Here is a 72,089-nt window from a genome sequence, read left to right as displayed (position 1 = left end):
CCAGCAGCCTTAAATAATTAGGACCTACCATCTCTGCCTGCTACCACCAACAAAAACCAGCTCTAACTGAAATATCAGAGGCCTGCTGACATAGGTGTTACAAGATTTACCTGCAACCCCAGAGACCTGAGCTCATCAGGGATTACCAGGCATGTCAAAACAAGGGACAATCAGATGATGACAGGCCAGTATAAAAACATAATCAACAATAGCCAGGGCAATATGGCAGCACCAGAACTCAGAAATTCTACAATAGCAATCCCTGAATATTCTGCCACACCTGACTCACAAGAAAATAACTTTAAAGCTAATAGTCTAAAGATAATAGACATCTTTAAAGGAGAAATGGAACACCCTGGATAGAGTAACAGCCTCATCTCGTGGTCCTTCATAGCTAACTTATGATAATGTATCTAAATAGGTTTTGCTACCAAATTATCTATCTGTTGTTTCACAAAATTAGTCAGCCTATTTAAGGCTCAGGGACTAAAAGAAATAAGCAAAAATAACCCAATTAATGGTCCCAAGATGGAAGGAAGTAGGGTTGACAATCATGGAGAGCTTGAAAACCAATTCTTGTACCAGCTCTCATTTTTCTCTTTCTCTGTCTTTTCTCTAGGCCTTCTCTGACCTTTTTCATATTCTCTTTAACCATCCCTGTGTTGTCTATGTAAAAGCAACATTCTTCTTTAAGGGCTGTACACAATCTTTTCTATTGTAAAAGAGTAAATCAAGACCAATAAAGTCCTTTGCAATTTTTGGAGATCACTTCAGACAGCGAAATGAGGGATTTCTTCACTTTAGTGATGTCAGTCTCTAGCTGTTTGATGTCCTTGTCAATGGCCTATCAAAGACCAAGCAGAGAGGGGCCACTCTAAACCCCCTCTGACTGGTGATCTGAATTCTTGCTTAGGCTGCAAGGCTAAATACTGAAGGGAATATAAATAAAAATTAAACATAACATTCTGGGTTCCCTGAGGGACTGTTGGGAACTAAACTAGTCCCTCATTCGGGCGGCCAAAATATGTCTCGGCCCGAGCAAAATGTTGAGGCCCGGGCTGCCCCAAGTTTGGGCGACCACTGTATTCCGGCCCAAGCTGCCGCTCCAGTCCGCTGGTCGGGGTTCAGCAAGAGAGAGTGTGAGGACAGACTCGAAGAATGGAGACCAGACAGAGTGTGTTTCAGTCCTGTTTATTCTTCAGTCTCTCTTCTTAGTCCAAGTCCCAAGTCTTGAGTTCCTAGTCCCTAGTTCCTAGTCCCTAGTGCCTCCAAGTTCCAAGTTATTTCTTCCAAGTTCTCTTCCAAGTGCCTGCTACCTAATGCCTAACTCCTACTCCAAGTTGTACTCTCTGAAGTGTCTCTCTCTTCTGTGTCTCCCTAATGTCTGATTCTCTCTTCTCTGTCTCTGCCTTTTATATGTCTCACTTCTTCTAAGCCACGCCTCTAAGTTACACCTTTAATCATGCCCTTAGGTCTTGTCTCTAAATCTGATCTCTACACTTCTAAGTCATACTCTTAAATTACACACCTTTAATCTCACACACCCAAGGTATCTAAACCAAGATTATCTGAGTGTGCTCAGCTGTTGTAGGCTATTGTAATCCAAATCTCATGTCCTATCAGATCACTATGGACTAAGGCTGGTGTTCAATAATGATAAAACCAATGAAAAGCTCACATACATATGAATAATGTTCTATGCCATGATAACTTGGTCAGTGAAGAAAGAAAGAAAGAAAGAAAGAAAGAAAGAAAGAAAGAAAGAAAGAAAGAAAGGAGAGAAAGAAAAAACTTTTTAGAATTTAATGAAAATAAGGACACATCATACCAAACTTGTAGCACACAGTGAAAGCAATGCTAAGAGGAAAATTCATATCTCTAAGTACTTATAAAAAGAAACTGGAGACAGCACACCTTAGCACCTGAAAGCTCTAAAACAAAAGAAAGCAAATGCACCCAAGAATAGTGGATGTCAGAAAATAATTAAACTCAGAGCTGAAATCAACCAAGTAGAAACAAAAAGAGCTACACAAAGAATCAATTAAACCAGGAGCTGGTTCTTTGAGAAAATCAGCAAGATAGATAAACCCTTAGCCAGACTAACCAGAGGGCACAGAGACAGGATCCAAATTAATAAAATCAGAACTGAAAAGGGAGACATAACAACAGAAACTGAGGAAATTCAAAGAATCCTCAGAACCTACTACAAAAGCCTATATTCAACAAAACTGGAAAAATATGGATGAAATCGACAATTTCCTCGACAGACACCAGACACCAAAGATAAATAAGAATCAGATAAACCATTTAAACAGTACTATAACCACTAAAGAAAAAGAAGCAGTCGATAAAGTCTCCCTACCACAAAAAGCCCAGGGCCAGATGGCTTTAGTGCAGAATTCGGTCAGAAGTTCCAAGACCTAATACCAATTCTCTGTAAACTATTACACAAAATAGAAATGGAAAGAACACTACCCAATTTGTTATATGAAGCCACAATTATGCTAATACCTGAAGCAGGCAAAGACCCAACAATGAGAGAGAACTTCAGACCAATCTACCTTATGAATATTGATGCAAAAATACTCAATAAAATTCTCACAAACCAAATCCAAGAACACATCAAAATGATCACCCATGATGATCAAGTAGGCTTTATCCCTGGAATGCAGGGATGGTTCAATATTCAGAAGTCCATAAACATAATCCTATGTATAAACAAACTAAAAGAAAAAAACCCACATGATCATCTCACTAGATGCTGAGAAAGTATTTGATAATATTCAGCACCTATTCATAGTAAAAGTCGTGGAAAGAACAGGAATTCAAGGCTGATACCTAAACATAGTAAAAGCAATATACAGCAAACCAGTAGCCAACATCAAACTAAATGGAGAGAAACAGAAAGCAATCCCATTAAAATCAGGGACTAGACAAGGCTGCCCACTCTCTCTATCTATTCAATATAGTACTTGAAGTTGTAGCCAGAGCAATTAGACAACAAAAGGAGATCAAGGTGATACAAATTGGAAATGAAGAAGTCAAAATATCACTATTTGCAGATTATATGATAGTATATTTAAGTGACCCCAAAACTTCCACCAGAGATCTCCTAAACATGATAAAAAAAACTTCAGCAAAGTGGCTAGATAGAAAATTAACTCAAACAAATCAGTAGCCTTCCTCTACGTGAAGGATCAGCAGGCTGAGAAAGAATTTAAGGAAATGATACCTTTCACAATACTCACAAATAATATAAAATAACTTGGTGTGAATCTAACCAAGCAAGTGACAGATTGTAGATAATACTGCTGGAGAACCGCAGGGTTCCTTACCCCAGGCTGTGGGTAGTTAGCTAGAACGATCTGGGTTCCTCCAGCTGGAAGTTAGGCCCAGCAGCTGTGGCTCCACGGTTCCTCCCAACGACACACTAGAAAGTCCATGGGTTTTTACAGACTTTAATGTCATGGCAGATGGTGGATGGATCTGGATGCACACCCCGCCCCCCCCCCAAAAAAAAAAACCCAGGGCAGTCCTGAGTTAAATAGAGAGGGGGAAGGGGGAGGGGCTAGAGAGGAGTGCTTAATTGACTCCACCCTCTGGCCTTCAGGTACCTCATTAGTATGTAAATCTCTCTATGGCCTGAGGCCTGTTTATCACTCCCTCCACCTGTGTCCTACATGACTGAAGGGTGCAGGTTAAATAGAGATTAGACCTTGTTTCAGGAGCCTGGGTTCTGAGGGAGTGGGCAAACCCACAACCCAAGAACCAGGATACCCTTCCATGGCCCAACAACAGATCTTTATGACAAGAACTTCAAGTCCCTGAAGAAATAAATGGAAGATGATCTCAGAATTTGGAAAGATCTCCCATTCTCATGGATTGGCAGGATTAATATAGTAAAAATGCCCATCTTTCCAAAAGCAATTTACAGATTTAATGCAACCCCCATCAAAATTAAAACTCAATTCTTCACAGAGATAGGAAGAACAAGTCTCAAATTCATTTAGAATAACAAAAGACCCAGGATAGTGAAAACTATCCTCAACAATAAAAGAACTTCTGGGGGAATCACCATCCCTGACCTCAAGCTGTACAACAAAGCAGTAGTGATAAAAACTGCATGGTATTGTTACAGAGATAGGCAAGAAGATCAATGCAATAGAATAGTAGGCCCAGAAATGAACCCATGTACCTATAGTCACTTGATCTTTGACAAAGAAGCTAAAACCATGCAGTCGAAAAAGACAGCATTTTCAACAGGTAGTGTTTGTTGAATTGGAGGTCAGCATGTAGGAAAATGCAAATTGATCCATTCATATCTCATTGTACAAAACTCAAGTCCAAGTGGATAAAGGGCCTCCCTATAAAACTGGACACAAGGAAACTAATAGAAGAGAATGTAGGGAAGAGCCTTGTACACAAGGGCACAAGGGAAAAGTTCCTGAACAGGACACCAATGGCTTATGCTCTAAGATTAAGAATTGACAAATTGGACCTCATAAAGTTGCAAAGCTTCTGTAAGTCAAGGGACACTGTCAATAGATCAAAACGGCCAATCACAAATTGGGAAAAGATCTTTATGAATCCTACATCTGATAGAGGACTAATATCCAAAATTTACAAAGAACACAAGAAATTAGACTCGAAATAATCAAATAACACTATTAAAACTGGAGTACAAAGCTCAACATAGAATTTTCAACTGAGGAATATTGAATAGCCATGAAGCACATAAAGAAATGTTCAACATCCTTAGTCATCAGGGAACTGCAAATCAAAACAACTGTGAGATTCCACCTCACACCAGTCAGAATGGCTAAGATAAAAAATTCAGATGACAACAGATTTTGGTAAGGATGTGGAGAAAGAGGAACACTCCTCCATTGTTGGTGGGATTGGAAGCTTGTACAACCACTCTGGAAATCAGTGTGGTGGTTCCTCAGAAGATTAGACATAATATTACCTGTGGATACAGCGATACCACTCCTGCATATACCCAAAAGATGCTCCAATATATAACAAGGACACATGCTCCACTATGTTCATAGCAGCCTTATTTATAATAGTCAGAAGCTGGAAAGAACCCAGATGTCCTTCAACAGAGGAATAGATACAGAAAATGTGGTAAATTTACACAATGGAGTATTACTCAGCTATTATAAGCAACAAATTCCTGAATTTTTTAGGCAAATGGATGGAACTACAAAATATCATCCTGTGTAAGGTAACCCAATCATAAAAGAACACACATAATATGCACTCATTGATAAGTGGATGTTAGCCCAAAATCTCACAATAACCAAGACATAACTCACATACTGCATGAAGCCCAAGGAAAAGAAAGACCAAAGTTTGGGTGCTTTGGTTCTTCTTAGAAGGAGTAACAAAATAGTCACAGGAGCAAATATGAGACAATGTGTGGGACAGTAAGTGTAGAAGAGACCATCCAGAGACTCCCCCACCTGGAGATCCCTCCCAGATGCAATCACCGTATGCAAACACTGTTGTGGATATCAGGAAGTGCATGCTGACAGAAGCCGGATATACCTGTCTCCTGAGAAGTACTAACAGAGCCTGACATATACAGAGGCAGATGCTCACAGCTAACCATCAAACTGACCACAGGGTTCCCAGTGGGGGAGTTGGAGAGAAGACTGAAAGAGTTGAAGAGGCTTTTGTCCACATGGGGAGAGCAACAATACCAACCAACCAGAGCTCCCTGGAGCTAAACAGCTAGCCTGGGAACACTCATGGAGGGACCCATGTCTCTAGCTATATTTGTAGAGGAGGATGAACTTGTCGGGCATCAGTGGGAAAGGAGAACCTTGGTCCCTTGAAGGCTGGATGCTCATGTGAGGAGAAATTCAAAAAAGTGGAGATGGGAGTGGGTGGGTGGGTGGGTGGGTGGAGGCACACACTCATAGAAATAGGAGAAGGGAGAATAGGTTAAGGGGTTTCTGGGGGAGGAAAATGGGGAAGGGGGATAACATCTGAAATGTAGATAAATTAAAGTATCCAATAATTATTTTTATTATTATTATTATTATTATTATTATTATTATTATTATTATTATTATTAGGTTTTTTCGAGACAGGGTTTCTCTGTGTAGTTTTGGCTGTCCTGGAACTCACTCTGTAGACCAGGCTGGCCTCAAACTCAGAAATCTGCCTGCCTCTGCCTCCCAAGTGCTGGGATTACAGGTGTGTGCCACCACTGCCCGGCTTCCAATAATTTTTAAAAAAAAATAACAAACAAACAAACAATTAATGAAACCGGCTATTGAAGTCGAAAATTTGAGAATTTTGGCAGCAATTAAAATTACACATATTCCTGGGATTCTTTACAATTTTCAAGGACAAAAGACTGGGGAAGGGGCCCCTGGAACTTAAAACAATATCTTCATAAAATAAAAAAGGGGAGATATATCTCCATACAAAACAAATTTATTTAAACCATGTCATTTTATTTAGTATTTTTTTTTTAATTTTCTTTAAAACAATTTGGATGCCAAGGAACATTCTACTGAGTGTCTATGGCACTTTATACCTAGGCATACTAATGCATGGTTGTAAGGGAAGGACCCACTTACTGGCATAAGGCATGATCCTGATCAGGTATTAAATATGGGGAAGAGGGCATGTTTCTGTTTTTTCTGCAGTATGCTGAAGGAGCATGGTGGAATCCAGAGCAATGGGTGAAACATGCTGATGCCAGGACAAGAACGCTGCTGACCTGTGAGCTTGCTGAGTGCCCTGACAATGGTGACTGGAAACTGTATTGGACATAAGTTCATGACCCACCATTACTTACCTATGCCCCTGATAGGACAAGCTGCCTTGCCTCAAGTTTTTAGACCTTGTGGAACAGAGAATCAAAAAGAGAAGTTATAATGCCTCTTGAATTGTTCTTAAATGTGACCTCTTATTCAGACTCAATCATGGACTGGTCTAGAAATCAATCCAATATTGGAAATAACAGTCTTCAATTGGAAAGCTGGTTCTCGACATTCTCAGAGACATATATGGAAGTTAGCTGCAGTTCTCTATGATGTTAAGTGAGCATGAGATAAATTTGGGTCAGGATCTGGATTTCAATCAGGTGTTAGCACATGTGTTAAGGCTCTTACAATTGTCAAGTTAAAAACACTTTTGTTTCTTCTACAGTATTTAATGTAAGTTGCCCTGATTGTACACCTTCTATTTGTGTTCATGTTTTGAAATCTGGCATGTTAGTTATAGAGGTCTATCAACCAGCTTTTGTTTTACTGTCCTGAGTATCACAGAACCTTGGTATTATAAAAATTGCCTCCAAGTACTACTGGAGGAAATGAGTCAGGCTTTAAACAGAAGCAAGAGAGTAGTGGGCTTGAGTATTACTGGTACAACAGCTTTAATTACATTAATTGCTAGCACCACAACTTTTGCAAATTCTTTGACACAAGAAGTTAAGACAGCTACTTTTATTAATCATTTAGCAAAAAAATTGTTACTAAAGTGTTGAATATACAAGAGGATTTAGATAGGCATTTGGAACAACAGATTGATGTTCTTTATCCTATTCAAGTTATTGGAAGGAGGTTCAGAATTTAATGGTAAGGAGACATCTTAAGTGTCATGTCAAATATCATTAGATTCATGTTAGTTTTATAATTTTCAGTGGTAGTCACTGATATTTGAAAAAAGTTTAAAGACCCTTACATTTTATTTGGCATAATTCTAACAACTCTCTTTATGTTTTAACTTTACATAGCGATCTTACAAATTTCAAGAATGGTGCTCTGCTGAGTGTTGATGTAGTAGAAACTGCTGATAAAATTACACATGGCCTGAGGTCAGTATTTCTATTTTGTTCAAGCTTCAAGAATGGCATATATAGCTTGATCATGCTAGCCCTTTTTGTCCTGGAAATACTTTTATTTCTGCCCACTGTGTTAAAACGTTTCTTTAACAACATCAACATGTTGGCAACCAAAGTACATGGCTTGAACCTGAAAATGAACCCCCAGACAGTTATTAAATTAACAGGTTGGCAAGCCAAGGATGGATAAGATTCTGCACAGAGCCTTACCATCCTAAGACAGAAAGTGTTGGTTTTGATAATGCATATTTCATGATGGGTAAGGAAGGCATTCTTGTCAGAAGGACCAAAGACAGGCTCAGTCTTGTTAACGAAATAAAAAATGGGAAGAGGCAGAGAGCCTTTGGGGCTGCTTGGCAGAAATATGACATTGGCCAAGGATAAGGAAGTAGGCTTCAGTCAAGAATCTGACATTAGGCCAAAACAAAGAAATAATCTCAGGCTGCAATCTAAATCTTAGGTCAGAGCAAAGAAATAATTTCAGGAAGGGATCTAAATATTAGTCTAGAACAAGGAAGTAGGTTTCAGACATGAAAATGGCTTTGGGCTAGGATAGGGAAGTTGGCTCAGATATTTTGGTCATCCTGATAAGCCCTTAGAAACAGTGATCATGAGAGTGTTCCTGGAATTTTGTTTATTGCCTTGTTTGTTCTTTGACTATTTGTGTAGTATCTTGCTTGTTCCTTTTCTATTTGCATTTGATGTATTGCTAGTTCCTCAACCTAGAACTGACCTGAGTACTTGCATGTAATTCAAATGGTATAAAAGCAAATAGGAGGGGAGATTGTATAGGGTGTTCTAGGGAGGGGAAATATGGAAAGGGGATGGCATCTGAAATGTAAATAAATAAAATATACAATAAAAAATTTAAAAAATCAGTGGATACCAGTCATAAAACACATGACAGCCATGTTATGCTTCACAGATCTAAGGAGGCTGGACAGGAAGGAGGGCACAAGCAAGAATATTTGATTCACACTTGGAAGTGGGGAGGGTATGATCATGGAAGTTTGATAGATGGAGGGAATTGAATGGGTGAGGTGATTGGTAAGGGAATAGGTTTAGCTTTGAGTATGAGGAGTGGAAGTGGACATGGATGGATGGCCATGAGAATGAATGGAAATCTACGACTGGCAATGGATGGGGAGGTAGGGGACGTTTCCAGGAAGAGACAGAAACCCTGAAATAGTGAAGATGTCCAAGAATCAATGGGGTGTCCTTAGCTGTGACTCATCTTTGTACATATGGACCATGGAGGAGGCTGTTGTGAATTGGTTGCAATGGTATTTGTGTTAATTCAATTCCCCAAATCACATAGACATCTGCCCATCCAGGTGCTGTGAGTCCCTGCAACCAGTTAGCTGTAATTGGTAAATAAAGTGACCAGAGGCCAATGGCTAAGCAGAGAGACCAGGGTGGGTCTGTAGATTTTCTGGGCAAAACACTAACTGGGGGAGGAAGAATATGTTTTGAAGGAATATGTTGAAGATTATGTTAATCTCACAAGCAATCACAGAACAGTTTTTGCAGTGGTAGCTGAATGTAGAAATGATACTTTGTAAAATTATATCTTCTCACCTGACTCTATGCTTGCTTTGCCAACTTGATTTTCTTTCTGAGACGTTCTTTCTTAAACATTTAAAAATTAACTGATACATATTGATCTTTATATAAGGTATACTCAAAATTAATACTAAAATCACTCCAGCTTTTTATCTTGTTACCATTTTGCTATTTTTAGCTAGCTATGGTATAAAAAAAATGGGTTGAGGGCCTACCCTCACCTAAGGTTTGTGAGCAAATGCTGACACAGAGCACTCTAACATCAACTTCATCAGCAGCAAGAGTGGAGATAATTTTTGCCCAAGAGAACTCAGCATTTTGAGTTGCTACTCATAGCACACTTACACTTTTTCTTTTTAGAATGCAACAGTGTTAGTGTCAATGTCATCATCCATCAGTAAAATACAAGCTACTACAGAACTCTAACTACACCTGCAATTCACAAACGCAGCATTCACAGTGAAATTGGCTTGAAATTCCCCTTTATGGAAAAGTTCCTGAACAGAACACCAATGGCTTATGCTCTAAGATCAAGAATCGACAAATGGGACCTCATCAAATTGCAAAGCTTCTGTAAGGCAAAGGACACTGTCAACAAGACAAAACGGCAACCAACAGATTGGGAAAAGATCATTACCAATCCTACATCTGATAGGGGGCTAATATCTAATATTTACAAAGAACTCAAGAAATTAGACGCCAAACAACAAAATAACCCCATTAAAAAATGGGGTACAGAGCTAAACAAAGAATTCTCAACTGAGGAAACTCGAATGGCCGAGAAGCACCTTAAGAAATGCTCAACATCCTTAGTCATCAGGGAAATGCAAATCAAAACAACACTGAGATACCACCTCACACCAGTCAGAATGGCTAAGATCAAAAACTCAGGTGATAGTAGATGCTGGCGAGGATGTGAAGAAAGAGGAACACTCCTTCATTGTTGGTGGGGTTGCAAGCTGGTACAACCACTTTGGAAGTCAGTCTGGCGGTTCCTCAGAAAATTGGACATAGCACTACCTGAGGACCCAGCTATACCACTTCTGGGTATATACCCAGAAAATGCCTCAACAAATAACAAAGACATATGCTCCACTATGTTCATAGCAGCCCTATTTATAATAGCCAGAAGCTGGAAAGAACCCAGATGCCCTTCAACAGAGGAATGGATACAAAACATGTGGTACATTTACACAATGGAATATTACTCAGCTATTAAAAATAATGAATTCGAGAAATTCTTAGGTAAATGAATGGATCTAGAAAATATCATCCTGAGTGAGGTAACCCAATCACAAAAGAACACACATGGTATTTACTCACTGGTAAGTGGAGATTAGCCCAAAAGTTTGAAACAACAAAGATTCAACTACCAGACGACACGAAGCTCATGAAGAAGAAAGAACAAGTGAGGATGCCTAGGTCTTTCTTAGAAGGAGTAACTAAATAACCAAGGGAGCAAATATGGAGACAAAGTGTGGGTCAGAATCTGAAGGGGGGGTTGTAGGGAGACCATTGTGTCTGGGTATTCATTCCATAGGCAGTCACCAAAAATAGACGCTGATAGGGATGTCAGGATGGGAAAGCTGACAGCAGCCTGATAAGGCTGTCTCCTTAGAGGTCTCTCAGAGTCGGACATACCCAGAGACAGATACCCACAGCTATCCATTAATCTGATCAAAGTTCCCAATGGAGGAGTTAGAGAGTAAATTGAAGGAACCGTGAACCATAAGGGCTGGTGGCCCTGTGAGGAGAGCAAGAATACCAACCAGCCAGAGCTCCCCAGGGTCTAAACCACCAGCCCAGGAGCACATAGGGAGAGACACATGACTCCAGCTGTATATGTAGGGGAGGATGGCCCTGTTGGGCATAGGTGGGAGACAAGATCATTGGTACCCTGAAGGCTGAGCACTGGGGGGGGGGGGAATCTGAGGGTGGGGAGGGAGGCTGGGGGTAGGTGGGTAAACACCTTCATAGAGGCAGGAGGAGGGAGGATGGGATAAGGGGTTCCTGGGTGGTGGGGGAAATATGGTAAGGGGATAAAATTTGAAATGTAAATATTATATCCAATAAAAGAGGGGAAAAATAGAAAAGCGGTTAGAACCAACATTCTTAATAAAATGTCAGCCCTCTTTAAAAAAAAAAAAACTATCTTGATACTAAAATTTGTTTTGAGAATTGTATATTGCAGAATGATCAGCCTTGGTGTATCTACTCAACAAGCAAGCTGGGCAGACCTGCTCAAACCTCTGAGGTCCGGGAATTCCATCTGGAGGCAGCGAAGACACAGCATCAGAGGATTGTCAACTTGCTCTCCCCCCCACTCCTCTTCTAATATCTCAACGCCCATAATCAGCTTGAAGAAGCTAATGATGAGTCAGCGACCCTATTCCCTGGGCATGGGGACTAAGGTGGTAAATGTTGGGCTGTCTCCCTAGGGAAAAGTAGTGGTTTTGTCGGAATAGAGAGGATTAGCTAGGGTTTATTGCATAGCCATAACCTATTAGTAGAAATCTGTATAATTAATATCAAGATGAAGATATAAATTCTTAAATGGCACCAATTTACTTTGTTTACAAATTTTAAGGTTTTCATTGGCATGAGCTTCTTAGTGATATAAGAGTGAGATGAATATTGTTACTCTCATAGGCATTGTACCAGTATAACACACTTAGGAATACAAAGCTTAGACCCAGTCCTTCTTTAACTTTTTTAACTGATTTAAGATGGTCAGCCTGTGAGTTAAGGGACTATAGCAAATTCATGACTTGGAGTTTATTATAAGGGTGTTCTCTATGTTTTATTTAGAAATAGCTGAGTGGAGTTAACAGGCAACAGTCCAGATTACCTTACATGGATAGCTGGTTTTCAAAACATCAGAAATCCTTAGAATTGACATGACAAACATTTCAGTATTAATGTCCATTTTCATTAGAGACCTGTCTGCTCCGGACAGCTTCCTATGTTAAACTCTAAGAAGAAATTGAGCATCCTTGGAGTTACTCCAGTTGTGGTGAGACAGCCACTAGGCAAGAATTGCCACTTTCCTTCTACAGACAAATTACTGTCCAGAAAAGGACACACTTGCAGAATAGTCGACTGATTATATCTGCCTAGACAGAGTAATCAGCCCTTAATAATTCTGCAGCACTAAGGTCTGTCAGATGATCCTGGGCCAGAAGGCAGAAGAACAGATGCTCCAACGTTTTGAAGTAGAGTGAGTGTCCAGGTGTTCAGAGGTCTCTATAAATTGGCTAAGTTTTAGAAGCTATGCTTTGTGCTTCCCACAATTATAGTCAACTCAGTCATTCTGGATTTCTGATGGGGTTGAAAACTTATAGCTATTTACTTTGAGAGAAAAGATCTGAGTGTATGGTCATCAGCTGACATTCATCCTAAAGCCAAGGAAAAAGCCAGGTTCAGAACTAAGTGTTTTAGTTAGGATAGATGACAGAGGTGCTGGTTAGTCAACAAAAGGATGGACTGGGTATTAGGACTATCTTGTACCTCACTGGTACAAATAGGCATAATTATGCTCTAATTGTATTTTGAGAGAAAAGTTTCCTTTTAACAGGAAGGGTGATGTGTAGGAGGAGCTAAGGTGGGAGGAGTACTGAGAGGAAGAAAAGGAGTAAGAAGAGGAGAGGAAGAAGGAGAGGAGAAGCTAGGTGATTAAAGAGAGATAGAGGGGGGAGACAGGGAAGCAGATGTTCATGTATCTCCACCAGTCAAAGATAGTTGATATATCTAGGTTGGGTAGTGGGTTACACCTCTGATTGAACAACACCAAACTTATAAAGCCTATGATTAACATTTCTTAAAAAATGTATAAATACAAAAAGGAAAAGGGGGCATGGGATAGGGGTTTTCTAAGGGGGGGGAATGGGGAAACGGGATGGTATCTGAAGTGTAAATGAAAGATCTAATAAAAAAAAATTTAAAAAAAAAAATTCCCCTTTATTTATTTTGTTTTTATTTTTTTGAGAAATTCTCTTTCTTTATTGTATTTTTGTGTGGTTTAGGTATCATAGTAACTGTGGCTTCAGAGGGTGAATTAAGTAGTGTTCCTTCTGTTTATATTTTGTGAAATAGTTTGAGGATTATTGGTATTAGCTCTTCAAGAGGGTCTGGTCAGATAGAGGACTAACATCCAAAATATATAAAAACCTAAAGAAGATATACTCCAAGCAACAACAACAAACAATCAAGCAAACAACACACACACACACACACACACACAAAACCAAATAACCCAATTTTAAAACGTCACAAAGCTAATGAGAATTCTCAACTGAGGAATCTTGAATGGTCAAGAAGCATTCAGGGAAATGTTCAAGACCCTTAGTCATCAGATAAATGCAAATCAAAATGACCCTGAGATTCAACCTTACACCAATCAGAATGAGTAATATCAAAAACTCAAGTGACAGAAGAAGTTGGCAAGGATGTGGAGAAAGAGGAACACTCCTACATTTCTGGTGTGATTGCAAATAGATAAAAACCACTCTGAAAATCAATCTGATGGTTACTCAGACAACTGGAACTATTTCTACCTGAAAAATATAACTATACTGCTCCTGGGTATTTACCCAAAAGATGCTCTACCATAGCACAAAGGTACATGCTCCACTATGTTCATAGCAGGCATATTCATAATAGTCAGAAACTGGAATCAACCCGGATTTCCATCAACCAAAGAATGGATACAGAAAAAAAAAATTTTCCTTTAGAATTTAGCATACTAATATGACATGATGTTCAGTTTCTGACAATCCCAGTTTGTCTTTCTTCTTCCTTTTGTGTTCTTTATCATAGAATACAATGTTTTGAGAAACATAAAAACTTATTATGTAGAAAACTATAAATACTGCCTTAGGTTATCTGAAGTGAAATGTTCATTTCATTGTTTGTTTTAATTCTCGCCCTGGTTCCTTTTGAATAACCTTTAAAAAACACCTCTAAAGAACCAGGAACCCTGTTTTTTTTAAAGCATACTTTGTTTTTATGAAAACATACTAAAATAGTTGACATCTGTAGAGCAATTTGGTATCAAAGTTGTTTGATATTTGTCTTGGTCGTCTCTAAGGAAAAAAATTTATAAATAGTGTTGCCTACATAAATGAGGAAAACTGATTTACGTTTTATAAATTTTACTCATAATTTAATAATTTTTAATTTAAAACATGTTGTATTGACCGAAATTGTGTCTAGTGCATATTAATTACCATGTATTATTTATATTTATAGCTTTCTTGCCATGAGAACCTGTATACATCTATTTCTGTACATTTAGTCTGAACTTTTGTACTCTTTGATCAATATCTTCTTATTTTAACCTAGAAACCATCCATCAGACTTAGGAACCATAATTCTGCTCTATGGTGTCATAACAGCTTAAATGTGACATAGAACATGAAACAATGGCTGGCTAGTTGTTTGCTTGTTTATTATTTGTTCTTGTTTTTGTTTGTTGAAACAGTGTTATTTATATAGCACTGATTGTCCTCAATCTGTAGAGCAGGTGGGCCTCTAACTTAGAGATCTCCCTGCCCCTGCTTCCCAAGTGGGGGAAAGCCTAGCTATTTAATTATTTAATCTATTTATTTATTAATATTTTATTGTTCAGAATTTTTTCCCTTCATCTTGTGTTCTTGGTACATTCCTATTGTCACAAATGATGGAATTCTTTTTGAAACATAAAAGATAGATGAACATGAAGGCATATCATTTTAGTACATGCATGCATTGCTTTTTACTGAATCAATTTACTAGATACAGTGGACTCTAAGTTGACGCTAACTAGCAAATATAATTGACACTGTAATTATTCTCTCTCCTCTCTCTCTCTCTCTCTCTCTCTCTCTCCTCTCTCTCTCTCTCTCTCTCTCTCTCTCTCTCTCTCTCTCTCACTCTGTGTGTGTGTGTGTGTGTGTGTGTGTATTTGTTTGTCTGTGTCTGTGTCTTTATTTCTCTTTGTATTTGTATGAGAAAAGTAGATATATTAGAAGATTCACAGTCCAGCTAATCTAACAATGGCTTTCTATGAGTGGAAAGGCATAAAGTCTAGTAGTTACTCAGTCCACAAAGTTGTAAGTCTCAGTTTGTATTTAGTACACTCTTCAATCTCAAAAAAAAAAAAAAGTATGTTCCAATGTCTCTGTAGGAAGGACTGTTTTAGCTAGGCAAGGACAAGCAAGCAAAGAGCAAAAGCTTCCTTCTTCCATGTTATTATACAGGCTTCCAGCAGAATTGTGGTTCAGATTAAGGGTGTGTCTTCCCTTCAAAAGATCTGCGTTAAAGACACATGTCTTTCTGCTGCAAGCTCTAGATCAAAGGTGTTTGTCTACATACATCAGTTGTCCTGACTAGAAGAAAATCAACTCATGTCAAATCAAGCTAAAAACATCTCAAAAAGGTAAGTCCCCTATTAGTGGATTGCACTTCATTCCAGAAGCAGTGAAGTTGACAATAAAGAATAGCCATCACACTTGGCTAGTAGGAAGTAACACCAGTGTAGAATGTGGGTATTAAAATTTATTTGTAATTTATGATTTTCTCTACTATTAACATGAGTATTAAATGATAAAAGTAAATTATTTTCTAATTTAATTTTTTAATATCCAGAATTTGTAAAGAACTCAAAATAAAAAGAATAAACAAAACAAAATTAAATGTCCCATTCAAAAAAAATGAGACTGGGATCTGAACAGAGAGTTCACAGAAGAAAATAAATGAAAGGAATTATGATAAGTCTTATTACAACATGTCACGGCATATTTAGTTGATATTTCTTGGATGCCTGTTTTTTTCCATGGGAAATAAAGGAGCTTTGGATTCTTGCAAAAGAGGAGGTAGAAGACAAACTGGGAGGAGTGGAGGAAGAGAAAGGTGTTGTTGGGATATACTAAATGAAAGAAAAGTAATAAATAGAAAAGAGATAAAAGAAAACTTGGCTAATAAATTCTCAAACAAGGATCTTGAACCCTAGTAGTTAGGAAAATGTAATTCAAAACAGCTTTGAGATTTCATCTGATTCTGTCAGCATTGCCAACCACCTCTAATACCACTATCTCAACAAAACCCTGGCAATGAATGCTGGAGAAAAGGGAAACCTCATGAGACTTTTATCCATGTTGTAAACTGGTGCAGCCACAATGGAAATCAATGCAGAGAATCCTCAGTACGTCTAAAATAAAACTGCTTCATGATGTAACAAAACCATGCCAGGATATAGGCCAAAACAGTTGACAACTTAACCATATACCCTCTATATTCATTGTTGGTCTTTTCACAATACTTAGTAAATGCAAACAACCTAAATGTACTTCAAATGATGAGTGGATCATGAAAATGCCTGACATATACACTATGGCATACCGCTCTACAGAAAAAAAAAAAAAAAAAGTGGAATCAAAATATTTTCAGGTAAATGGGCAAACCAGAAAAGATCAAATAAAGTATGGTAACCCAGACACCTAACGACAAACCTCACATGATCTCTCTTGTTGGAGACTCCTAGCTCTAAATCTTTCCAGGTGAGTCTATATGCTGAAGTTTGGTAAACTATATTTACCAAAAAAGTAAATATAGACCATTGTTAGAATAGTATGCTGCATGAGCAACCGAAAGGAGAATAACAGGATACAAATAATTTAACAGGAGAAATATTAAAAAGGAGATGGGAACCTACTTAGGGAAATGGAGAAAAATACAAGAGGAATAGTATTGAAATAGCAGTAAATATGCATGGGAAAGTCATAAAGAATCATATTATTAACTCCTCACACAACATAAACTATAATTATACATGTGTGTGGGGGGGTCACATACAATTCTTTATATGGATGCACATATATATCATACATACAATTATTGATCTACTGTGATAATCTTCACTCCCAAACCAAAACCATCTAAGAAATACACCAATGCTAGACAAGAAAAGCATTCTTGAGGTGTTGGTAAAGGTTGTCTAATAAACTCAAGATATTGAGGACTGTTTCTATTGCACTTTGTTTCCCCCAAGAGGAATATAAGTCTAAGTGGTGTATTCCACATCACAGGGCCCAAATGATCATAAGCTGGATCTGTTCTGAGAATTTCTACCTGAGGACTAGCATTCGTTTCACAAGAAGTAGCCAGGTAAGCTTTCAAAGAAGCAAATAAACCAACTTCCCTAACCAGCTATCATGCCTATAAGAAGGCAAAAGAAATTTATTCTCTTATCTTCCTTTCTGAATAATAATTAGACTGACTAGGATACTGGCAGAAAAAAATGAATGATATTATATAACTTTATAAATGTTAAATAATTAACTTAGAGTATTATTGTGAAATCATTGATTGAATATTGTTTGCTTTGCCCCTCTTTTTTGAACTTTGATATTTACCAAACTGGATGCCAGTAATACACTGAAATTCAATGTCATACACAACACGGTTAATGACAGGTTTCCCAGAAGCACCTCCATATCTAGAGCTGTAGGCTTTAGAACATGGGGTTCTGTAGCATACTGCTCTTAGCCAATATCCTCCTAATTGTATCACATTCTACTGCTAAAGAGGAAGGTAAGTAGAAACAGATTTGAAACATGCATTTTCTAGACAAATATATTTAACTCCTTTATGTATATGAGAATTTTTAAATTTATTTTACTTTTAATAAAGCATTATTAATATAAAATAAACTGCAGAGTGTTTTAAGTAAAGACAGAAAACATTAATAGTAAAAAATCTATTTACAGAAATAGTTTCTTATAAGCATTAAAGAGAAAACTTGAATAAAAGGGGATTTTTCTCAGTGCTCTAATATGAAAAGTGTGAATAGCCTCTTAAATATAATTTGGAAAGAAAAAAGTTCTGTTGAAAATGTCTAAACAGTGCATATAACAAGAAGAATCTGAAAAAAGAAATTGCACCTAAATAAATACTGCCATTGAACAGGACAAAGTACCTGACAGACTCTAAATATTTCTGGGTCTGTGTGGTGTTGATTTTATCTTCTCAAATTGGGTATGTTTTAACTTCATAGTCATTAAGATGAGTAACTTTCCCATTTCAATCAAATTGTATTACATCAAATGGAAATATCTTTAATGAGACAACAAAGAATACTATTATTTCTTGTAAACCAACAAAATGCTAACAATTTGCTCTTTTCTGACCTCTCCAATATATATAGTAAATAGGAGAATATATTACAACTGTATTAACACTGTTTCTGATGAATATTTAACAGCCCTTCATATAAAGGCACCACATCCATGAAACGGCAAATAATGCTTTAAAGAAAGAATCAGATTCTAGAATTAAGTCAATATGCCTAACTCTCTGGTTTCATGAAATTTTTATTTTCCTATTTGATTTTCACTAATCTTTCCACATAATGAATGGTGATTTGTGTAACGCTTCAGTCCTCACATTATATTTGTTCTATGAGCCACTCTTTCTCAATTTTGCATCATTGTTTCAGAGATTTAAACTCATTATCTTATGCTATGACATTTTACTTTTTACTGTAATCACTGGAAAAGAGTCATCCAATAAGAGAGAAGTTCATCCTGCCAAATGTTTGCTTCCAATTATTTTGTACTTTTATAATTTTGAGATTATAATATAATTACATTGCTCTTCTCCTTTCGGCTAAACTGTCCAATAGTCCCCTCCTTGTTATCTGACTCAAGTCTTCTGTATTTCTCTAATCGTTATTGTATGCGTGTGTGTGTGTGTGTGTGTGTGTGTGTGTGTGTGTGTGTGTGTGTGTGAATTATCTAGCTGTGGGTATGTCTAATAATTCACACCTGATGTAGGAACAAACCTTTGTTGAATCATTTTGTGGTTTTAGTATCACAGTAACTTTTGTCTCATCAAAAGAATTGAGCAATGTTCCTTCTGTTTTTATTTTCTGGAATAGAATGAAGAGTGTTGGCATTAATTGATCTTTGAAAGAATAGCAGAATTTTGCTCTAAAGCAATCTGGACCTGAGATTTTTTTTTTTTTTTGATTGGCAGATTTTAAATGTTTGCTTGTATTTCCTTGTGGGTTATTGGTCTATTTAAATTGTTTACCTAATTTTGATTTAACATGGAAAAGTGGTACCTATCAAAAATTTATCCATTTCTTTCAGATATTCCAGTTTAATGGAGTATAAGTTTCGATCTGGAGTTCCTTGATGTCTATATTTTGGTCCTTTCATTTTTGATTTGGTTAATTTGGATATCCTCTCTATATTCTTTAGATGAATTGACATACAGTTTGTCAATCTTATTAATATTTTAAAGAATCAACTCTTTGTTTCATTGATTCTGTGCATTGTTTTCTTTACTGATTTCAGCACTGAGTAAATGCTCATAAGCAAGAATCAAAAATTGTTTATTTCTTGCCATTTATTTCCTTTTGATGTGATTTATTCTTTTGACCTAGATCTTTCAGGTGTATTGTTAAGTTTGTAGTATGATATCTTTCCATATGTTTTTTCAATTAGGTATTTCATACTATGAACTTGCCTCTGAGCACCACTTTCATTTTGTCCTTTAAGACTGAGTATACTGTGTTTTTATTTTCATTGTATTCTAGAAAGTCTTTAAATGCTTTCTTAATTTCTGTGTTGACCCTTTTTCATTGAGGAGAGACTTGTTCTGTTCCCATAAGTTTGTAAGCTTTCTGTTGTTTTTGTTGTTGATATCAGTTTTAATCAATGGCATTCTAATAAGATACAGGGTGTTATTTCAATTTTATTTTATCTGTTAAGACTTCCTTTGTGACCAACTATATGATCAATTTCAGATGAAGTTCTGTGAGGTGCTGAGAAGGAGATATATTCTTTTTTGTTTGGGTGAAATATTCTGTAGATAACTGTTAAGATCATTTAAGTCATAACATTTGTTAGTTCTATTATTTCTGTGATTTTTTTTGTCTGAATGACATGTCCATTGGTGAGAAAGGAATACTGAAGTGTCCCACCATCAATTTGTGAGACTTTACTTAAGCTTTAGTACTGTTTCCGTTACAAACCTGGGTGTCCTTGCATTTGTGGTATAGGATTACAAGATCATCTTGGTGGATCTTTCCTCTGACGAGTACAAAGTGTCCTTCACTGATTCTGTTTAATGATTTTGGTTTTATGTCTATTTTGTTAGATATTAGAAGAACTGCACAAGAGTGTTTCTTAGGTTCATTTTCTTGGAGAAATCATTTTCTAGCCATTTACTACGAGTTAATACCTACATTGGATGTTGAGGTGTGTTTCTTGTATAGGCAAGATGGACCATGGTTTCACATTCATTCTGTTAGTGTGTAACTTTTTATCAGAAAATTGGTTACACTGATATTAAGAGACATCAATGACTAATAATTGTTCTTTCATGTTATCTGTCTGTTTTTGTTGTTGTTTGGTGGTGGTGGTAGTACTAGAAGTATTCTTCCTCTCCCTTCCTCCCTCCTTCTCCCCCCTCACTGTGCGTGTATTTGCTCACTGAGATCATTTATTCCAGGTCATTTTGCTAAATGCGCTGAAAGTAGAAGAATTCAACTGAATGAGGCAGAGTAAAGTCTCATACAACTGTTACCTTCATTCAGAATATGAACAATTAATACACTGAGGGTTAATAAAGGTCACATGAATAACATTCTCATGAATTCAAGCTATATAAAATCTCAAGGTCAAGTCCCACCTTAAAATTTTTTTTTCTATAGAGGCATATACAGAATTATTTAAACACCTAATTTAGTAACAGTACAAGCTGTAATCAGAAGTATCAAGTAAACTCATTCCTCTGTTGAAGAGCACAGAAACACATACCAAGAAGAGTTCTATTTTGTGAAGAAATGAGGTCACAGGATGATTGTTGTTCTTACAAGCACTCAGTATTCTCTTCACAATAATCCATTCCTGAACTTTGTGCCAACAATTTTGTTATTTCATAGTTGTAGGTAAAATCTTTAAGTTGGAGTTTTTCTTCTTGTACCTTCTATTGCACTGTATTTGTAGACAGATACTCCTTAAGTTTGTTATATTGTGGAACGTCTTATTTTCTCCATTTATTGTGCTTGAAAGTGTTGGTGGGTAAAATAGTACATCTGTGATCTCATAGAGTCTGCAGCTCATCTGTCCAGGCTCTTCTTCCTTTTAGAGTCTCCATCTTCATAAAGAAGTTAGGTGTGATTTTAATAGGAATGCCTGAATATGTTATTGGCTCCTATTCATTTCAGATTTTAATACTCTTTCTTTGAATGTTTAGTGTTTTCACTATTATGTGCCAAGAGGACTTTCTTTCCTGGTACAATCTATCTGGTTTTCTGTATGGTTCTTGTACTTTTATAGTCATATCCTTCTTTAGGCTAAGAAAATTTTCTTCTATGATTTTGTTCAAAATATTTTCTGTCCCTTGACCTGTGTCACTTCTTCCTCTAATCCAGTTTTTCTTAGATTTGGTCTTTTTATAGTGCCCCAAATATCATCCATATTTTGTGTCAGTAAATTTTCAACATTTTCTTAGACAGATGTATCCATTTCTCCTATTTTCTCTTCAACAGAGATTCTTCCTTCTAACTTTTGGGCTTTGTTAGTAAAATTTGCCTCTGGAGTTCCTGGTCAAATTTCATATTTTTTATTAATTTACAGAATTTTCTCAGTTTGGTTTTTTATTGATCATATTTCTACTTTCAGGTCTTAACCAGTTTTATTCATTTTTTTCTCTTACTTTCATTTGTCTTTTCCAGGATTTCTTCATTTCCTTAATAAGGATCTCTATCTTATGCATACAGTTTTTCAGTCTTTTTCTTATGCTTCAGCTATGTTAAAATACCCAGGTACTACTGCGGTAGGGTTGTGGGATCTAGTGGAGATACATTGTCCAGGCTGTTATTGATTATGTTTTCTTGCTGGCACCCTGATTGTGGTATTTCAGAAATTATAGGAGTATGTGGTGATTTCTGTTTTTATCTTTGTTGGGTATAGTTTTATTTTGTTTTGGTTTGGTTTGTCCCTTGTTTTCTGTTTTCTCTCTGGATTTTAGAAAAGTGTGATTATTTTATGTTGCCTTGAAGATAATTTTCTGTGGAAATTATAAGTGGGGACACTTGGGGTTCCAGTTACCATGTTTTTCTACATGTATGGAGATGACACTTAGGAATGGGAATAGACTAAGTTTCTTGATGGGGGCACACAAGAGGAAAAAATGTACTGTGTTCTACCAGAATCTACTTATTTAGTCTCCTTAGAATAGGTGCAGAGAGTGAAGAGAGGTCTGCATTAGAGGCATTGATGAAATTATGGGATTGGACCTAGAAAAACAGAAGGAAAGGGGAATATCTATAGATAGCATACCAGGTTCCCTGGGGGTAGTACATTTTGGGTTAGCAGGGAATGCCTGCTGTAGTTGGGGATTGGGGTGGAATAAAGCAATGAGTAGAAGGAAGAAGTTTAGGAGAAGGAAGATGTGTGAAATCTACCATAGGTAGAGTGGAAAGATGCTGCCACAAGTATTCTGCTGCAATGCTGCTGCTGAGACTCTGGAATTGTATCTGGAAGAACAGAGGGAGAAGTGAAGTTTTTAGTCATCTCACCTGCTTCTATAACAGAAGTGTCCTGGTGTTAGCAGAGAATGCCTGCAAGAGTTAAGGATCTTCAAAAAGTCAGCAAGTATGAGGAGAGAATGCTCTAATGGATTCACTGGTAATGTGTACAGGGTGATCAGGAAGAAAGCTGCATCAAGTATTCTGTAGGGATTCTGTTGCTCATCTAGGGATTAGAATTTGGGATTAGATTCCAAAGAAAGTATGGAGTGGCAAGGGTTCTCAGTTACCTTATCTGTTTCATTGGCCTGATCAGCTGGTGTTTTCCCAGGGAATGCCTTCTAACATCAGAGGCTGAGAAATAAGATACGCTGAGGAAAAGGAAGTTGGACTAGATCTTTGTGATCCATTGAGGGTGGGGTCAGAGAAGGAAGGGAGGCAAGCACATGTTTTCTGCTATTGAGCTAAGGATGAGACTAGGGGACTTGAAAGAGATTTGGAGAGGACAGAGAAGTGAAATTCTGTAGCCAGACACCTGCTCCCTGACAGGAGTCAGTTTTATTCTTTTAACTAATTTACGGTCTTATTTGTTGCAACATGGGCTGACCTCAAATTCATGTAGACAGATTTGGCTTGAACTCAGTGACGATCTTCTTCTTTTGAATTCTAGAATGCTGAAATGTCAGACAACTCACCATTCCAAACTTCAAACACCTTTCGAGTAACTCTTCATAGAAATAAACTCTTCAAAGAGCACTATCAGGTACATACAATAAATAATACTATAGGTTGGATTAGTTTTAACTAGCATAGTAAAGTTACCACCAGCGTAAAACTTCAAACATTCAAACATTTTTGGAATTATTAAATATATATAGGCATCTCCAAATGTTCTGTCAGCCTTAAATTTATATTTGACCCCAAGATACTCTGGCAATAATAGCTCCTTCAACTACCATTGAGTTAATTCTTTCGTAGTTTTGTTTCTATATAACATAATACATACTGAGGAAAAATAAGTTTCAAAACAGACCACAGTCTAAATTTACAAAGTGTTCATGCACTCTTTTGAAATCTTTTAAATGTTCAAGAATGAAAATGAAGGGCTGGAGATGGACCAGTAGGTAAGGATGTTAGCTGCTCTTACAGAGGACCTGGGACTGGTTCCCTGCTCTCATATGTCATAACCTTCTGTAACTCAAGTCTGGAGGTTCCAATGCCATCTTCTGACATCTCAGGGCTCAATGCACGCAAATGGTATACACACCCAAATTCAGGAAAACATTGCTATACAGAATAAAATTATATAAAACATTTCACTATAATGGATTTTCAGCTTATCTTTTGTTATTGCTGAAAAAGACAGTATTCAGGTTTGTTTACATCAATATGTACATAGACATCAATTGAACATTGTTTGAAGAGAAAACAAAAGAACATTTTCCACCTAGAATTAGGACTCCTGTAAAATGATATTTTATTTCCCCATTGCCATTGTATTTTTTTCTATGACTGGAATTACAAATTACTGCAAAATTAGTGTTGGGAAGTAAAAAAAGTGTCCTGCTGCAATGTTGGAGACCCAAAATCACTGAACCGTGAAGTGTTATCAGGGCTGGTTTCTTTGTTTATTCCATCAACAACCCATTTTCAGGCCTATTTCTTGTTGCAAAATGCTACTTGGTTTGGTGGCTGGAAACCATCTTCCACCAACTTCAAATTCAATAGTTTGTCATATTTCACATTCTCACTTCAATCTCTTTACTGCCATCATTTCCTTTCCTTCTGTCACATGAGATAATGTAAAATATTCCTATCTTAAAATCATTAGCTACAATTCTAAAGTTCCATTGGTAAACAAATAACATTAATGGTTGTTGTGACTTAAATTATAGCACCAAATGTAGTTCTCATTGAACCTAACAACATAATTAACTGCTAAATAAGCAAGCTTGTTTTCCGTATTTTAACTAAAACTAGTTTTTGTTCATGCATATGTTCTGATTATAAATTTTTTTGCATTTTCTCTGAGATTCTACCCCCTCCCCTCTTCCTTGATATGTATCCCCCCCTCTGTCTTTCTCTGAAAAACAAATAAACTGATAATAATAAAAAATAATCTGAAATAAAAACAAAGTGGAATAGGAAAACAAAGACCAAGAGCCAACAAAAAATCAAAAGAAACACATATGCATATATATATATATATATATATATATATATATATATAGAGAGAGAGAGAGAGAGAGAGAGAGAGAGAGATAAGCTCACCACATATTAATTTTACAGAATCACAAAATCAAAAATCATAATATGTACTCAAATAATTTATAAAATTAAAAAACACAACCTGCCATTGACTTGTTGTCATTTTGGCCATCTAATGATTGACATGGGGCCTGCCCATAAAATATGGTGACATATTCAGTGAGACTACATCAGAAAGGCAAAAACTAATTTTTCCATTGTGAGTGTTTGAAAATAGTTTCTGACTTAGGGATTGGACTTTGTGTCCACTTCCCCTCTCAGCACTGAGGTCTCATAATGCTAAGACCCATGAATGCCATGTGCATGGTACTACAGTCTGTTCATGTTTATATGAGCCTTAATACTGCTGTACTTAGAAGGCTGTTTCCTTTGTGTCCTTTATCCTCTCTGGTTCTTCCAATATTTCAGCCTCCTCTTCTTTAGAAAAAATGGTTGGCCTATTCAACCTGCTAGTTTCAGTGAGTAAATTGATATCATTTATATGTCCAATAATAGAAACACATATTTTGTATGTTATTTTTCACCTTATAAGCTTATATGGTGCTATATTAAGTAAATAAAATCAGTTAAACCCATTTAAAATAAAATATATTAATTACAATACAAATATACCTATGTAAAGTTGCTATAACCTATTGCATTGTATATTTTCACCACTACTAAGCAATCCTGCCTCCTCTAATTCCGCTCTCTTTCTGGGATGAAACAATCAGATAAGGAAAGAAAGAATAAAAGAAGAAAGTGCAGAAGACACAAGGGATTTAGAGAGGTTTCTTAAGCTCAGTGTTGTCAATAATACATCAGCATAGTTTTCTTTGCATTTAAAATTATCTGTGTTCAATTCCTGATTTCTATTATGTGAATAAAAGCTGTGAGTGTGGTGAATAAATGCAGAGTGAAGCTGAAGAGTATATTCTATGTCTAATATTTTAGTCCACAATTTGATGGTGCACAGAACAAACAAGTATAGATCATCATGATTTATAAATATGAAAGAAATAGGTGAGCATTGGGATTTGGTTTTAAGAAATAAAGAGTAGAAATTGTTATATGATTTTATAATCTCAGGAAAAATTGTTTAATATATGGAGACTGATTGAAAGGGAATGGAAAGAAAAGCAGTAACTTTAACTTTATAGTTAAACAGGAAGACTTCTTTTCCTCCATCAATGGATAGTAACAAATATCTCTAATCCACCTCTCTGGTGACTTGGAAGATAAAAACCTGTCTCATAAACTGTAGGTGCCTTAGTTCTATTTGATTTCACATCTAAGACACACTCTGTCTACTTCTGTACTTGATTTAATTAATAGAGAGTAGGATACTGATGAAGTGGCTCATTTATGATATGTTTTTTTCATTTTAAAAAGGAGATATATATATATCAAACATACCTTGGTTTGTGCAAGGTAAAATATATATCTCCCTTATTAATTTACTTTTCTCATGTAAGTAAAAGGACAAATTTACTTCAAAGAGTAAGGATTGTGAAAATTTTCAAACTATTTAAAACTGAGTGTGGATATTAATACATATACCAATTGGGAGTTGATACCAGCAATTTTAATCAAAGATTATAATGTGGAAGGAATTGTTAATGTTATATGTGATGAAGTTATTGCAGATGATCTGAAGTGCTATATATGATAGGTTGAAAAAAGTAAAGTATAGATATCAGAGAGGTACAAATATGTCAAGAGGAGAGAGAGAAACCTGAGTGATATATCAAGCATATGGAAGTGAATTCTTTTCAATGTTACTATTAAGGTTATCAGCAAAAATAAACAGTATCTGCCCTTTAGTTTCATATTCTTAATTTTAATATGATTAAATATTTCTCATTATTTATATTTGCTTGTTTGCAGAAATGACATGCAAACATCCTTATATTCCAAATGGTATCTACTCACCTTTCAAGATCAAACACAACATTGGTGATAAAATCATATATCGATGTAAACATGGCTTCTATCCTGTAGCCCGGATACCTTTTACAAGATGTACAAGGACTGGCTGGATCCCACCTCCAATGTGTATCTGTAAGCTTTATTTACATCTGTAATCCTCATAATCCTGTACTTAGTCTTTAAACTTTTCATAAATGGAAATACAATAGTGGCAAATATTTGACCTTTTGTTTGTCTACAACCCTTTAGAAATACTCTACTTTCAAAGTAATGAAAGTTTTATGTAATATTATAGTTTTAAGTAATGTTAAATTTTCAAGTAGTATTTTTAAAATGTATTATTTAAAATTAAAATTCTTAGGTTAGTAAAATTCTTAGGTTAGAAGTAGTAGTAATTATATTCCTGTATGTGAGACTATGCACATTTTTCTCTTTTTTTTTCTTTTCTTTTTTTTTCTTTTTTTTCTTTTTTTTTTTTTTTTTTTTTGTTTTGTTTTGTTTTTTTTTTTTTTTTTTGTTTTTCGAGACAGGGTTTCTCTGTGTAGCCCTGGCTGTCCTGGAACTCACTCTGTAGACCAGGCTGGCCTCGAACTCAGAAATCCGCCTGCCTCTGCCTCCCAAGTGCTGGGATTAAAAGTGTGCGCCACCACCGCCCGGCTATGCACATTTTTCTAATTGAGAAATATTTTCAAAAATTTGCAGAAAATCAATATGCAAGAACATTGTCATGTAAGACTTACTTTTAGTTATTTATTTGCATTGTAGCAAATATATAACAAATATATGTAAGCAATATACAAATCAATATATCCATCAATAATATTTGCCTCATAACAAACCTTTATTGGCCCCTCATTTTTGTCAGTCAGATTTGAAAATGACTTGCCTAATGGCTCTGTGTCAGTGCGGTGCTATCAGAGATTGTCTTGGCTGTCAGTCATCAGGAGACTTTGCTGGGCTGTAGGCCCTATGTCCAACATGGCACCCTTACTAGAATTTGGCAAGATTCTCAGTTCCTTGTCATATAAGACTCTGTTTTGATTGGTTGATGACAGTTATCAGCTCCAGCACTACTGATAAAAAAGACAGTGGGGGACCAAAGCCCATCTATGATCTACTCATAAACAATTGTTTTGGCATGTCAGTTCTTTATGTCCCGAGTCCAACACACACATAGAGAGTGGCTTTGAAGGTCTCCAATGGCTTATTAACACATGTACACCACCATATCATTTGATTCAAGAATATTTTATTTCTGAGATACTTCCTTCATTATTTTCAGGTTTTAGCCTATCTGCGTTTTTGTTTCTTTCTATCTAGGTATTCATGGTAAATGTGTATCACAAGGTGGATATCTACTATATAAACAAACAAACAAAAAGCAATGACAAATGAATGGTCAAGGATCTCATTTTAGTCATCTTTCTGTCTTTGTGTCAATAATACTGAAGTAAATAACTTATTTACAGCCTTAGTGACTTCAATTAAATGTCAATTAGTCTCTTCACACTAAGCTTGTGACAGGCAGAGCATGTCAAGGAGTGCTAAAGAAAAGCTGTCTGCCTCCTGTGCACCAGGAAACAGCAAGAAAGGAAGAACTAACATCCCAATACCCCTTTAAAGTCATATCCCCAATTACTGAACTCATTTCAACTAGGCCAGCAGTTCCTGAACTGTACACCATCTCCACAAAATACCAGTAGTGGAGAACCAAGCTTCTAACTGGCATAAAATCTGGGGAAATATAAGAGGTTCAAATCATAAGAATTGAAGAAGCTAAGTAAGTAAGAAATACTATTGATATATATGAGTCTTGTAAGGAAACCATTTAATGATATTTTTCATATTTAGTTCATTGACAATTTTAAAATAGTATGTAAGAAATTACATATTATATACATATTACATATTATGCATAATGTATTTTCTATGTTCGTTCTCCTAACCTTCTCTCATAACCTTCTTATTCTACCAATAGCAACTTACCTTTCTTGTCCTTTTCCCAGATTCATAAGTTTGAGTTTTGATGTGTGATATATTTACTTTAACCCAGGCCATGTGTGTAACATTTGGATTAGAATTGTCTTTTTGTATGAAGATAGTTTTTTTTCTTAAGAGGGCTGACGTTTTATTAAGAATGTTGGTCTAACCGCTTTTTTCCCTCTTTTATTGGATATAATATTTTCATTTCAAATTTTATTCCCTTACCTTATTCCCCACCACCACCCAGGAACCCCTTATCCCGTCCCCCCTCCTCCTGCTTCTATGAGGGTGTTTACCCACCTACCACCCAATCCCTCTCCCCACCCTCAGATTCCCCCCCCCCCCACACTCAGTGCTCAGCCTTCAAGGTACCAAAGACCTCGTCTCCCACCTATGCCCAACAAGGCCATCCTCCCCTACATATACAGCTGGAGTCATGTGTCTCTCCATATGTGCTCCTAGGCTGTGGTTTAGATCCTGGGGAGCTCTGGCTGGTTGGTATTGTTGCTCTCCTCATGGGGCCACCAACCCTTAAGCTCCTTCAGTTTACTCTCTAACTTCTCCATTGGGAACCTTTGATCAGATTAATGGTTAGCTGTGAGTATCTGTCTCTGGGTATGTCAGACTCTGGGGGACCTCTAAGGAGACAGCCTTATCAGGCTGCTGTCAGCTTTCCCTTCCTGACATCCATATCAGCGTCTATTTTTGGTGACTACACATGGAATGAATATATCTAGGTTGGGTAGTGTGTTACACCTCTGATTGAGCAATGCTAAACTTATAAAGCCTATGATTAACATTTTTAAAAAATGTATAAATGCAAAAAGGAAAAGGGGGCATGGGATAGGGGTTTCCTAAAGGGGGGAATGGGGAAAGGGAATGGCATCTAAAGTGTAAATAAAATATCTAATAAAAAGAAAAGAAAAAAAAAGAATTGTCTTTTTGAACCTGCTTTACTTACTAGGATGTGGCTATATACCTGAGTTTGCAGATTCCCCCTTTTACTGAATATATCAGTATGACATAGTTTAGAGGAGAGGGCCATGATTCCTTGAGCCCTTACTCCATTCTAGCCTGCATGCTGATGGCCTATTCTTGTGCAGAACCATTGCAGCATCTGTAGCTGTTGAGAGTTTCTGGTTATAATGGCTGTGTATAGCCCAGAAGGCATTTTATAGCCATGACCACTACATTTTAGCTTTTAGAGTCTTGTGCCCCTTTATCCTCATGTTCTTTTAACCTTGGAAGCATAGTGTAACTGTCTCATTTACTTTTAAGTACACCTTCTCCTTACTGCTAGTACTCTGTATAGTGATAAATGTTGTGAGAAATATTATTCTGGGTTTTCTCACCACACTTAGACCATATAGTTCCCAAATAAAAGACACAAAAGCCTTTATATGTATAATAATCTATTCTATTCTATTCTATTCTATTCTATTCTATTCTATTCTATTCTATTCTATTCTATTCTATTCTATTTAGTCTACTTCTCTGTTGATAAACCCAGGATATCACTTCCCATGTTCCACTTAGAGCCTGCTCCTACTCCAACAGGCCAGCCACTGTGGCCATGCACTCAAGATCCACCTACCCCACAGTGACTTCTTCCTTCATCTCTCTCTTCCTTGTTTCTATGCCCAAGCCCCAAAAGTACCTGAACCTTTTCTCTGCCCCCTTTCTTTTGCCTGGCCCAGGCTATAAGAATCTTTATTGAGAGGTCAATATTTACACAACAAAAGATGGTATAAGTGAAGATCTGCTCCTCTTGGAGTAACCAGACCCTGGGATACAGAGTTTAGCATCTGAATACAAGCAGTACCAGAACATCCTTCTCCAAATAAATGTCTACTTTTATCATACTTTACCGGAAAAGAGATGCTTTTCTGACTAATGTGGACACTGTTGATTGTCTATAAATATATCCATATATTTAGAGTATTGTTCAATCTTATGTCAAATCTTCTTAATAGCAGAATTAAGTTCCTCTTCCTTGATCTAATGACACCCAGCCATGGACTTATGAGTAGGTTTGTAATTACAGTTGTAGAATTTGTGTAGTGCAATGAACATCAAACTCACCAATGCCCACACCATTGTTCTGTCCAAATATATCTGGACTATCCAAGGCCTTAATACATGAAGGCAATTAGTCTCTTTACAACTTAATTAAATAACTTCTTATATTTAACATGTATAGTGCTTTTTTCTCAGGCATATTCAATTGTTCATTTCTTTCATCAAATGTTTTTACTACTTGAGGAAAGAACAGTGTGAATTTAAATCTAGAATAATTCAAGGGATGATGATTACAAATCTTCATTAGGACAGATCTTTTGTGCCATGTTGAATCTATAGTAGGATGAAATTTAGTAGTGATAACTATAAGTTCCAGGGATAGGTCAGAAAAGGAGCTCTGTGAGTAGTTATTTAAAGAGTTATAAAATTAGTAAATATATTAATCAACCTCGTGAGTAGCATGAATCAACACTGAAATGGAAAAACCATCACTGCTGATGGGAACATGACCAGGATCTGGAAAACTGTAAGATGTCATATGAGGCTGCCTTAAGTCCTGACCACCAAGATTGATCCTTCACATTAAGGAATGTGAGGTTTGTTTTGAGGAATCACATATAAAGTTGAAAAAGACAGATCCACTTGTGCTCACATGCAAATGAGGAATTTGTGTAGTGCAGTGAGCACCAAACCAGCTATGGTTGAGTGTTCATAGCATTGTTCTGTCCAAACATATTTGGACTGTCTGTGGCCTTAATATGTCTGAATTTGAGTCATTTTTCAGTGGAATTTTCACATGAAAATGAGGATTAACCTAGAGCAGGAGAACGGTGGTAATAATGATATTCCTACTTTACACGATGCCTTTCTTGGCATCCTTTCAAAAAAAATCTTAGTGAGGTAATTTAATTTATTGGTGTTCTATAAAAAGTATAATTCTCCAATTTGTTAAAGAATATTTATAATGAAAAGAATTTTATTGTATTTACCATGTACCAAATTTATAGAATATTTTTGATATTTTCTCTTATAAAACATCAAAATAATGAATAAGGAAAATTATGTGCTTTTATTGGGATTTGTTAGAATAATTTTAGCATATGCATGAGGCTCCCTGAAGTAGATTCATAGTTCCATGAAAAGAATAATAATATAATATTTTGAGTACTAATCATTTACAAAGAAAAATATGAAATGGAAAAAATAATTTAATATTACTTATAAAGTCATTAATACAATGAACAATATAGCACTTCAATATAAAGGTACAAGAATAAATCACTATGATGTGATCACATTAAATTTCAAATTTAAATAAATAGTTATCATATTGGATATTAGCAAATATCTTTGATCCACTTTTCTGGACAGATTTCAGGTATAACTTACTTTCATGGGTAAAGACATTCTTACATATTTTGATTGTCTGAATTCTATTTATTTCCTTCTCCAGATGTCTGAATTCTATTTATTTCCTTGTCCTAAACTCTGTATCTTCTCATGTAGTTATTTTAATTAATAGAAAGTAAGTTACTGATTAAGTAGTTTATCTCTAATATTAGTGTTTTTCTGTCTGTTTGTTTGCTGCAAGTAAAACCTTGTAATTTATCACAAGTTGAAAATGGACATCTATTTGGAGAAGAGATATACACACTCTACCAGCCAGTCTCTACAGGAAAGGAGTTTCGCTATTACTGCAACAGTGGATTTGTGACTCCTTCAGGGTCACACTCAGACTACCTCCGTTGCACAATACAAGGGTGGGAGCCTGCAGTCCCATGCCTCAGTAAGTCAGTGTCTATAATAAATCATTTTTAACTCAAACAAAGAGCAAGAGAAGAGTATATACATGCTTACAGTTAAGTTTCTCATGAAAAAAAGACTAATAGTTTGTAAGCAAAGATAATCTGCCTTTGAAAGCAGCTTACATGAAATGAACATTAAAAGTAGAGATTATGAAAATGCCTACATCACTTGCATATACTATTTATGAAAAATAAAGATAAATGCTAATCTTTTGACAATCAGTTTTATTTTTGAATGTTATGTATGCTAGTAAGTGGTTATAAAGATAAATTTTAAATTAGTTTATTTTAAATTAAAGAAATTTTTAATTATTTTTATATTTATGATTTTTGCACATATGTGATCCTTAGAGAAATATGTTTTTCATTATGTGGAAAATGGGTATTATGCATGATATATTTTATTTTCAAAGTAAATATCTATAAATATTACAACAATAAATTTTGTGTACATTCATTTTATTATAATTTGGGTTCTACGAAAAACAGTCCTAGGTCAATTTTGAAGTTAATTTTAATTTTTCAAATTCATTTTTTCTAATCCATACATTTGTAATTAATGGCTAGAATAATAAGACTTCTAATAATTAATTTCTGAGTTATAACTATAATAAATGTGTTATTTATTTATAATTAAGATTGCCAACTCTTTTTAAATAATCTGGGCTAGAGTTGATTAACTTATTCAATTTTCTAAACAACTTTAAAATGAATAATTGTATTGACTCATATAGGCACATGGTACATCTTTAAAATTTGAATATGCTTTTGAGTTTTCATCAAGTACATATTTAGACCATTTTCCTCTTGTGAAATTTTTCTTAATTTGATTCTTTTGAGATAACTTGGTGATTTTGTATTTGTATCTAAAAATTTTCATCTTTGGTAATTTAATATTTTATATAATTAATAATAATGAACTGTTTAAATTTCGTACTAAGTTATTTTATGATAGTTTTTCTTCATGGTAGTTTAGTTCATGTTCTTAATTTTATATATTCTTTCTATGGTCTTTATTAACTTGGATGATCCATATGAACACACTGTGGTATATTTTTCATATTCCTGCAGGTTTTTACTTTTTTATGATCTATCCAGGTAGATTGCTTTGGATTTCTCACTTCAAGTACATCAACAAGACTTTGAAACAACTGACATTTTTATGCTCACTTTCTAAGAACTCATCTTTGAAAATGATTTTTATTTAGGAATCAGCTTATTTAATGTTCATGTCAAAGCCATTGACAAATTAGTGTGCTTATAAGACCAAATCCCATCAACCTAGAACAAGTTTGTTCATTTTAGGAATTTCCCTTTTTCTCTTCCACTTCAGTCTCTGATTAGCTCCACAAAATTGCATAATAACTTTTCTCTTTGTTATTGTAGTGTTGTGTTTCTACTATATGATATGAATATATTTATGTATTATGTTTTCTAATAGAACTCTACTACTTTTCAGTAAAATATCTATGTCATTCTACCATATTATGACTTGTATAATAACTTATCTTTATTGTGGAAATATTTATGTTTATATAGTTATATAATAATTAAGGTATCTATGCCATTTATGAACACTCTGGCTATTTTAAATTTTGTCAATTGCATGATCCATTTATGAAAGTTTGAAAATAAGTCATTGTATTTTAATTTATAAAATAATTTTAGATCAACATCTAAAACTGAAATTAAGAAGAACTATGGCTGTGAGAATATGGTATGTGGATTTTCAGGATGTGAGGAACGTTTTGCATCCATGACAGCAATGAGCACACTTCCAGTGAACTTGTTTTTCTCTAAAATTTCTAAATATTCCAGCTAAGAAACATATTATTCTATTTTAATTTTATTTATCTAGTGGACTAGTAACAACAATTATATCCAAAATTCCTTTTTTGATTGTATGTTTTATTGTATAATTTATATTATAATCATTTACATATCTAAGATACAATTCCTTATCAAATTTTTGAATATTTTCCTCCATAGCCTGGTTTACTGTATGAGTTTCTAGTAGTTTTTTTTTTTTTCTGGTATGACTATTTTAACATTAAGTGCTTTTGCTTAAATTTGACACTTTAAAAATAATTTTAATTTTCTGAGATTATCCTTCTTGAAAATTTCATATTTACCCATGCAGAACTACTCTCAGGTATATGCCTTTTCTCTTACCCAAGCTTGTATCATTTTTCATTCCTTTGTTGTTTTTCCCCTTTAAACCAATGGATAAAGTCCAAACTGTGATGTATTTATATTCTTGTATGTGTGGTATTACAATTGACAGTGACTCCCTTTACCATGAAAAAATATTCTCACTTTATTAAGAGCTGTTAATTGCCAATAGCCCCTCAGCTAGGATGGAATTTTGGGTCCACTTTCCATCATTGTGCTGGAATTGGTCTACCTTGGCTTTGTGCAGGCCTGGGCATACTCCTACTACCCTCTGAATTCATATGTGCATCTTCTTTGCTTGATCTGGAAAATACTGCTTTCTCAAAGTCATCTACATTTTTTGGATGTTGTATGGTTTCTACTCATTTTTCTTCAATGTTTCTTGACCCTTGGCAAGAGATAATTGAGATATTATATGCAGTATAGAATATTTCAGTCTCTTGTCTCTGCAAGCTGATCACTTGTAGGTATCTGTTTCAAATGAATTCTTCTTTGAATAGAAGCTTCTCTGCTGAGAGTTGAGTGGTTTGTTACCTTTTGGAAAATGCATCCTTCATATATGAGTGAATCATTTTACCATCTCTCCTCCCACCTTTTTCCTTCCTTTGCTCTTTTTTTTATCTTCTTGACCTCTACTTCTATAATTGCACAAACACACACACACACACACACACACACACATGCATACTTGTACAACCTTCTAAGTTCACTTAGTGCTGCTTGAGTGTATTTGTGTTTATGCATAATCACTTGGAATAGGATAATGTATCTGAGAGATACTTATTCTTAGAAAAGATTGATTTTCCTCTCCCAGAAATTATTGATTATTTATTCCTCTTCAGCTAGGGGCAGTGAATGTGATAATGTCTTCTTATGCTTTGGCATGGCAATTGGTATTGTACTGAATTTATTTAGACAATCATAATTCTGTGATTTCATGGGTACTGTTTCCCTGTCTGGTTCTCTGGCTCTTATAATATTTTTTATGTCTACTTCTTCAGAGATCCCTAAGCCTTTGGTGTAGAGACTGACTTGTAGAAAAATTGACTGGTATTGTTCATTCTAGAGATAGTAGTTCTCTCCATTTTTGACCTGTTGTATATTTCTATATTAATCTCCATTTACTACAAAGCATATGCTTCTTTGGTGAGGCATGGGAACAGCATATAACTGTATATATATATAAGAATACATATTTATAATAACTTTAGAAATTGTATTGGTTTAGCAAAGTGGCAGTAATAGGTCTTTCTTTAGGGGAGTTGTTTAGGTTTCTAGTATTAGACACAAGTTCCTACTTATCGTTTGGGACTTAGGTCTAATTATTAAGCTATTGGTTGCCACAGATATATACATTCCATGATTGTACCCTTAGTAATGTCTTGGTATGCAGGTCATTGTTGTGGGCAAGCTTGAAACCTGTGGAAGGCTTTACTTGTTTTTTTCCTCCTTGGCAGAAATAATTTGTTAGATCAATAGTAGATGTATGTTAGTTTTCTGCAACTGCAATTTCTATATGCAAACATGAAAACTATGGGAAATTATCTTGCTCATTATCGTGGGATTATAAGCCCTTAGTGGTAGTATCTCATGTCTCAAGGAACAAAGCTTAAGAACAACATTCTTTCCTTTTTACAGCTCATCTGTCATTGCAAGTCTTATCTGAAAATGATTCTTCATAGCTTTGCTCATTTTATCTTTGTTATTTGTTTGATTTTTAAATGAATTTTAAGACTACTTAATTATAGGTTCCATGGCTTTCTTAAAAAACCAGGAACTCCTAAAATGGTTGGTGGAAATTAAAACTAGGCAGTGCTGGAGGGGTCTCAGGAAGACTGAGTCTGAGACAAGTTTAGTTTAAGCAATGAGACATTTTATACACTTATTAAAACTGAATTCAATAGTGGTTGCCATGATATAATGATGGTTTACAAGCTCTATGATTCCCTGAACTTAGTATATTGTGCCTGTTGGCTTTTTGCAGGCGAGTGTTCTTCAAGAGGATTTCCTTACGTTTACAGCTCTACTTTCAAACTGAAATGTCTCCTTTTTACCTTTTGCATTTTTACTAGATCTTTGCTAATATCATGTAGTTTGCCCATATCTATCTCCTTCCCCAGCTTGTTCTATATATTACCCTGTCCCATAACTACCAACATTTTGTTCATAAATCAATACAGTACAAAACAAAGCAAATAACAACAAAAAACCCTTGAGGTTGTGTGCTGAGCCACTGGACAATGGTCATCCCTTTCTTTGTGTCTCCCTCTCACTGTGACCTCTTATGCAAAGTCTTCTCAAGCTCAAACCAACCAAATCCCAGATGGACTAGAGAGAAAGGCTCAATGTATCACCTCCAGCTGAGGCACTTTTTGTAAATAGTAGCAGTTTTTCATTCTCACACTATTTAACATATCAAAATTTCCTCACTTATTTGTCATTTTGCATCATCTAAAATGTCATTGCCTGAGACAAAAGTAGATGTTTATCTAGAAGTTTATATTTTATATTTAGGTTTTAATTATTTTGGTGTCTATTTTATATGAGTGTGAGAAATAAGGTTAAGCTAGTTATTTTACATTTAAATGTCTAAGTATTGATTTTCTTTTTGAGAAAAGACTATATTCCACTATGTAGCTCTCATTAATTCTTGTTAAATGAGTTCTGGTCCTATGTATGTATGATAGTTGACTTTATGTTCTCTTCCACTGCCCTGTATGTTTCTACATTCACCAACAGGTTTCTTTAGTGAGTACTACACTATAAAAGCCTTAAAATCTTTTAATATATTAGGCGTTTAATTCCCATTTTAATCAATTAGAGTTAAATTTTTAAATAATAAAGAACAGCATGGATTATAGAAATATATAGATAACTGTAAATTTTTTATTTATCAACACATTGTTCAATGTTTATATTAGGTTTAAACTATCTAGATCAGGAAGCATTTTGAAAAGTGTCTTTTTGCTGGAGTCCCTTACCATGTAATTTTTAGAGTGGGTGTTTTCATGTGTAATGTATGTCTTGCTGGGATCAATTTGGAGACAATGAATATAGTATAACTGAATTTTTCTTCTGTTAAGTGTGATATAGATGTGAATTTAATTAGATCTTTGGATTCTTGTAGTACTTTATGTTATAGGCAAGAAAATGATACTGTGTGTATACTGTAGATGCAGAGATATTGCGTGATTTCCACATCAAAGCAATTGTGTCCATGGTATGTACTTTTTTCTTAGTGAATTGTCTATGCCTTTTACTAATTCTATTAATTTTTGTAAAAATTAATTGACATGAGTCTTCTCAGTTAATTTTATAAGTTAAAAATTACAAATAGGAATAACAAAATTAGATACCCATTTTACTAGCTGCTTTCTCATCTTTATATTGGAATAGTAAACTTGAAAGTGGAACCACACACTGTACTTGCCTTGGCCATCACAGTAGAAATAGCTACTATGAACATAACACCAAATGTAGTTTTCTGCAGGTTGCATGTGGCCATGTTGAGATAACTCAAGCAAGGAAGTAGCAGAATGTGAAAGAAATCAATAGGATGTAGCTGAGTGTGAGGTTATTAACCTTTGCAATGGGAGCATCTTTGCACTTTCCCAAGGCTTCAAGTGTCACGAGGGCAGAGAAGTGTAGGAATAAGCAGTCAAAAGCCATCCCAAACAGGTCTCCATAAGTAAGAAATGAGACATGTCTTACAGGCAGTGTGTATGTTCTGTGTTGATACACTGATCATGTAGACATATATCTGTTGGAGAAAATTAGCAACAAACCCTTGGAAAACTTCGCTATTATATAATCAGTTAGTACCTGTCTTAATTAGCAGGTACCACAAAAAATATGTTGCCATTCAGAAAAAAAAAACTGACATGAGTCTTTATAATATTCCACAATTATGTTTTTTAAAATAGGTTTAAAAGTATAAAATATAATTCCCAAAACTGCTGATCCATCTCTACTTTTCGTCTTCTAAACCTGTTTAAAATTAGGGACATTTTACCTTATAGTTTAAAGGTCATAGTATGTAAGAATGTGTTTATCTCCTGTGGACATAATTCCTTTTATATCCCTGATCCATTATTTCAGTTTAGGATATAACCACCACTGCAAATACTCACTTTATTTTAATTTCTATTTGTTTTCCTAATGTCTTAAGTGGGTCTCAGGTAACTGATGTGGGCCCATACTGCAGCCAGCCTCCTCCATGCTGCCGGTTGTTCATCCCATGGATTTGTGTGTGTGGTTGTGATTTAATCATTGATACCTGGCTGTGGTGAGTTTTGAGCATCACCAAATGAGTTTCTTGGATATTTTTTCCTCAAGGGGTAAGGTGCTGCCACAATGCATTTTCTTTCACCTCCGTGGCAGTCATTTGAAAAAAGCAGCAATGCTGTGCTGGAACTCTTGCAGCCAGGGCTTGAGACTAGAAACCTGTGGGATTGGAAGTATGAGATTGATTATTGTGTTCCCTTTGATATTTTATTAGACTAGTTTAGGAAGCTTTTTCTTTCTAATTAGTGTGATTGGAATATGGATAACCTTCTGGGTACTTTCTAAAATATGAGGGTGATCAAAGGAATCCTTCACTCTTCTACATTGAACATCCAACATTGTTTGTGTGCTTGGAATCTTTAACCTTACTATTTAAGGTAGTGTTTCTTCTCATGTTCTTCTGTATAAAAGAGGGTTATACTGTGCTGTGGCCTGTATCTGCATTTAAGCAAAGAAGCTGAAAGATGGCTGAGAATATCTTCATAGTTCTACTCCATGCTCATTTTCTTCTTTATTTTTCTCCATTCTGTAGGCTGTTGCTTTGTCCTATTGATGGTGTCCTGTAAGCATAATGTTTTGCATTCTGTGTAAAGTTTACTCTTGGGTGATTCAAATTCTGATTTTTCTCCCATCACATTTTGTTTCAAAAGGGATAAAGCATTATACCAAGAATCTCCTGTCTCAAGTTTGTATAAACAGTTCTTATCATTTATTCTCTGCCTTGTCAATATATGCTCATCACTCAATGGATGGGCACAATAGAGAACATGGTGGGACATCTACTAGAAGAGGGAAGAGAGAGAATCTTCTTCCTCAAGTTTGTATAAACAGTTCTTACCACTTATTCTTTGCCTTGTCAATAAATGCTGATTACCCAATGGCTGGCCAGAACAGAGAATATAGTGGGATATGTTCCAGAAGAGGAAAGAGAGAGGAGAAAAAGGGAGGCAGATCAGTGGCAGGATGAAGAACTTGGAGCCATAAGGAAAGGGTCTGAAAAGCCAGATAAGTAAAAATATGCAAATATCAAGAGAAGAGCCTGGGAGATAGCCAGATTAGCATAGGAGGTAAAGGTAGATTATTTAACTGCTTAGCTATTGACGTGCAGTTTTGAATAGATCTTATTTGTTCTATGTGGTTACTAGGTAATAACATAAGGTAAAGAAATACAGTGGACAGATTAATCAACTATTACATTTGTATTAAGATTATTGTTTTTACAGTGTCCTCTGCATTACAGAAGAGATTCAGTTTCATAAGATTCTATTTATTAATTGTTGATCTTAGTGTCTGAGCTGTTGGTGTCCTGTTCAGAAAGTTGTCTCTTGTGTCAGTGGGTACAGGCCATTCTTCACTTTCCCTTCTATCATATTTAATGTGTCTGTTTTTATGTTGAGATCTTTAATTCATTTGTACTTGAATTTTGCGCAAGTTAATAGATAAGAATCTATCTGTCTGCATTCTTCTACATGTAGACACCAAGTTAGACCATTTGTTGAAAATACTTTCTTTCTCACATGTATAGGTTTGGCTTCTTTATCAAAAATCAAGTGTCTGTAATAGTGTGGTTTTACTTCTTGTTCTTTGCCATGATTTCATTGAGGAACCTGTCTGTATTCATGCCAATAAGTATGCAGTTTTGATTACTATTGCTCTGTAGAATAGCTTAAAATCAGGGATGCTGATAGGTCCAGAAGTTTTTTTTTTTTTGTATAGGATTGTTTTAGCAATCCTGGGTTGTTAATTTTCCATATGAAGTTGAGTATTGTTCTTTCAAGGTCTGTAAAGTATTGTTTTGGAATTTTGATAGGAATTGCACTGAATCTGTAGATTGCTTTGATAAGATGGCCATGTTTACTGTTAATCCTGCCAATCCATGAGCCTTGAAGATCTTTCCATTTTCTGGTATCTTCTTCAGTTTCTCTCTTTAGTGACATTACACCAAGATATTTTATATTATTTGTGGTTACTGTGAAGAGTCTTGTTTTCGCCATTTCTTCCTCTGCCCATTTATTGCGTGTGTAAGGAAGGGCTGCTGAATTTTGATGTTGTTGTTGTTAATTTTTTATGCTGTCTCTTTGCTAAAGGTGTTTAGCAGCTGTAGGAGTTCTCATAGAATTTTTGGATTCACTTACATATACTATCATATTATCTGCAAATAGCACTACTTTGACTTCTTCCTTTCTAATTTGTATTCGGTTGTCTTTTTGCTCTAGCTACAACTTCAAGTACTATATGAATAGGTACAGAGAGAATGGTAGTTTCTGTTCTCTTACCTAAGATTCCACCTTAAGGATTCCCTGATTTTGTGTTTTCTTTATTGCTTCTATTTCCATTTTCAGGTACTGATCAATTTTATTGATTTCCTTTCTCTGTCTGTAATTTCCTGTATATCTTTAAGGGATTTATTCATTTTCTCTTTGAAGGCCTCTATCATCTTCATAAAATTGGATTTAAAATCATTGTCTTATGCTTCAGCTGTGTTAGGATATCAAGGGCTTGTTGTAATAGTATTGCTGGGCTCTGGTTGAGATATTCCCCTGTATCTTCTTGGTGTGTGCTTAAGCTGAGCTTTAGCTGTCTGGTTGTTCATGGTAACCATCCAGGAGTATAGGCAGAACCCTGGATCTCAAAATGGAATTCATGGGAAAGGGCACAGCTCACTGCTACTGGGCATATCTCAGGAGGGCTTGGCAGACAGGTGATTTGATGGTACATGTTCTGTTATTTTTTTGTTCTAAACTTCTTTGAACTTTTGGCACCCATTGATTTTAAGTATGCTGTCATATGACATTCCAAATTCTTAGTACTGGTGTCTGTAGCACCTATGTGAATAGATTTTCCAAGATCATCACCCAACTTCAGTAACCCTAATTGGGTAAATATATCTGATACATATTAGAAAGCCAATTTATTCTCATGTTTAAAAAAAGTCCAACAACAACAAAAAAAACCACCCATACTTTAGAATTTTCTGACATTCTGTAGGATTATGGATCCACTTGACCAAAAAAAAAAATGTAATATGTATGAGTAATTTAAGTCATGCTTTGTTAATTTTTAAACCTATGAGTTGTTTTCCTTGGCCCAGTAATGTGGATATTTTTGATTATTTTTATGATTTTCTCATGTTTCTCCCTTTAGAGATATGCTCAAAGTCAGATATAGAAATTGATAATGGATTTTTTTCTGAATCTGATTTAACATATGCTGTAAATAAAACAACACAATATAGGTGTAAACAGGGATATATAACAGCAAATGGAGAAACATTTGGCTCAGTTACTTGCCTACAAAATGGATGGTCAGCTCAACCCTCATGCATTAGTGAGTATTTCATTATATTTTTGCCATTATACTGATACCATATAAGAGGTTAGCTTTATTATCCATTGAGGTGAGTGATGTTGTTGCATTTGAAAGATAAGTATTAGACTTCAAGCAGAAACATATGTGACTATTTGTTTTTCCTTGTGGAGACATTCGTGTATGGGAGACTATCAGTTCATTTCTAATGTCAAAGCCTTAAAAATATCACATAAGTTTTAGGATTGAGAAAGATTCTATGACCTGCTGTCTATTTTAAAGGTCTTCTTTCTTGATCACCAAAAAATTGCTTCAATATATAAAGTTTCCAATGAAGATATATGTTGATGTTATAAATACCTGAATATGTGATAACATTATGTGTTTGATACTGTGAGTTAAGGTCCATCTCAGAACATCTCCCTCATAGAAAATCAACCCGAATATCTTTTTGTTATCATATATTAATCTATATAGATTTTTGCTCTCATGGAAATTACTCAGATTGTACATTGATAAATTAGAAATAAAATTTTCAATTTTGTTTTGCATTAGAGTCTTGTGATGTGCCTGTGTTTGAGAATGCAAAATCTAAAAATAATAGCAGTTGGTTTAAACTCAATGACAAATTAGACTATGAATGTGACGTTGGATACGAAAACAAATATAAGCATACCAAAGGCTCCATAACTTGTACTCATGAGGGATGGTCTGATAAGCCCTCGTGTTATGGTGAGTACTATCTCATCTAGAATTTTATTTTACAAAACAAAAATATTTATGTGTTACTTAAAAATGAGTTTTCTAGAATCTGCCCTCTGATTTAATATAAACTTGGAGAAAGACTAGTCATGAAAACTAAATGTGATAATATTTTGTTTTATTATTTATTTCATTCATTTATCTAGCCTGTATGTGCAAATGCATACATATGTGTGTTTATGGAAGAGAGAGGTAGAGAGAGAGAGACAGACAGACAGAGCGAGACAGAGAGACAGAGAGAGAACCTGACTGTTCTTAGGTGTGGGCTAAAGAGAAGGTTTATGGTGCATATTGGGGGGAAATCAGTCAGAAGTATCTGGAAGGATCAAGACTAAAACAGGCCAGGTATGTGGGTAGGAATCAAGGGATACAACAGTGAAGGTGCTAAGAGAGTACCTGGAAACCCACAAACCCAGAGCACAAGAGACTCCCAACAAACAGCTGGCTTATATATGGGTGAACAGTTGGGGCAAGGGCAGTGAAACTCAGGATCTGCAAAGGTCAAAGTGAGGCAGTTTTAGGAGACGTGCAGAGAGGAGCCTCAGCTGTGTAAAACATATTGGAGGTGCTGAGAGACTTTTCAGTGTCTGCTTTGATGTGTTAAATGGCCACCTTAGTTGACCAATCATCTTGAGTTGAAGAATTATACTTGCTACATTGTGCAGGTAGATGTAAGAGAACTTGTGAGAGTCAGATCTCTCTTTTCATCATATGGGCCTCAGGGATGGAACTCAGGACTCGAGGGTTGGTGGCAAGCCACAAGCTCACTGGTCACAAGCTCACTGACTGAGCCATCTCACTGGCCAGATAACATTTTTAAAATTATATGCTCATCAAGTGTAGCTGTCACATGCTTGTGATTCCTACACTATGGGTCCTAAAACAAGAAGTTATAAGACCGAGGACATTTTGAGCTACAGAGTAAATCTTGGTTTCTAAAATCAAATAAACAAGCAAGAATATATTAATTAATGACTCCTTTGTAAAGCCTGTTTATACCACATATCTCTGATTAGAGTATAATTGGGTTTATCATTAATACAAATTCTTAATACTTAATACAAACTCTTAATAATTTAAACTATGTCACAATTAACAAAATATGATTTAAGTATGAAACAAAGTCATGAAACATGAATAGTGTGAGAAAAGACAATACAGGAAAAATGGAAGTGCAAAAAAAATTTGAGCGAATTGCAGTAGAGACTAAGAAATTTGATTTCCAGCATCAAGGGTACATTCAAATGTAATTCATTAAGACTGAATGTACCTGGAAAGTAGTACATACCTATAATTTTGACACTTAGGGGGCATAGTATGAAGGTTTTGAATTCCAGACCAGTCTGGGCTACATCGGAAGACCAATCATACACAAACAATGGAAACAAGTGATCCCCAATTTAAAATCAAAACTCAAAATAAACATATAGTGATCACTAATTTCTTTCTGATTATAAGCAGTTCAAAACAATGAAATCAGGGTTTTCTACAATACAATGCAACACTAAAATAGAATGCAAGGGGAGAGTTATTAGTTCAGCTGAACAATAAGTGGCTACTAGTTGAGAAAATTCTTTACAGCTGGATCTCATGGAAGCATTTCCTCAACATAAGCTCCTTTCTATGTGATAACTCCAACTTGTGTCAAGTTGACACAAAGCCAGCCAGTACAATGATCAAAACAGAAAGTAGTTACATACAATCCTGTTGAGTAACAAATCCTTTCCAATGGAGATGATAGACAAGTGTTTACAGACCCCAGCTAGGGAGCCGATGGTTCCTATCCTCAGCTGCCTCACTTAGGGTATCCAGGCACCACTGCACACCAGGCTGGAAGGATGAAATGCAGACAAGAATCAGTGGGGTCTGCCGACTAGCTGGAAGTGAATGCATGGGAATAGAAGGCTTTCTCTGAGGATTTTGATGAAACAGATCTCTTAGATGATCTTATCTGGTGTACATACCTTTATTCCAAGTGGGTTTGTATGCATACGCATTATTCAGTGTGAATAAGGGTTATATATGAACCTTGGGGAGTAGAAAGGAATTTTCAGGGTGATTGTCACATTTTGCAAATGCCTCATTTGTATTGAGAGGCACCCCAGGAATCCCAGGTACTTGCTGAGAGAGTTCTTATCAGCAAAAAGGAAGTTCAACTTGTAGGTCTTCCAAGGACTAGTCAAACTTCCCCAGGTAGAGCCTTTGGTGTACTGGGCTCCCCAGACAAGGTGAGAGGAAAGGCATGTTGGAAAATGGAGTTGTCTATTTTGCACCAACATCAAAAGAGTTGTCCAGACATAGTAGACTGAGTACTTAAAGTAGCAGCATCTCCCCACATGAGGTCATAAAGACCAAATATAGATATCACCAAACTCCAACTTTGTGATGCACGACTTTTATTGGGTTACTTATAGCTTTTGGCAATCCACCAAAAGTGCCCCAAAAAATTGAAAAAAAAATTTATTGTAATGAAGAGTTTTGCATATTCTTATTTTGAGTCAGAATAATTGGCAATTAGTTACTAATAAGAATTGGAAATATAAAAGTAGTTTATTGTAAATGCCTTGCACATTTTTTATTTTTAACTTAAAATAGATTAATTACACTTTCCTAACTTCAGATGCATGAGAACTAAATTATGTGATCTACTTTCTCAGTATGCAACTAAAATAAATTTTAATATGTGATTTAGATATATGATAGTACTAATTTCAAATATGAAAAAAAAACCAATTTTATATTGTGAGTTTAGGGGACTTATTACTTTAACTTTGCTAATTCTCTGTAGCAAATCAGATCCAGTAAAAATAAGTTGATTTTAATAATTAATTTTATAACTAATATTGTACCATCTTACATTTCTCAGACAGCTTCATATTGATTTAAAGACCATACTAAACTTAATATACAGAATTTTTCATGAGGAAGATAGTTACTGATGTATATGAATGTACATGAGAGAGATAAGCCTACTTATCAATGACTAATTGTATATTCTAATTATTTTACTTTTCAAGAAATAGAATGCAGCATTCCCATATTAGATCCAAGCTTAGTTGTTTATCCCAAGAAAGAAAAATATATGATTGGAGATTTGTTGAAATTCTCTTGCCGGCCAGGACATAGAGTTGGACCAGATTCAGTGCAATGCTACCACTTTGGATGGTCCCCTAGTTTCCCTACATGTAAAGGTCAGTATCTGCTTTATATATTTTCAGTAGGATTCAGAAGTTTATTTTATTTCTTTTAATATTTCTCAGTTTTGCAGTATGTCTATAGTCTAAAGCAAATTCAGAGAAATAGACATCCACAAACGCCCTGTGTTGTGTGGCTAATATACAGTTACGTATTTACAAGGTTAATACCAGGCTCAGTTGCTTCTTAAAATATGTTAACAATGTGTTTATACATGCAGACGTAACAGATGAGCCAGAAGACACTTCTTTCATTTTGTCTACATTAACATTAATGCTGACATTTTCTAAGCCTATGCATAACTTCACATTGCATAAACTCCAAAGAGTATTTAAGATGATTTTAATTAATTCAATAGCAGGTATTAAACAAATTAAAACAGATTAATTAGACACTTTCTACAGTGCTTATATTTTTTACAGAGTAATAATTGTATGTTAAAATATTGCTGGAGAAAGTGACAATCCCTATAGTTGACACAACTCACTTGCTGAATGATTTGCATGTATCGTTTACCAAACATTGTTCCACCATCAATATGATTGCAGCTATTTCAATAGGTGTATTACAACTGAGAGATGTGAGTCTAGTGTAAATACTTTTTATTGATAAAGTGTTATTAAAAGTGATGTTGTGAATAATCACTTAAATTTCTCCATTTACTAGAGTTTTGGACTATAAGATGGATGTATAGTTAACAGTATTTCTGCAATAGGTCAAGTAAGATCCTGTGATCAACATCCTGAACTACTCAATGGGAAAATTAAGGGATCAAAGAAAGTAGAATACAGCCATGGTGAGGTGGTGGAATATGATTGCAAACCTAAATTTCTACTGAAGGGACCCAATAAAATCCAGTGTGTTGATGGGAAGTGGACAACCTTGCCAATATGTGTTGGTAATTAAAAATATTAATACTTAAAAGTTGTTTTGCATCTCACAAGATGTTTTAATTATAAGTAACTTATGTGAATACCTACAGAGGAAGAGAGAACATGTGAAGACATTCCTGAACTTGAGCATGGCATTGTCAAGTTTCCTGTCCCTCCATATCACCACGGAGATTCAGTGGAGTTTACTTGTGCAGAAACCTTCACCATGATTGGACAGGGGACAGTTTCTTGCATTAGTGGGAGGTGGACCCAGCTTCCTCAATGTGTTGGTAAGTCTGTATGGCTCAAATTAACACTTCATGAAGTTTAATATTTTTATTGCAAAATTATTTCCCAATACATATTTTTGTACTTAGTAATCTTCATTGAGACATTTAGTCTTACTATAAACCCAAACTTACTGCTTATATTTTTGGTGCATGTCTACAGGTAAACAGTTATTAATAATAAAATCTATAAATATTTATTATTTATTCTGTCAAATTTAGTATTTAGTTAGAAATTTTCATGTGACTGAAAATTGATTTTATTTTCCATGGAAATATTTTTATGTAGCAACAGATCAACTTAAGAAGTGTCAAGCATCAAGACTAGCTGTAGTAGTGGCAAATAAACCTGAGAAGGGTGAATTTATTCATAACTCTAGCATCACTTACAAATGTAGAGGAAAGCAGAAGTATGGATATTCAATTTGCATTAATGGAAGATGGGATCCTGAACTAACCTGTACAAGTAAGCCCTCATTTACTCTGTCTTGTAGTGAATATTTTGGTCTTTTCTCACCCACAACTATAGGATCTTTGAGTTCTTAAAGCAAATTAAAATTTTGAGAATTTCGTATGTGAATTCTGAATTTATATGTTTTCTCCCTCTCCCTCTTCTATTCGTGTGTGTGTGTGTGTGTGTGTGTGTGTGTGTGTGTGTCTGTGTGCCTGTGTGTGTGTGTGTTTAATGCTAAATTCTTGAGATTGGACAACCTATTTATTGGCTCATTCATGCCCCGAGAAGATTGATTCTCCCTTTCTAGATAGCCATTAATTAACTGTATCTTTTCATCTAAAGAAAAGGCCTTGTAATATTTTCCTTATCTATGTTGACATATCAACTAGTATTTGCATCCTGCAGGTCTTGTTTAGGAGAGCATGAATTTGGGATTTCATGGGGGCAGATACCTCTTCATGTATGAAGAGTCTTATAGCTAACATATTGTAAAAATACTTTTTAAATACGGAAACTGGTTTAGAAATTAATATATTACATACGTTAGTGACCTGTAATGTAAAACACTCAATCAAACTTGATCAACATGAATTTGCCTCTGTGTCCCAATGGTCTCTTACACTTAGCGTCCCATTTCTTCTAATTCTTTTATAACAAAAAACAAATGCATTGTGCCATTCTGACGCGTATGCTTCATCATCATGTGTTTCTGATTGAAACACAAGTGTGTGCTGTCAATCTAATAATCTATTAATTCTTGTAAGGATTCATCTGTTTGTCTAGAAAACTGACTAACATGATACCTCCTATTCCAGGTAAGTACCAATGAGTTCATTTCACTATTTTTGCTCCCCTATCTCTATTTGTAACTGTCATTTTGGAGGCCCTGCCTAACTTGAAATTTTAAACTATTTCTTAAAGACTAAAATTCATAGAAAAATATTTCATGCCATTCCAAAATTAACCTATTAAATATATGTTCATGAAATCCACATGTTGTTCTATACTTACTTCTGGCCTTATCATATCTAATATTATTTTGATTATAGTATGAATAATATGGTACTTGTTTTTCTTTCCTGTCTGGTGAGCTAGCTGCTCAAAGGATATGAAAAATGCATTTACTACACAGAATTAATTTTTTCTGGGCATTCTACTCTACTTAAGCAGAAATAGAAAAACTTGAAGTTATTAATGACCACTTAGAAAGCACTGTTTCATATTATTAATCTGTACAGTGAATCTAAAATGTCTTGATTTTGTAGTGATTTTGATAAAACTTGTCAGAAGGGCCTTAATACCTGTACTACATTACCCTGGATGTGAACCATCAGTTTTCACATCTCTATCCAGTTCATGTTAAATAGAATGTCCAGGGTAGTTGACATTTTGAATAGCATACTACATACCATTTGTGAACACACTCCATACTCCTTTTGACCAAAAGCCAATATCAAATTGGTTACTGTTGTGATAAGTAATTCTTATTGTTTACTTGACAAAATCTACAATTCCCTAGGAATCTCTGATCATGACTGAGAGGACATTTCTAGTTTGCATTAAATGAGGTGTGTAGATCCACTATAAGTGTGGGTAACAACATTTTATCAGTAAATATACTGAAGTAAAGGAAAAGGAAAAGATGACCTGAATATCAGTATTAATTTCTCTGTGCTTCCTGACTCTGAATACAATATCCTTCACATTTCTGCTGGCATTGCTGCCTGCACAGTGAGCTATATTAAACCCATCCTTCCTCCCTTCCTCCCTTCCTTCCTTCCTTCCTCCCTTCCTTCCTTCCTTCCTTCCTTCCTTCCTTCCTTCCTTCCTTCCTCCCTTCCTTCCTCCCTTCCTTCCTTCCTTTTTTCTTTCCTCCCTCCCTCCCTTCCCTTCCCTCCCTTCCTTCCTTCTTTCCTTTCCATTGTGCTATTGTCAGGTATTTTGTCAGAGCAATGACAAAAGTCACTAGTATATTAACTAGAAAGTAGGTACCACTTTTGTAAACCAACTTACATTGGTAAACTATCTCATGAAGACTTTTAATTTAATCCAACATATTAGATCATAAACATCGACAGACAGCTCTAAAGAAATGTTTATGTAACCTTAATCTTAATGTATTTAAGTGTATAATACAGGCATTATATTATAAATGCTAGAAATAATTAAAATATATTTTACAAAATAATGTAAAACTGCATTAAAATTGAATGAGAAAAAATTTTTAAAAAAACAAGAATTGCTGTACTAAATTGTTATACAAGTAAAATATATAAAATATATAAAATAGAGACCACAATTACTACATAGCCACAATTAATTTACTATTTAATGAAAATTATTACTTCAATAATTTAAGATACTTGATTTTTTATATTTTCTAGGAATAGAGAAAATATCCTGCCCTCCTCCACCACAGGTTCCAAATGCCCAAGTGATTGAAACCACAGTGAAATACTTGGATGGAGAAAAAGTATCTGTTCTTTGCCAAGACAATTACCTAACTCAGGACCCAGAAGAAATGATTTGCAAAGATGGAAGGTGGCAGTCATTGCCACGTTGCATTGGTCAGTAGCTATGACTTTATAGCATTAGAACTCAGATGAAAGGATATGTATTGAAAAGGCATACTATAAATATTGTGGAGAGATAATTCAAGTTGTTTTTATTTTTGTTGTTTTTTGTTTATTGTTTTGTTGTTGTTTGTTTTTTAATTAATTTTATTGGATATTTAATTTACATTTTAGATGTTATGCCCTTTCTCCATTTCCCCCCACTGGGAAAACCCCTATCCTATCTCCTGTCCTCCTACTTCTATGAGGATGTGTCTTCACCCACCCACCCACTGGGTTCCCAATGGAGAAGTTAGAGAGAAGACTAAAGGAGCTGAAGGGGTTTGTGGCCCCATGGGAAGAGCAAAAATACCAACCAAATAGAGTTCCCAGGGACTAAACCACCAGCCTGGAAGCACATAGGGAGGGACCCATGGCTCCATCTGTATATGTAGGGGAAGATGGCCTTGTTGGGCATAGGTTGGAGAGGAAGTCCTTTATTTTATTTTTTTTAATGTAAATATTTTATTTCTGCTTGACGATTTCATTTTTGTTATTTGTGTAGCAAAAATTCCATGTTCCCAGCCCCCTAAAATAGAACATGGATCTCTTAAATTACCCAGATCATCAGAAGAAAGGAGAGATGCAATTGAGTCCAGCAGTTATGAACACGGAACAACTATCAGCTATACCTGTGATGATGGCTTCAGGATATCTGAAGAAAATGGGGTAACCTGCCACATGGGAAAATGGAGCTCTCCACCTCATTGTGTTGGTGAGACTGGCATGAAAAGTCATTCTGGGTTTAAACAAGTCATTACCAATAATCTACCTTTGATCAAAACAAAAGAAAGAATGATTTAGATTGGCACACATACTCATTTATATATTTTAACCATACATTTCTATTTTCATAATACAATCTATGCTGCTTTAGTTGGTTGAATTGTTTGTATTGAAATTTACCAAGAGTCTGCCTAGCCTGTAATTAAAGCTGGACAGAGATGAACATAGAGATAGCTTTAAGGACTGATGGCCTCTGGATGTAGTTTTAAAGACTGATGGTCTCAGAGGTAACTTTAAAGACTGATGGTCTCTGGCCTTACAGCTTTCTAACTATACTAAATTGTTGCAATTGCCAATTAATCCTACTCAAATATCCCCATCTGTGATGGCAGGAGTCCCTTGCTGCCTACACCAATGTTTTGAGTTCCCAAATGATACACACACACACACACACACACACACACACACACTATCTTATATTTTAGTATGCCTTAAACAACTCAATGATTGGGGCACTCCAAACCTCCACGCAGCTAACACACTTCCCTCCGATATTTCTGAGTTATTACTTACTAAAATATTCCGTCTTTATTGCCCTAGATGCAGTGGGGGTTGGGGGGGTCACTGGGGACACTCTTCCCCTGCTCTTACATGTTGGCTCTCTCTCTCTCCCCTGCCCCTCTCTCTCTCCTGCCTTCTCTGGCCTGATCTTCACTCTTCCTGCCATAACAGTTCTATCCTTCCTGCTCCTTCCTCAGTCCCTTGCCTGGAGATCCTAAAATCCCACCTCTGTCTCCCTGCCTAGCCATTGGCTGACAACAATTTTATTTGCCAATCAAAACCAACTGGGAACAGCATCTTATGTGCAGATTTGCAGATTCCTGTGTACTTTGGGGGACCTAAACATAAGTAGTATTAGACAAAATATACGCCACTAAATGCTTGTTGATAACTTCTAAAAGAATCCTAAAAAACTTTCTTGCTCATTCTGAGAGTTAAAAACTGATGACTTGGGTGACTAACACCTGTAGCCTAACAGTGGGGGATAAAATAAAGGATTAATTGGTAGAAATTTTTTCTTGCCTGTCCAGAAACCTTGATCCTTTGGCAGGCTAGTGGGAGGTTTGGAAAATAAACTTTTATTGAACCAGAAAAAAAGAGTCACATTTGCAGAAGAAAAAACTTTTACACAAGCAATTATGGATAAACTCACATACACTTATATACAAATTTATTCTTGCATACTCATATATCTTCAGGCAAAACAGTTGGGCTCAGCTCTACATTTATAATTACATACTTACAAATGCACATCCATACTTACATATGCATATGAAGCCAAAGGCCAGGTGCTAGCACAAAAAGAACTCACTCGTTCTGGATTAAAGGGGGGGAGGGGCTCCAATCTTTATTGCATAGAGAAATAAAAAGCCTCTACCATTTTATTGCTAAGTGAATTAAACCAAAGTCTATAAGAAAAAAGCTTTGTGCTCTTTAGTAAGACTAAGCATGCCTTGATATTATGAAAATACCTGTTCTGTTCCATGGCAAGAAGAAGCCTGCCTGCTCTTTCTGCTCTCTCTGCAGCTTCTTTGTCCCTCTTTCCCTCTGCATTTAGTGCATTGCTCTCTTAATTTCTAAGTTTCCCTTTGATTTCTAAGTTATTCTACTCTGCTGTTCCTATTCCTCTTCCTAATCTTGCTCTCTTTTGCCCCCTAATCTTGCACTCTCCTGCTCTGATGTAATAATGGCATATAATATAATCATTCCAAGTTTTTGTATCTTTTCTAGGGGAATAAATAGCATGGTTTTTCCAAGCCTCCTTTTTATTTCTTTGCATATGTTTACTAAAAGTTCAAACATAAATTTCATTCATAAATTGAAAAAAGTTTACAACAGAGAATGTTTACATGTGCATTGATTAAGACTAGACATCCATTATCTGTCACTAACGCTACAGTTTTATGGAGAGTTAAAGACCATAACTAAGTTATCATAGAAGATTTATATAGATAAACCTTGTCAATATTTTATCTTCTGTCCTTGCACCTACAATAAATTGTTAGTTCACTTTTTATGACCTTTTGTTAATTGTTTTACAACAATTAACTTCTTGGAATGTATTAATTGTAAATACCACCTTTCTATCTCAGAAGCGATTAACTCATGACACTTGAAGACTGGCAGAGTTCTAATTTCAGCTTTAATATCATAAAGTACCTAATAACTGTCCTATTATAAAAGACTTAATAAGTCCTAATACAATTTTAGGAATTCTTATGAAATAATCATTAAGAATTAAGAAATCATTTTTGTCTACATAGCATTACTATAATATGGTGCATCTTCATTGTTCTGCAGAAATCTGCTTTAATGGGTAGGCTAATACCTAGTAATTGCTATATATATATATATATATATATATATATATATATATATATATATTATATATAATTATATATAATATATAATAATAATAACAGGAAAAGCATATTAATAGCAGAAATCTTTCCTAAACTGTAACCCCTCCAGCCTTACCTAAAAGAGTAAATGTATCATGCTTTATAGTCCATGGTGAAACCATCTCAGGAAGATCACCTGCTAGTTTTTACCTTCTCCTAGATTGCTCCTGGCAGAAATCTACTTTTACTTTTGCATTTCTGTTTTTAAATATGATATATAGTCTACAGACTTCATCTACTTATGTAAGTTGCAGTATCTCATTTGCTACCAGGTATTACATTCAAGTGTCTTTTTTCCACAATACAATCCTCCTTACCCCACAATATATGGTAGGTTTTCTAACACTATTCCTTTTGTCACTCATGATGTGGAACACATTGGTGTCAAAGTTTTTGCTTAGCTTTGAAGCTGTTTAACAAATACAAGACAACAGAACTGGGTATTTGGAAGCACTGTCCACCTTCTTTATTTTGGCACATCTTCCTTGTTAACATTTCTTTCTAGTAGTACTACATACAGAACTGACATATACAAGTGAATTTCTGTATTAGTGCAATGTGAAATGGTTTAACTATGTTATTCACATTTGTGTCTTTTTCAGGAATTCCTTGTGGGCATCCACCTTCAGTTCATCATGGTCTTGTGTCTCAAGAACGAGACAGTTACCAGTATGGAGAAGAAGTTACATATAATTGTTCTGAAGGCTTTGGAATTGATGAACCAGCATTTATTAAATGTGTAGGAGGAAAGTGGTCCAGGCCACCAGAATGCATAAGTACAGTTTTATTTTTATTCTTTATGTAATATATAATATAATTCAAGATAGATGTAGTAAAATAAGAAAGCAAGCTATAAGTCTAACATATCAAAGAGCAATGGCAGACAGTTCTGAATGATGGGAGGTAAATACAATTTTATTAGAAATATAATTTGATAATTTCAGCACAATTATTTCATTTTCCCTTTACGTAGTCTGAACAATCAGCAACCCCAGGCTTCTCCTAGAGCACACTGGCTCTGCTTAACAGGTTTATGACAGCAATGAAAAATTTAAAGCAATGTTATTGTAAAAATATATGCCCTGAAATTTTGAAATGGTCATTATAAGCAATTTACATTTGATGAAATAACTATGTAGATATATAACATAAGTGTGGAAAGTATGAGGAAAAACATTGAAAATAAAATGTAAAATATTAAGAGTTATAACCACCAGGATTCTTTATCTAGTGTCATTCCCACTTTGTTTTCATAACTTTGGAACTAGGCAATGTGACAAAGTCTTACATTGTTTTCTATGACCCTATTAGATCATATATTGTTCATATAATGTCCATTCTACAATTTTCTGAAAGGAAAATCCTGTTTATTATTTTTCTTTTTAGGAACTGATTGTGACAATTTACCCAAGTTTGAAAATGCCATACTCATAGAAGAGGCAAAAAACTCATATAGGTCAGGAGAACAGGTGACATTCAAATGTTTACCTAATCATCAAATGAATGGATCCAACATTGTGACATGTATTCAGAGCAAGTGGATTGGAAATCCAGTGTGCAAAGGTATTTTGGTGTGCTTTAGTTTCAGAGATGGAAATAAATGTGTAGCATAATTTTAAAATGGACATATATTTTAAAGGCAAATGAAGTTGATTCGTGTTAAAGTAAATGCATTGGTTAAAGTAAATGCATTGAATTTTAAAAATAGTCATCAAGCTGATAGACTGATGGTGTTCAGAGTTCGATTCCATGGTCAGCATCATTATACTTGGACCATTTTTCATAAATGTAAATTTACACTGAGAAGCTCATGGTAGAGATGCTAGATAGGAAAATATCTAGCAGTGAGACCTTCAGTCATCTATGATGTCCTATATCCTGATTATGGTTTTACCTTCCTGCCTCCAAGTTCTGTCTTACCTCCTGTCTCATCTGGATCAACCCACATGTGTTTCTCATTAGAAAGCAAACAGGCTTCTAAGGAATAATAATAAAATAAAGTAAACTCAAAACACATTAGAATAGAAGAAAACTAAGAAGAGAAAGACCTAGAAAAGGCAAAAGAAACCCATTTGTTTGCATACTCAGGAATCTCATTTAAACTGGAAACTATAATATGTACGCAACAAATCTGTAGGATGAAAATATAGAAAAATATAAATAATATAAAATAAAAACAAAATTGAAAAGAACATGCAATTTTTAAAAAGAAAACAGAAAAGAGAAGTCACGATATGGTGTATGGAGTCAAGGACCCCAGTGATGCCTTTGGGTTCAGTTCCGTTGGCCGTCTGCTACTGAGCACTTAGTCTACCCTTAAGAGTAGTTTCTTTCCTGATTAAGGCTCCTTTGAATAAAATTTAATTTTCATTTACAAAGTGTTATCAGTTAGAGTTTTCTTCTGGGTTATGGATGAGGACACCTGTCCATTCCTCTTTTCATCTCTAGGATCCCAAATGGTACAGTATTGTGCAGGCTACCTCAGTCTCTGTAAGTTCATACTCCACTAATCATGATCATTTGGATTTAGAGGGCAGTGTTTTCTTGGTGCTCTCCATCCTCTCTAGTTTTACACTCTTTCTCCTCATCTTCTGCATTTTTCCCTGATCCTTCTGGAAAGGGATGTAATGGAGACTTAACTTTATGGCTGAGTGTTCAACGGTTTCTACATATTGTCTGGGTATGGGTCTTTGTATTTTTTCCCATATGCTGAAGAAGGAAGCTTTTATGATACTCATAAAAGTAAGGCACTCATCTATGAATATAAAAGAATGCCAAGAGGAGTCGTTTTACTGTTATCAGTTGGTTTGCTTACTTGCTTAGAGTAGTAGTATTTGCTTTTTTCCTAGTTCCCTGGTCTATCTATTCTCAATGTCCTTGTCACCCAAGCACTGCTGGGTATGGCCTTAAGTCAAGTCAGATTTTCTTTGGTTACTTTCACAAGTTTGTGTCACAATTTTCCTAGCATAGCTTGCTAGCAGAATATCATTGTAGATCAAAGGGTTTGTGGCTTGACTGGTGTTTATGTTTCTCTTCTGGTAGCATTGAATAGAGATGTTGTATCAAAGATGCAAGTGTGTAGGAATCTCTGTGTCTCTATGTAGGCACAAGTTCGACTTTTCTATTTTCAGTGAAATACATACATGTTGTTTTACATCTTGTAGCCTTGCTGACAGTTTGTGGAGCACAAAATATTATCTTGGCAATGGGTTGCTTCAGAGTTCACATAGGACCCATTTGGCCAACAATTCAGTTATGTGTATCCAAATCCTTCATACTGGAAGCTTCATTTAGTGATAACAGATATCCAGTTGGATCTCTTTCTCCCCCCCCCCCCACACACATTATTTTATGATTTTATTTTGAGTGTGTGTGTGTGTGTGTGTGTGTGTGTGTGTGTTTTGGAAACTTCAACTATATTTGATTTTCATCCTGTTCTACTAATGGGCCTTAATTTTAGCTGTTTCCCCCTGTATTCTGTTCCTTGTCTCAGTCTTCTCTTCCCCTCCCAATTAATTTGGCACCATAGCTAACCATTGGTAATTATATATTCTATGGGTAGGGTGGCTGAAAATGCAGAAAGTTCCTCCAGGCAGGAAGTTAGGTGCCACAGCTACAACTACAGCAGCTCATTAAAGGCCTTTCCAAGGAATGATACAAAAAAGTCCATGAGTTTTACAGGCTTTATTTTCATGGCGGATGGTAGTTGAATCTGGATGTGCACCCCTGTGAAACTCAGGGCAGACCTGAGTTAAATAGGGAGGGAGAAAGGAAGAGGGTCTGGGGAAGAATGGTTAATTGGCTATGCCCTCTGGCCTTCAGGTATCTCAGTAGTATGTAAATCTCTTGAAGCTAAGGCCTGTAGTCAAGACCTCTGCCTGTGCCCTTTGGGAGGGACTGCATACTATGTGACTGCAAGGGGAAGATCAAATGGAGATCATAGACCATGTGTCAGGAGTTTGGAATCTGGGGGCATGGTGAGATACGTGCCGTCCCTACCCAGGCAATGGACACCTGTTGGGTCTTTGGCTATCTCAAACCAGTGCTCTACTGGAGACCAAATCATCCTTTCAGGGTCCTACACTAGTCTACTTCTCTTTCCTAGGAAGAGTATCTTCAGTCTTTACTCTGTACCTAACCTGTATGATTCTGTAAATTTTAGCTTAGCGACATTGACTTAACAGCTAATATCCACATATACGTGACTGTATACCATATTTGTCTTACTGGGTCCAGATTACTTCACTCATGATAAATGATTTTACTAGTTTCATTCATTTACTGATAAATTTCATGATTTTATTTTTTTTAATTTAATTTAATCTTTTTTACAGGCCAGATTTTATCTCCCAGTCCACCCTCTGTTGCACAATCCATACCTCCTTTCCCCAATCTCCATGAGGATGTCCCCACCCCTCATCCCTACCCCACCAGAACTTCCCACTCCCTGGGACCTCTAGTCTCTTGAGGGTTAGGTACATTTTCTCTGACTGAGACCAGACCCAGAAAGTCCTCTGCTGTATATGTGTTGGGGGCCTCATATCAGCTGGTCTACGCTGCCTGGTTGGTGGTCCAGTATCTGAGAGATCTCAGGGGTCCAGGTTAGTTGAAACTGCTGGTCCTCCTACAGGGTTACCCTCCTCCTCAGCTTCTTCCAGATTTTCTCTAATTCAACCACAGGAGTCAGTGGCTTCTTTTCATTGGTTGTGCGTAAATATCTGCATCTGACCCTTTCAGCTGCTTGTTGGGTCTTTCAGAGAGCAGTCATGATAGGTCCCTTTTATGAGAACACCATAGCCTCAGTAATAGTGTCAGGCCTTGGGACCTCTCCTTGCACTGGATACCACTTTTGGTCTGTTGTTGGACCTCTTTTTCCTCAGGCTTTTCTATATTTTTGTCCCTGCAGAGTTTTTGACTGTGGGATGGCAACCGCATCCCTTCCTTAAAGCCCTGTCTTTCTGTTGAAGGTGGGCTCTACAAGTTCCCTCTTCAACTGTAAGGCATTTTATCTAGGGTCCCTCCCTTTGAGTCTTGAGAGTCTCCCAGGTCTCTGGTACATTCTGGAGGGTCCCCCTACCTCCTACCTCCCAAGGTTGCCTGTTTCCATTCTTTCTGCTAACTCTCAGGGCTACAGTCCTATTCCCCAACCCAATACCTGATCATGTTCCCCTCTTCCCCGCCCTGTCCCCTTTTCCACCGAGGTCCCTCCCTCCTGTGATTGCTTTCTTCTTCCTCCCAAGAAGACTGAAGCATCCTTACTTGGGATTTTGGGCTTGTTAACCTTTTTATTTCATTTTTTAATGGGTAGGTCATATTCTGTTTTGTAGCCATACTCCTGTTTTCTTTATCTGTTCATCTGTTGAGGGATGTCTAGGTTGCTTATAGTTTCTAGCTATTATGAATAGAGCTACAATGAGCATGGTTGAGCAACCATCTCTGTGGTAGGAGAAAGTATCCTTTGGGTATATGCCAAAGTATGGTATAGCTGGATCTTGAGGTACAACCATCATATGTTGAGAAATATATTAGGAATTTAATGTGTTGGCTAGATAATCAAGAGAAACAAAGAAGTGATGATTCTTTCTTTTGCCCTTTAGATAGTTCCTGTGTGAATCTACAATAGGTGAAAAATGTTAGTATAGTAAGAAAATCCATGGCCACATGTGGAAAATGCTACTATAGTAAAGAGGTCCATGGCTAAATATCTATCTGGTAAGACAGTAATGTAATAAACATTTTGAAATATTTGGAGGTGTAGAAGTGATGAGTGAGATGGAATTTGAGCAGAACCAACAAAATATAGGTCATCACATTTCCCAATATTACTTGAAAATATACTTACTTATTGCACATTAGTGAAAATAAAGTGAAGTAATTTTTATGATAAGCATATTTTCAAGTGAAAATAAAGTGACATGCTAAAGTTTTTATTCTTTTCATAAATTTAATGAAGAAATGTAAGAGAAAATTTTCAACACAGATTCTATCAGATTAGAGGAACAATTTGAACTAAGGGGCAATTCATCATTTTAAATGTTAAGCCACTACTTTATTTACAGAATATTAAATTTATAAAATAATATTTATATGTGGCTTGAGAAACCACTTTCAAAATATTTGTTTGAGTTGTATATGAATACAATACAGTATCTTTACATAATAAAATATTATGACTTTGTCATTGGATTTCCTTATTTCTGACATATTGAATTCAACATATGGGAGTGTTCTATGACTACATGATAAGACTTATTTTCATAAGTGCAGAAATTTTTCAAACTACTTCAGAAAGTCATTTGCTATCATATATGAACTATACATTTATGATGCACAAATTTACACCAGTTCTATAAGGAATCTTCAACTAATTAGTCCACCTCTCAAATTTCTGTATTGAGATCTTTTACATGTGAAATAAGTATTAGTGTGTTCAAGATACTGGTTTTTTTGTTAACTTGAGTTTATATTCTCTGTTTCTTAGTCTTATTTCACTTTCCCTCTCTTTAGAGTAGTTCTCAAGAATTTATTTCGGCATGTATCTTTTATTGGTTTGCATACACAATTTGAGTTTATCTCTAACAGTTTCCTAACCACTTGTTACTGAAGTTACCCTAGGTGTTTGTGTTTGTGCCATCTTTACTAATACTGACATTTTATATATAAATGAAAATCTGAAAAATATACTTACTTTTTAAATGTTTTTTTGTTTTAATTTTTAATGTTTTTTGTAATAATTTTCCTTATTTACATTTCAAATATTATCTGCTTTCCCGGTCCCCCCCTCCATAACCTCTATCTCATAACCCCTTCCCTGATTCTATGAAGGTGTTCCCCCACCCACTCACTCTCGCCAACCCACCCTCGAATTCCCCTACACTGGGGCATGGAGCCTTCACAGGACCAAGGGCCTCTTCTCTCATTGATGCCTGACAAGTCCATCCTCTGCTACATATGTGGCTGGAGGCATGAGTCCCTCCATGTGTACTCCTTGGTTGGTATTTTAGTCCCGGGGAGCTCTGGGGGGTGGGGGGAGTCTACTTGGTTGATATTATTGTTCTTCCTATGGGGTTGCAAACCCCTTGAGGGCCTTCAGTCCTTTCTCTAACTCCTCCATTTGGAGATCCCATTGGGGACCCCATGCTCAGTCCAATGGTTAGCCACGAGCATCCCCTCTCTTTGTCAGTCTCTGGCAGAGGCTCTCAGGAGACAGCTATATCAGGCTTGTGTTAGCATGCACTTCTTGGCATCCACAATAGTGTCTGAGTTTGGTGACTGTATATGGGATGGATCCCCAGGTGAGGTGGTCTTTGGATGGCCTTTCCTTCAGTCTCTGCTCCACACTTTGTCTAAGTATTTGATCCCGTGAGTATCTTGTTCCACTTTCTAAGAGGGACCAAAGTGTTGTGAACCGAACCGGCACTCTGCCTCAACGCTTTGGGGCTAAGTGCTCTGGTCAAGAGAGAGAGTGGGGCTGCAGGGGAAGGAGTCGTGAAGAATGGAGACAAGACAGAAGGTCTGATCAAGTCTCAAGTTTCTTTTATTGAAGGGAATTCTGAGGTATTTATACACTTTTGCCACGTGCCTTGCAGGTGTTGATATGACGTAAGCCTTACAGGCGTCTATAGCGTGGATAGCGCATGCACTGTGCGCCTTACAGGCATGTATGGCGTGGATAGCACGTGGACAGCACGTGAACTGAATGCCTTGCAGGCATGGCTACCACGTGTGCCTTGCAGCTGGGGGCAGTAAACAGCAACACAAAATATGTGGGATATCAGAGTGTGCTTCAGCTGTTGTAGGCTATTGAAAACCAAATCTCTTATCAGGGTATATGGTTCCAGATGGCTGCAGAGAAAATCTAGCCGCTTTCTGCTAAAAGTCAGCTCCCAACACCAAAGCACCCACACTTAGGTCTTCCTTCTTCGTGAGCTTCAAATGGTCTGTGAGTTGTATCTTGGGTATTGCGAGCTTTTGGGCTAATATCCACTTATCAGTGAGTGCATACCATGCGTGTTCTTTTGTAATTGGGTTACCTCACTCAGGATGATATTTTCTAGTTCCATCAATTTGCATAAGAATTTCATGAACTCATTGTTTTTAATAGCTGAGTAGTATTCAATTATGTAAATATACCACATTTTTTGTATCCATTCCTCTGTTGAAGGACATCTGGGTTCTTTCCAGCTTCTGGCTATTATATATAAGGCTGCTATGAACATAGTGCATCATGTGTCTTTGCTATATGTTGAAGAATCTTTTGAGTATATTTAACAGTTCCACTTCCCATGTTTTATATATGGATTCCCTTAGCATTCTGTGTTACATATATTGAGCACCATTCTCAAACGCTAGTTTTGCTTCAAGTAAAAGATAATTTAGCAATTCTATGAGCAGAAATATAATCTATTATATACCTTCTACCAGGTACATTTCTGTTAATGTCTTAATTCTGTTTTTACTAATGTAATGAATGTCAGTAGTTATTCTTTATGGGAAAATCACTGCTATAGATAAGAAATCTTTTATGTTCTTTTGTCTGACAAAGTTATCATAAATGTCTTTATGAAAAAGGCTAGCACCACAGGACATATAACTCAAGCTTACAGTGATTATCTATCATTTCCTATGGCTTCCCTGGTGGTAGATGAGAGGTGACTTTCTTTTGGATTTTGGTCCAAAGTGGCTTGTAATGACTACCTACAGATCTTCCTTCAAGATGACATCTTTAGTATGTATCACCCCAAGCTCCAGAGGACTTATCCTGTGTGAGTTTACTCAGCTCATGAATATGCACATACATAACTTATGCCTAACTTTTCCCCTCATTTTTCTTTAAATTAAAATATTTTGTTTGGAATTTTAATTTTTGGGTTTTTTTTTTAACAACATTGGAGTTCAGTTTGTTTTAGAATGTTCCTGTTGAAACTTTATTCATCAGAATATAATGTCATTACATGAATATCATCTTCTCCAGTGGCCTTGTCAGTTCAATTAGCAGTCTCAAAGAGAACCAAATAGCACAGCATCATGCAGGTAGCTGAGTCCTGAAGTTCCTACACAAGAATTCTCATTTTCTCCACTCTTCCTGTATTGCTTTCTACAAATCCTATATCTAAGAAATCAGTTGTACTTAACAAAAGTATTGCATATAGATGCATGCATTCACCTTGACTCTTCAGGAAACCTCATTTGCCTTCTGTGTGCTTATAAACTTTAAGCTTTTATCCGCAAATGTGCGTTTCTACAAAAATGATGATGCAGACCAAGAATATGTGGTAAGAAGAACAGTAAACATCTGGTGTCTTCAAAACAAAGAAACTCTGACAGCCTGCACTAACATCTGTTTGTTCAGCAGTTTTAAAGACCAGCACTGAAAAGATTCAGACCAGACAGGCTTGCATTTATTTAGTAAGTGCTTTCAGTAAGAAGAAAGGAACCATTTACAATGTAATTCTCATTATTTAGGAATAAATTTTCTTGAGGCAATCATTTCTATAGCCTCACATCCATCACCAAAGTCTTGATTAGCACTGTACTTTTACAGGTTCTGCTTAAGCTTGTACTTTGACTTGAACTCTCAACTACTCAATTGTTGTCTCCTTAGATTCAACAGGGAAATGTGGGCCTCCTCCAACTATTGACAATGGAGACATCACCTCCTTTCCATTACCAGTATATGGGCCATTATCATCAGTTGAGTATAAGTGCCAATTCTTCTATAAAATGCAGGGTAGCAAGAACATAACCTGCAAAAATGGAGAGTGGTCAAAGCCACCAAAGTGTTTACGTAAGTATCCTTTCCTCATGGATTGTGAAAAAGTCACTTCCATGATTAGGATTTTTTCAGAGAAAAATAAAACATTCAGCAGTTAAAGTGCTATTAGATGATTGTTTGACTTCCAAATATAAGCATGTGTGGAAATCAAGATTTTTATATATAATATAGTAGAAAATAAAATTATACATCAGTGGTTCTAAACTTCTTAAGCTTCAACCCTCATGTTCTGGTGACTATCAACCATAAATTTGTTTTAGTTATTACCACATATCTGTGATTTTGCTACTTTCATGAATTGGAGTGTGAATATCTGTGGTTTTTGATGGTGTGAACCCTGTGAAACATCACAACTCACAGACTGAAAATTGCGGTTATATATTTCATTCTTTATTATTGAGATGTTGCTTTTTGCATAGATGTCCATTAAACTGTCTTAGTCAGCTTGCTATTTCTGTGAGGAGACATCATGACTGTTTCATCTTTTATAAAAGACAGCATTTAATTTGAGCTTACTTACAGTTTCATGGGTTGAATTCATTATCATCATGGAGGGAGCACTGTGTCAGGTTGGCAGACATTTTGGAGAAGTACCTGAAAATTCTACATCCAGATCTGCAGGCAACAGAAAGAGAGAGCCACTAATCCTATATTGAGCTATTGAAACCTCAAAGCCTATCCCTTAAAAACAAATATCCCCCAATGAAGCTACACCTATTTCAAGAAGGCCACATCCCCTAATCCTTATGTAGGAGCATCACTTCCTGATGATTAGGCAATCAAATTTATGAGCCTTTGGGAGCATTCTTTTCCAAACCACCACACCTTACATGAATCAGATGTAGCTTCAAAGATATACCTCTGCCCTTTTACAATATACCACCTATTTCTACTAAACTTTGCCTTGCATTCAAGTTTTATTTTTACTTTCCACTGTGTGAAAATGAACACAAATCATTTGTGTTCCTGTGTTGGATCATTTTACTTAATGTCCACAACTATAATTTTCTCACTAAAACGATAAATATAATTATATGTTATGTCTGAACACACAAACACACACACACACATATGAGGGAGAACATGCATCTTGACCAATGAAGTTAATCTCAAAGAAATACTTGTATATAGCCAAGAACATAATCAATACTATTAAGAAATGACAGCCTTTAGAATTAGAGAAAATGGTTGTTAGTTTTTCTCCATGTTGTTCTCCATAGAAACTCAATGTAACTAAAACACCCATGAACAGATGAGTTTCTTTGACTCTACATACACAGGAACATTTGCTGTTCTTTAACACTTGTTTCTATAATGCCATTCTAACTGGGTGATAAGTTATCTCATTGAAACTTTGACAGTTCCATAAGAGATAATACTACTAAGCATTTTCTTTTCCTCATTGGCATGTGTTCTTTTTGTTTGTTTGTTTGCTTGCTTGCTTGCTTGCTTGTTTTGAGGAATATCTGTTTAATACCCAGTTTTGGTTGGTTTACTTTTTTTTTTTAAGTACTTCCAATTCCATATGTATTCTTGACATAGGAAAACCCTATATAATATATATAAATCACTGACAATAAAATAAACTGACAACCATTTTCTCTAATTCTACAGGCTGTCATTTTTTAATAGTATTTATTATGTTCTCAGCTATACACAAGTACTTCATTGTGATTAACTCCATTGGTCAAGATGTGCTTTCTCGCTCATGGTTTGGCATTCCATCTGTACATTCAAACCGTCATTGTCCAATCCCAGTGAAGTGTTTCTTTGTTTATTCTATTTTTTCCTTCTAATTTTAGTGGTTTTGTTCTTTTGTTCTTACCTTTACGTCTTTCATCCACTGAGAGTTGATTTTTGCCAGTTTTGAGAGGATGAAATGAAATTTTAATCTTCTCTTCATAAATATCTATTTTTATTGTATCATTTATTGAAGACCATATCATCTCTCCACCATATGTTCTCTATTAAGATCAACTAACTATAGGTGCATAGATCAGTTTCTCAAGTCTCATTCTCTTTCATTCATTAGTGTAACCCAATGCCATAGTATTCTCATTACTGTGGCTCATGATGTATCTGAAAATAAGATATATATATATATGTATATGTATATATATATATATATATAGAGAGAGAGAGAGAGATGTGTTTGTATGTATATGTATACATATATGTATACATATATGTATATGTGTGTGTAATATCTCCAGATATTTATTATAAGTTCCATTTGTTTACACATTCTGTTATACTTCTTTACAAATGTTAGAATTTTTTCTCTTTTTAATATAAAATGTTATTTGAATTTCAATGAGGTTTTATATAGTCTGTTACTTTTTAAAAACATAGACATTTTATTATAAATATTAATTCTTTCTAGTTATTAGTATACAACATATTTACATTTTTGTCTTTTTAAATTGTTTTCTGGTAATCTCATTGCCATGGTTGAAATCTTTAATTTGTGTTATTAAATTCACTGCTATTTTATTTTGTGAAGTTACTGTGAATGAAATTTCTTCTTTTGTTAATTATCCAAAAACATAGAACTTCTTTATAGAAAATGGATTTTTGTATACTGGTAATTCATACTGGTAGTATGTTTTGTTTTCAGTTCTTATAATTTGGTGAGTCTTAACAATTTAGCATGTAGAATAATATTATTGATTTGACCCCCACTTCAATAATTAACATCCTTTATCTTCTCATTGTTATAAATCAAATTCTGATACTGTAGTCAAAAAGATTGGATGTCTTTAACTTATTGCTGATCACATAGTCAATCTTTTCTGGCACTGTACATCCAAAATGAAGGTGGTACTAGGTATATCATATGTTATGTCATATACATTATGGCTTTTGATCATTCTTCTGTACTATCATTTTTGAACCTAAATTTTTCATACATTTTATCCTGACTATACATAGAGTTTTATCAGATGTGTTTACTATATTTTAAAAAGTGATCATTTGCTTATCATTTATTTACATAATGCAGGATATCATTCAGGTATATGGGTTGAACTATCCTTACTTTCCTGGGAGGTAACAAAGTTGGTTCTGGTGGATCACATTTTAGAATTCCCATAAAAACATTTTTTAAAAAACTAAAATAAACTTTATCGTAAGAAGCTTGCAAATAAATTGCCTATTTCATTCATTGGATGTTTAGATTGATGGGCATGGTTACTTGGATTTAAAGTTTTTAAACCTTTGTAAACTCTAGGTATTAACCACTTGTCTGAAGTGTAGATGACAAGGATTTCTTCCATATGTAGTCTGGCTTTACTCTGCTGAATGTGTCTCTAATGTATAGAAATTGTATTTTTGAGTAGTTGTATCTACTAATACTTGGTGTTAGTTTCTGTACTGTTAGTGTTCTAACTAAACAGTTCGTGCCTACCTTGTATCTTTAAGTGGATTCCTTATATTTTCTTCTGAAAGTTTCAGTGTTTCAGGCATTATGTTAAGGTTGTAGATCCGAGCTCAGTGGATTTTTCTACCAGATGAAAGTGTCTAATTTCATTTTTCTGTGGGTAGAAATCCAGTTTTACCATCAGTAAGTGAGCTCTTTTCCTATGCTTGATTTTGCTTCATTTCTCCAAAATTGGTAAGGATAACTGGACTTCTACTACTTACTGCCCATTTACAGACCTGTGTATAGTAGCCTGGGCTGCCATTTGTGTTCTCTTAGGTTCTGTATGACATCTGTCCAGGATCTTCTGGCCGGAAGTCTGGTGTAATTCTGATGGGTCTGCCTTTATATATTACATGGCCTTTTTTCCTTACTGCTTTTAATATTCTTTTTTTTTGTTTGATGCATTTGGTGTTTTGATTATTATGTGACCAGAGGTATTTCTTTTCTGGTCTAGTCTATTTGGTGTTCTGTAGGCTTCTTGTATGTTTATGGGCATCTTGTTCTTTAGGTTAGGGAAATTTTCTTCTATAATTTTGTTGAAGATATTTATTGGCCCTTTAAGATGGGAATCTTCACTCTCTTCTAAACCTATTATCCTTAGGTTTGGGCTTCTCATTGTGTCCTGAATTTCCTGGATGTTTTGGGTTAAGAACTTTTTGCACTTTATGTTTTCTTTGACAGTTGTGACAATATTTTCTACACCTGAGATTCTCTCTTTTATCTCTTGTATTCTGTTGGTGATGCTTGCATCTATAACTCCTGATTTCTTTCCTAGGTTTTCTATCTCCAGGGTAGTCTCCCTATGTGATTTTTTATTGTTTTTACTTGCATTTTTATGTCCTGGATGGTTTTGTTCAATTCCTTCACGTGTTTGGTTGTGTTCTCTTGTACTTCTTTAAGGGATTTTTGTGTTTCCTCTTTAAGGGCTTCTACCTGTTTACCTGTGTTCTCCTCAATTTCTTTGAGAGTGTTACTTACGTCCTTCTTAAAGTCCTCTATCATCATCATTAGAAGTGATTTTAAATCTGAATCTTGCTTTCCTGGTGATATGGGGAATTCAGGACTTTTTATTGTGAGAGAACTAAGTTCTGATGATGCTAAACACCCTGGGTTGCTGATGCTTATGTTGCCATCTGGGTCTACTTAGTGCTACCTGTGCTGTCTATGACTGGAGCCTGTCTTTCCTATTATCTTGGTTGTGTCAGAACTGTTTGGGGTGTGTGTTGCTGCTGTGGTTAGAGCTGAGGCACAAATCTGCTCAGTGCTCAGGTGCAGACTGGAAGGAACCAGTGCCTCAGGCCAGGGATGAATGAATTCCTGGGTCTCAGTGGATCCCAGTTACTCCTTGTTTGGGGCAGCTGCTGCTGTCTCCTTACCTAAGATACTGCCAGGGATAGAGCTCCTGGGAGTCCAACCTCCTCTGGGTTTTATGGGATTGGGTGCAGAGCTGAAGCCCAAGATCTGCTCGGTGCTCGGGTGCAGACCGGAAGGACTAACTTTTTTTCTGTTTCAGTATATTGGGAGTCTGTTACTGAAAGTGTATTAGATCTAGGGATGAGTCTTGCGGCTTTCCAATTTGTAAATACTTGTTGTGCCTTTTTGCACATATGATGGATCAGTTTTTCTAAACTATATTTATGGATTTTTTAAGAGGGAGCCATCTTCTCTAGATGTATCTTAGGCTGAAATGTGGGGGTTACTTCCAGGTAGCACCATTGGCTTCGTTGCCTGAAATTAACACCTTTGGAAAAAATGTGAACCACTGTTTTTGTGAATCATGATGAGATTGAGGCAGAGACATCACAGAGTACAAGGTACAGACTGTGTCAAGAGTGCTACAGTGGATGTTGTAGCTCAAAATAGGTGGTGCAGGTTTTCTCAGGAAAGTTAATGGCAGATTGTCTACTAGAATGGGTTACTTTTTCAGAAACCATCAGCAGAGAGAAGTCTGTAACCCTTTTCCTGTAACCAGACAGTGGCAGTAGACCACATATTGCAATGGAGATGTGGTTATGGGACTCTGTAGCAGTTAGTCCCAGCCTTTGTCCCAGCCTTTACTATAGTACATGATCAGCTGTGCTGTAGTGTAGGACAGCCGCAGAGGACACATTGATGGGAGACAGAATCAGCCAAGACATTCCACCTTCCCAATTTTCTAGCAATATAAGCCCAATTGCAAGAGTGGTGATTTGTGAAGCTGCTTTTAACCAGGCTTCTTACTTTCCAGAGCTGTAATTTGATAGATTTCCATTTGAAAACTATCAAATAAAATTCATGAAATATTAATGACTATTAATATCTACCAGTACCAGCAAATAAAGATATCTATAAAAGCAATTAATATTTTTGTTTTTAATAGCAGTATTTTTAAATGTACTTATCACACTGAACATTAGATCTCAATATCAAACACATGTCAAGGTTAAAATTCTGTCCCTTTTATCAATACTTAAATCATGTGAACCATGAATATCCTGAAATATAACATTTTTATTTCAAAAACGTTAGCAATATTTGCTGATAAAATTTAATTACCACATTAAACATATTATTTTGATTCCATTTGCTACTCAATATTTACTAATTCTATGTGCCTATTTTATATAGGCTTTTAAAGTACTTTAGGAAATGATGCTTTAAAGTTGATTTCTTATAGGTTTATGTATCAATTAATGAATACTTTTTATAAATTTTCTTTCAGATGCATGTGTTTTAACAAGAGAAATTATGGGAAGACAGAACATAGTTCTCAGGTGGACAGAAAATAGAAAGATCTATATCCAGTCAGGGGATTATGTTGAATTCATATGTAAAACTGGATATCAAAAGGCACAAGGATCACCTGAACTTCGTACGAAGTGCATTGATGGTCATATCAATTATCCCACTTGCTCAAAATAAGTTACAACTACTAGTAGATTTTATTAATGATTCTTTGTTTTGAAAGGTGTGTGCACATTGCTAACACAGTTTCAAGTTTGAAGCATTAACTCGTTTCTTCCATAAGTACAACCTTCTGTTGACAAATGGGGATTAATTTGGACACAAGAGACAGTTGGCAAAAATGCAAAAAAAAAAAAGCAGTGCATTCAAAATTCTTATTCAAAATGGGATGTGACCTAGAACAAAATCAATGGCCAGGAAATAAATGCAACTGCTTCAGTGTTTGTTTCTATCCAGCACTTTCTTAAGTTGCTCCAATCATTATGCATACCTTTATATCTAAATCTCTGATTCCCAGTGAATGGAAGATGGTTTGTCTCAGTCGTCAAATTAGTATTATTTAACAAACATACAAGCACAAAACTGTTATACTTAACATTCCTAATAAGTATGAATGTTACATAATTTTTTATTGTAATAAAATATCTAAGAAGCATTTTGTGTATGAACATCTAAAATAAAGATTTGGCACAACAAAAGATTCAGATGATTATATGATTAAATTAAAATGTAACTAAGGCCTATGATTCCATGTCTGTCAATCATTGGACATTAAAAGCTAAAAAATATTATATATAATTTATAAACAAGCAATGAACATATACAAACTTTTTGCCCAAATAAAGGGAAACAACAAATGCAATAAATTTTATTTAAATCTAATTAATCTTAAGAAATAACACTAGAAATAGTTGCTATTAGACAACATTTCAAAAGCCCCACTTGCTATGATTAATAGAAGATTTGGTATTTATATTGATTTAAACAGACAGTGTTTTCATTGTACCATGTCTAGTCAGGATGTAACTCCAGTATAAATTGAGAAATATCTATTTTGTCTTTACTTTTTAATGTCTCTTCCATTAATATAATGAATTTTAAAAACAAACATACTGTTTTAAGTAAAGATGTCTAAATACATTAAGTTTTCCAACATAGAAAATTGTTAATTATTATAGATAAATCTGTAGGAATAAATTGGTGATTCAAAATTTAGGAGATAGCTTGTACCTTTTGGTATATGAAATTGGAAAGTTGAAAGACAAATTATCCAAACTTCAATGAAATGTTTTACTGTTAGCATTAAAAGTACTTTACAAAAGTAATTGTGTTTAATTTTAGCAGTTGTGAAGTTAACTGTCTAAAAGCACCACTATAATAAAGCACCATAAACTGAATGTCCTAGCTGAAAAGGCACTCATGTCATAAAGTTCTACAGGATGGCATGTCTAAAATAATAGCATATGATTTGGTGTTAGACCTGGGCTTGCCTTCCCTTTCATAGGTTTTGCTTTTGTCTGTACCTTGGCAAGAAACAGCTCTTAGATTTCTTTGTAAAGGAACTAACTCCATTAGTGAAAAAAGAACCTTCTACCCAATAATCTGGGAAACCCTATTATATTTATCATAAAAAGGTGATATAGAATCCACATACAAATATTAAGAAGAATGACTATTAAGACCATAACAGAGGAATAAAAAAGACAGTCCATGGATACAGGAGCAGAGACAGTACTATGGTTACTAACATCAGACACAATAGGTCTTTTAAAAAACAAAAAGGAAACCACAAATCAATGTGTAATTATAAAATTGATTCATCAACATAGCAAACAAGTAGGTATATGTATAACTAACTTATAAAAATACATCTATACACCAAAAGGAAGAAATATACTTAGGTTACCTTAACTATTAGAATATTGCATAACCCTCTTATAAAGTTATTTTTGTTTGTGTTTTTATTGGATATTTTGTTTATTTACATTTCAGATGTCATCCCCTTTCCTCATTTCCTCTCCCTAGAACCCCCTATCCCATCCCCCCTCCTCCTTTTTGCCTTTATATCATTTGAAATACATACAAGTATTCAGGTCAGTTCTAGGTTGAGGGAC

The 72,089-nt window shown here is 35.5% G+C and overlaps 1 protein-coding gene across 3 annotated transcripts; it reads left to right on the top strand.

Annotated features, from left to right (window-relative positions):
• The first annotated feature begins 17,841 nt into the window (after nt 1–17,841).
• On the top strand, nt 17,842–70,721 carry LOC117716464 (complement factor H-like). 3 transcript variants are annotated; one of them, XM_076941296.1, is made up of 16 exons: nt 17,854–17,992; nt 23,611–23,703; nt 27,075–27,248; nt 32,710–32,904; nt 42,524–42,706; nt 43,241–43,417; nt 46,465–46,638; nt 47,358–47,540; nt 47,625–47,804; nt 48,091–48,267; nt 50,640–50,822; nt 51,373–51,582; nt 54,658–54,831; nt 55,442–55,618; nt 63,660–63,842; nt 69,953–70,721. In XM_076941296.1, exons 3-16 carry the CDS (start codon nt 27,077–27,079, stop codon nt 70,150–70,152), a joined length of 2,568 nt encoding a protein of 855 aa, XP_076797411.1. In that variant the 5' UTR covers nt 17,854–17,992; nt 23,611–23,703; nt 27,075–27,076; the 3' UTR covers nt 70,153–70,721. The 3 variants fall into 3 exon arrangements, with proteins under 3 accessions (XP_076797410.1, XP_076797412.1, XP_076797411.1); XM_076941295.1 differs by lacking the exon at nt 23,611–23,703 and having other exon boundaries at nt 17,842–17,992; XM_076941297.1 differs by lacking the exons at nt 23,611–23,703; nt 42,524–42,706 and having other exon boundaries at nt 17,842–17,992.
• Nucleotides 70,722–72,089: the final 1,368 nt, after the last annotated feature.

The sequence above is a fragment of the Arvicanthis niloticus genome, chromosome 10 (assembly GCF_011762505.2).
Source record: "Arvicanthis niloticus isolate mArvNil1 chromosome 10, mArvNil1.pat.X, whole genome shotgun sequence".
Lineage (NCBI taxonomy): Eukaryota > Metazoa > Chordata > Mammalia > Rodentia > Muridae > Arvicanthis > Arvicanthis niloticus.
This window is presented reverse-complemented; position numbering and strand designations above follow the sequence as displayed.

Coding starts and splice junctions, on each gene's coding strand:
- LOC117716464 (XM_076941295.1), top strand. CDS start 17,920: ATGGGGTTCTGTAGCATACTGCTCTTAGCCAATATCCTCCTAATTGTA. Junction 32,905..42,523: donor GCCTGCAGTCCCATGCCTCA/GTAAGTCAGTGT, acceptor TTCTCCCTTTAG/AGATATGCTCAAAGTCAGAT. Junction 47,805..48,090: donor CCAGCTTCCTCAATGTGTTG/GTAAGTCTGTAT, acceptor ATTTTTATGTAG/CAACAGATCAACTTAAGAAG.